Raw genomic sequence first — 69,524 nt, forward strand, 5'->3', positions numbered from 1 at the left:
AGCAATGAATTGTTTGAGCATATGTAAAACTGCTATACTTGTTCCCAAATACCAGTCTGTCAGGCTGTGTATCCGTCTGTTTGTCTGTATATCCTCTTGTCGGATAGGGTATTAAGGCCCAAATTTTAAAAATTATCGTAGGAAGCTCAAGCGTGGAACAGGGCCGTCAATGGATATAATGAAATATTATTTCGCGAAATTGCAAAAATTATCATCTGGGTGGACCCGAGGGTGGTACATACCTAGGTACCAATTTTAAGAAATTGTCTAAAAATGCTGAAATTCGGTACTGTGGGTAGGAATAGGAATTGAAATTGTGCAAATTGTTATCTCGGAAGATTCGAAGGTTGTACCGATTTCTTCAACTGATCCAAGCGAATTGAAATTTGAAATAGGGGTTGCTACTATCTACTCATAATAATGGATGGATATGAGTTGTACTTGAAAAAGTCAATTTTTACTTATCAAATTTCATGCAAAAAAACAGATTCGTGACAACCATTGCTAAACCTCATTCGGGCTAGTCTGAACTGCAGGCAGGTATTAACTCTTAAAAATCTAATCAAGTTACTTATTATGTAATTGAAAATAATTTTCAATTGTTGACAATTGACACGGAAGGAATTGCACACAAACTATATGGACTTGTTTATTCTTTTCATTTTTAAAACGTCTGATTGTAATATTCATCGCAGATTTCAAATCTGGTATCAAATTTGTCCCTGTACTATTTTTAAGAGTAATTGAGCTTGATCTAATAAAATTTGGGTTTGGTTCAAAAGAAGATCTACGTTGTCCGGGATGTCTGGCGCTTCTGTTGTCGTCGAAGTCGTAGAAGCTACAGTGGTTGACGTTGTGAGATATGTGGTCATGGCCGGTGTCCCATCTTCGGTAAATTCGGTTTCCGGCTCGCTCGTCATTGCCGTGCTCCACGTTGATGGCTGCCGGACTGTCATCACGTTGTCGCCGAAACAATTGTCGTTTCGATCAACTCGTAAGCAGTCCCCTAAAGAAATAGTAAATAATTAAGGATTTATTCTTGCTTCTATTAAAACGCGCAATGAATATTTTAATCTTACCAGAGGCCACCAAGTCCAAGATGTTGCAGTTCTAAAATTTGAAGTCCAGAGTCATTTTATTTTTTTGATGGGATGTTAAATGCACTGTAATTCTGAGTAAACAGACAATACTTACACCAACTGCATAATCCAACGCACACTGCAACTGGTTCCCTACAACTTCTGGGAAAGAAATTTTATGTTCATTATTCCTATCGTGGAATAAGAAATCGTCAATTATGCGATACTCGATCACTTCTCTCCAGTAGGTTGGATGCTTCTCATTCTTTACTGTTCCGTTAAATAAAATGAAAAAATTGTGCAGTGCGGTAAATTTTAGACCTTCCCTCCCTTGAGGACGTTCAATTCCTATGCTGAAATCTACGTTTGAAACTGACATTTTTTCAGTCATTGGTGCCCTTCGGAATACTTTAACGATAATCCATACGGGTTCCATGGTCCAATTATATTGACCAGTTCCTATCAAACTTAGCTCTCCTCGATCCCGATACGAGAAAGATGGGTACAGCGTTAAGTCTGAGTCATAGTTCCCACTTAAGTAAATTACTGGGAATTCGACGGAATAGTTCGCAACGAAAGTGCCATTTTCATCTAAACATTCAGTGCTTATATTTTCCCTCCCATCCAGGTATCCCCTCACTTCCGATCCCCTGAAATAAGAATTTTCCTCTACTGAGACAATGTCAAGGTTGTCCATGTGAAGATTAATTTGATATTAATACTATTTAAGTACAAAAACATGAGTTAATGTGACTCATGCACTGAAATTACGGTCACGTCATTTGCATTTATGAAAATCTCACGCCCGTAACAGCTATCCATGTTGAATTAACTCTGAATGTGTCTCCTACTAATGTGTCAAAATATGCAAATTGGGTGGCACGCCTTTATAACGGGTATGTAAGTACATACAATAAATTCAAAGCAATCCTACCATGTTCTGAACATTCCGCCGATCAGGGAACTATAAGCATCTCTCCACATAACTTGAACTTCAGCGTCTGGAAGACTTAACACAGGATCAGCGTCATGTCCCCTCGCTCGGTTACGTACTTTACGCGATGAAATATTGTGTCGTCCCAGCCCAAAAATTCCTTCGCCAGATAGGAACAAATCTCCAACGTTGGCTGCTACGTGATGGACTATGTAAACAATTTCATATGTGTTTGCATACAGTGTAAAGAATCAGGTAGAGTCACATAAATACTAATATCTTCGTTGTAACTTGCGAACAGCTTGGTCTTAGTTTGTGGGTGATAAATTATTTATTACCCAACAACTCGTTATTACCATGTCGAATGATTCATATATGGATACCAGAGTAGTCCAATAATTAAATAGAATAAGTAGGAAGGAAACGGATTTGAATTGAACCAACAGTTTTTCATGATAATAAACCTCAAGCACGTTTAAGAAGTTACAATTTTTTCAACTTGGTAGATTGGCAACATCGGCTACACTAGATTTTCATAGTTTAAAATCAACGGAAAATTGTTATAGCGTTCCGCAGCTAAATTTAAAAATGTTACAACGGATTGTGATTGAGTTTTAAATGCTGTAGAGGAAATGTTATGCTTAACCTCTTAACTACGAAGTACAAAAATGTGTGTATTGCATAAATTACCCTTACACCAAAATTTCTTTAAAAAAGAATATTTCTAAAAAGGCATTTTGTGGAAAATTCTAGGTTAAAAAGTGGATGTTTCGTGCTTTTCGTCGAAGAACTCAAAAAATCGGAAACAGGTTGAAAATTTTAATTGCTTGCTAGCATGTATAATTATGCAATTAATATCGTACCAAATGGAAACATGTTATTAAAAATCAATAATACGAAAGAGGTAAAGTATAATGACAAGAATCCATGGTATGAAAGAGTATGCGACTGGGTCAATTAATTTCAAAGTTAACAATAATGGATCCGTGGGGATTAATGCTAATAAACGTCAAAATTAACGCACATCTCTCTAGTGTTCCGAAGCCATTTGCACAAGTTGAAGATAAAAAATACGTACTAAAATATAAAAAAAACATGTAGCGATATTGGCTGCGGCCATAGTTTCAACAAAATAAACTGATTGATTGAAACAGAATTTATCAATCAGGATTTTTGAATGCATACATATGTATGTTCACGTATATCAATTTTCCACATACCCAAAGGTCTCAAGTTTGAAGGAGAAACCTCCAACATTGGCGTTGGTGGAATGAAGCAACAAGTGTAATCGCAACAGCATCGCCTGACCCTTTCGCCATTTTCCTTAATGTTGTATGATCCTGCTTGGAGTGGGAAGTAAACGTCGAGAATGTCAGTCCTTAAACATTCCTCGTCAATATTAAGTTGCATGCATTCCGCTGTAAAAATTTTCACTTTTAGTGAGCAACCTAATTTCAATTGTCCCAAGATAAACATGACAACACACAACAACATTTATATCTTAATTCCAACCTGAAACTAACAGATCCATCAGCGTGCATTCCTAACAAAAAATTAGAAAACCACGTAAAATTTTCACCTAAACACTGGAATTATTTATTTCTTACGCTGAAAACGTTTTGTAATAGACATCGGCCAATTTCATCTGCAACAGCTGGAAGATCGAGGGTTTTGTGAAAGTTCGTCCAATCCCATTTGAAATATTTAGGAATTTCAGAGAATGTAAAAATTTGGCGAAACCATTCAAAAGTTGACCCCAGCGGGCGGGCAGCGGATCGTAAGGTAAGATTTGCAAATTGAGTATCAAAGTTTTTATAATCGAAGGAAAGATTCACGCTTCGAATAAAGATATTTTCGAAGGCAGAAGCTCTGCCCTCGACTTCTAATCCGAATTCCAGAGACGATAGCGACGAGTTGTAAGAACTATTTCCTAGAAAATACATATCCGGCGTTACCACGTATTTGGCGAGAAGCGTCAAATTTGTCATGTACTCTCCATTGACATGAAGCGTGGGAACTTGAAAGGCTAGATGTGCGATAAAATCTCCTTCATTGTTGATAAATTTTATCTTGAAGTCGTCAACCATGTCCGATAAACCATGCAATTTACTCGCCCTGAAACAAACAAACAAGTTTTGTGTTGTTAAATCACATACAGACAGCCACTTAGCACTCAAGTAGAGGTAGATGTATCGGGTCACGGGTCAACCCGGTTAAATCGGACGAAGCTAGTTTAGAAATTAGCTAGGTCGAGTGAGGGCTGGGATTAAGAAATTTGCCGGGTCGGGATTGTCAATATGATCAACCCGGCTCACCTCTACACTGCCATACTTAATATTTATATAAAGAGCGTGATAAACGATGATAGATGACCTTTTTAAATCATAATTTGGACTACGAGGAAATGAAATAGAAGTACAACTTTATAAATGTATTTCCATAAATACATACAGATCAGTATGCTCACCATAACGTTGTTGGGCCAAACAGTTCTGTTAAGCTGCTAACGGAGCATCTAATTTGAAAGTATGGTGAAACTCCAATTATGGGTGTTCAGATTCCTAATATGTAGGAATACGAATGTATTTTTGAGCTGGAATGTGTAGATTGCATTGTTTGTCGGTCTGCATTTAAAGATGCAGATTGAGCTCAAAAATACATTCGTATTCCTACATATTAGGAATCTGAACATTCCGACCCCCTTGGACTAACTAGTTCCAAAATTAATATTACTTAATATTAACTAAATTAATCCTCCTTCTTCAATTCCGTGGGTTCAGTTTCAACAGGTAGTAGGCACAGCTTCACGATCGGTCGCTCGTACTCTCCAGTAGCTGTCCTCACCAATACCTTCCTGACCTTCTGATCTGTTCCTGGCTTGACTTCCATAACTCGTCCAATGTAATGGCGCCAAGTTATCTTCCTTGATTATTACCAGCGAACCTTCTTTAATTGATTCCACTGGTTGCATCCATTTCGGTCTTTGCTGCAATCTGACTATATATTCCGATGACCATCTTTTCCAGAACTGTTGTAGCATCTGTTGAATTAACTGCCACCTCACAAGTCTGGTCGTTGGGATTTCTGTTAAATCTGGATCAGGAATCGACGTCAATGGTTGACCAATGATAAAATGTCCAGGTGTCAGTGCTCTTAAATCCGATGGATCAGTTGACTCAGGCGTTATTGGTCTTGAATTTAGCACTGCCTCGATCTGGCTTGTAAGAGTTGTTAATTCTTCGAATGTTAATCGATTTAATCCCATTATTCTTCTAAGATGGTATTTTGTGGACTTCACCCCTGCCTCCCAGAGTCCTCCAAAGTGTGGCGCTGAAGGTGGGTTGAAATGCCAAGATATTCCTTCCTTAGACATTGTCAATGAGATATGATTATTGTGGTTTACCCTGTCGGTAAGTTTCTGTAACTCCTTTAGCTCCTTGTCAGCTCCGACAAAATTGGTTCCATTATCGCTGTATATATCCGATGGTTTTCCACGTCTAGCAATAAATCTTCTTAAGGCAGCAATAAATGCTTCAGTGCTGGCCGAGCTAACTACTTCTAAATGTATGGCTCGAGTAGCACAGCAAATGAATATCGCTAAATATGCCTTTAATGTCACCTTACTTCTGGGTTGAATGGGTCTAATCAAAATTGGTCCAGCATAATCAATTCCACATTTCTGGAACGTATGAGATGGAGTTACTCGAAATGAAGGTAGATCTGCCATCATCTGTTGCATGGTTTCTGCTCGATTTTTTGTACAAATGACACATTTTCGTACGATCCTTTTCACCGCATCCTTTCCTCGAACAATCCAATATTTTTGTTGTAGATAAGATAACAAACTTTGTGCTCCAGCATGTAAGTTTAATAAATGCGCACTTTCAATTATCATCGCCGTAATCCTATGATGCGGTGGCAGCAGAATTGGATGTTTCTGATGCACAGGAATGCTTGCATGACGAAGCCTTCCCCCCACTGGCAAAATGTTGTCTTTGTCAAGGAATGGATTCAATGACAATAAACTGCTTTTATTGTGTAATTTTCCCTTGGTTCTAAGCTGCAACAGATCTGAAGCGAACTCTTCCTCTTGAGCGATTGAAATCCAACGCCTAAGAGCGACATCAAGTTCCACTGTTGACAGCCATGGGTTACTAATTGGTTCAAGTGCAAATCCACGTTTCTTCTGGACTGCTGCTCTTGCATTAGTTATGAATCTTAACAATCTTGCTGTGATTCGTTGCAATCTGGTTAAAGTTGAGTACCTGAGAATCAAGTCTCTTGGTATTCTAACATTTGTTAAATGACACACTAAAGTATCGCGTCTTTCTTCACTTGGTTCAGTTTTATTTACAATTTCACTTGTTAAATTTGGTACCGGTGGTTTCTCATTTAACCAAGACGGTCCGTTCCACCATAAAGGATGGTTGATAAATTCTTGGACACTTATTCCACGCGATGCACAATCAGCTGGGTTATCAATTCCACGAACGAATCCCCATTTATCTGTCGGAATCAATTCTTGAATTTTGGTAATTCTATTTGCTACAAAAGTGTGATACTTATACGGTTCAGACCTAATCCAACCAAGAGTTAATGTTGAATCTGTGTAGGCCACGCTATCAGTAAAGTTCATTTTCAAAGCCTTTGCAACTAAAGGTGCATTTATGCTTCACGTCATCGTTACGTCCTCCTCCAAATCCGATTTTTTGATTGGTTAAAATTTTTAATTGTCGTAGTGATAATTTGGTTCAGCCAATCAAAAAATCGGATTTGAAGGAGGACGTGACGATGACGTGAAGCATAAACACCACTTAACGGCATAAATTCTGCTAGCAGTAGTGCTCCACAAAGTTCTAACCTTGGTAACGATTGTTGCTTCACAGGCGCTACTCTAGTTTTTGAGGATACCAGATACGATAATCCATTTCCTTGTTCATCATAATACACTAAATAAACTACAACTGAATACGCTTGTTCAGACGCATCACTGAAGCCTACGAGATATGTTTGTTGATTTTTTCCTGAGTGGCCAACTTGGGCTCTAAGAATTTTTAACATTTGTAAATTTTTCAGTTCAATTTTAAAACTATCCCACTTTTGTTGAATTGTTATTGGCACTAAATCATCCCAGTTCAAATTTTCTTTCCAAATGGATTGCATTAAAATTTTTGCATTAATTATTATAGGTGCACACCAACCAATAGGGTCGAATAACTTCGAAATTTCAGAAAGTATCACCCGTTTTGTTAGTGAACCTAACTTCATGTTGCCAAATATGTCTGCTCTAAATCGAAAACAGTCTTGAGCAGGGTTCCAGTAAATTCCTAATGTTTTTACAGTCGCGTCCTTATCAAATGACAGCGATTTCGTTTCTCTCAAATCTTCTGGAATAGATTGAAGAGTTTTTTCTGAATTTGAAGTAAATTTTCTTATTGACATTCCTCCACGTTTCAATAGTTCAATCATTTCATACTGAAGTTTCACAGCATTTTCTTCTGTATCAGCTCCAGATAACAAATCATCCATGTAAAAATCTTCTTGTAATACTTTTGATGCAATTGGAAAATCAGGTTCTTTTGCTACCTCGCTTAGCACACGAGTAGCCAAATATGGACCAGCGGCGGTTCCATACGTAATGGTTAATAATTTATAATGTTTCAATGGTTTATCAGGAGTTCTCTCCACACAATATGTTGCAATTCTTGATCCTCACTTGATATCTTCACTTGTCGATACATTTTTTCAATGTCTGCTGTAACAGCAATTTTATGTTTTCGAAATCTCATGATCAAATTGGCCAACGAATCCTGTGTACTTGGTCCAATCATCATGGTTTCATTCAGCGTGACTCCATTTGATGTCTTCGCTGATGCATTAAAGACAACACGAAACTTTGTCGTAGTTGACGATTCTTTCAAAACAAAATGATGTGGCAGATAGCATCTAAATTTGCTAGTCGCCGTTGGTGGTGACACTTCAACCATGTGCCCCAATGATTCATATTCGTTCATAAATTTCTTGTATTCTGTTAAATAATGTTCTTTCTGATGCAAACGTTTTTCAACTTGTTTAAATTGTCGTATCGCAATTGATAACGAACTTCCTAATTCAATTCTTGGTTCTTTAAATGGATATTGCACAATGAATGATCCATCAAAATCTCTTTTCACAGTTTTGTTAAACAGCACTTCACACAATTTCTCTTCATTACTAAGAATTGGTAAGGCTGGCAATGTTTCTAATTCCCAAAAACTTTTCATTAATGTTTCTAATTTCAACATATTTTCACTATGGTTCAATTTTTCCAATTCATTGGTTTGAGTATGACACATTGTCAACTCCCTCTTTGAGGTTGTTTTGCCGCCGCCAATCAGCCATCCCAATTGTGACTTGATTGCGATCGGACTGGTTGAAGAATCCATATTCTTTTCTCCATCGACTATCTCGTAGTACAATTCTGCACCCACTAAGATATCGATTTCAGCTGGAGTTTGAAATTCTGGATCCGCAAGGTTAATTTTTGGAAGATGGCTCACAACGCTATTGCCAATCTCCTTCATTGGTAATTTACTAATTTTTGGAACAATATAAGCTTCCATGTTAAACAATTTGGTTTCATCAAAATACGGGCCAAAAGTGACATCTACACTACCCTTTGTACATCCAAGTTCAGTTTGTCCATTAATAGGTACATAGGCTTTTCGTTTTTTCAATTTGAGTTTTTTCGCACAAGATACTGTTATAAAATTACTGGTTGATGCATTATCCAGTAACACACGACAATTCACATTTTCATTCAAATTATTTTTCACATTTACTCTGGCTGTTGCTATAATTGGCAAGCAAGCCTGTTCATTGGTTGTTAGTCAATCTGACCTATCCGTGTTCAATTCACTTCTACCTGGATTTCCTCCTCGATAGATATAATTGTTTTCGTCATGATTTGTTCCTTCATTGGGTCTTGAATCTCGACGATCAGGAGAAGCATCACAACGCACATTTGTATGATAAACTTGTTGCGGTCGATCTTCTCTTCGGTTTTGTTGAGCATTTTCAATATGCAGCAAGTAATTGTGTGCCTTGTTACATTTTTTGAACTTAAAGTTTCCTACACAATTTGATTGTCCATGCCGCTCACGTAAACAACAAAAGCACAATTTGCAACTTTTTGCCATAACCCAACGTTGTTCGACATTGCTATCCAGAAACTTCCTGCATTTGAAGACTGGATGTGAATGATTGCATGCACTTGTTTACAGGTTGTTGTGTTTGTGTATGATACACATTGACTTTTGGTTTGTTTTGTTGTTGTGGGTTTTCATCTAATGCACTAGCATGACGTTCCAAAAATTCACATAATTCATCGAAACTAGGCATGTCCTTATCCTTCAAGGTATGCTCCCATAAATCTTTTGCACCAGGATCCAGTTTACTCAAAATCTGATGCACATAAATTGGTTCAATTGACTTATCTTTCTTGTATCCCATTAATTCCATTGATCGGATACATCGGTTTGTCGCATCGATAAGAGATTTTAATGATTTTGCAGTTCCAGTGGTTTTTGGATGACTAAAGAATCGATCCAATGTAGCAAGAACAATTTTTCTCTTATTCTGATAACGATCATGCAATTGATTCCAAGCAATATCATAATGAGAGTCCGTCAGCGTCAAGTCTGCTATATACCGAGCAGCTTCACCTTTCAGGAATGATTTCAAGTAACCAAACTTTTGTACCTTCGACAATTGATTGTTGCTGTGGACAGCTGCTTCAAACGTATCCTTAAAAGTACTCCATTCCAAGTAGTCACCATGATAAGGTTGAATTTCCAGTTTAGGCAATCTCATACCTTGTTGAGGTGTACTACTGCCTGTTGTCGTCGTGCTTGTAGCACTTCCAGGAATGGCAACCTTTATGCTTCTTAACAGGTTATGAAGTTCACGAACAGCTCCCAAAAGCGAAAAATAACATTTTTTGTGCGCCTCCATATCAGAAGGGTTTAAAATCTTAATTGCCATATGGATTTCATCCAATTTGGTTTTCCAATGATCAATTTCTTTGGTATATGTTTCAATTGTTTCTAATTCTAATGGTTTAACATTGAACCACAATAATCATATCTCATTGACAATGTCTAAGGAAGGAATATCTTGGCATTTCAACCCACCTTCAGCGCCACACTTTGGAGGACTCTGGGAGGCAGGGGTGAAGTCCACAAAATACCATCTTAGAAGAATAATGGGATTAAATCGATTAACATTCGAAGAATTAACAACTCTTACAAGCCAGATCGAGGCAGTGCTAAATTCAAGACCAATAACGCCTGAGTCAACTGATCCATCGGATTTAAGAGCACTGACACCTGGACATTTTATCATTGGTCAACCATTGACGTCGATTCCTGATCCAGATTTAACAGAAATCCCAACGACCAGACTTGTGAGGTGGCAGTTAATTCAACAGATGCTACAACAGTTCTGGAAAAGATGGTCATCGGAATATATAGTCAGATTGCAGCAAAGACCGAAATGGATGCAACCAGTGGAATCAATTAAAGAAGGTTCGCTGGTAATAATCAAGGAAGATAACTTGGCGCCATTACATTGGACGAGTTATGGAAGTCAAGCCAGGAACAGATCAGAAGGTCAGGAAGGTATTGGTGAGGACAGCTACTGGAGAGTACGAGCGACCGATCGTGAAGCTGTGCCTACTACCTGTTGAAACTGAACCCACGGAATTGAAGAAGGAGGATTAATTTAGTTAATATTAAGTAATATTAATTTTGGAACTAGTTAGTCCAAGGGGGTCGGAATGTTCAGATTCCTAATATGTAGGAATACGAATGTATTTTTGAGCTGGAATGTGTAGATTGCATTGTTTGTCGGTCTGCATTTAAAGATGCAGATTGAGCGCAATTTACATAGGCATTTCAGTAGAAACATGCAAATCAATGTATATGCGGAAGTGATGGCAGGTATGTTACGCTGCATCGCTTTCACATCTTGCAAACTCAGCTTATGTAGATTGAGTTGTCCAGTTTTGCACGCAGTCTGCTAAACAGGTAAAATGGTAGTAAGTTATGTATGCATGTATTTGTTCCAATGTTGAACAAACAATGGTTTATGTAACTTACATAACTGGCATAACTTGCAAATAGATTATTTTAAGTTGGAAAATGGAATGTATTACTTAGCATACACGGGTGCTTTTCCGTCCGCTCTGCAGTGTAAAGCTAGCCACGGACCAGAGCCCGCGTAACGCCCATTTAATATTTTTGTAACACAGGGTTGTTCTGCACAAGAGTGAATCGCAAGTCTCAAATTGCCTCAAATGAGAAATTGAGATTGCGAAATTATTAGTATCAAATTACCCATAGGAATTGTATCAGTTTGCCAATAAGAAATAGTTGTATCACAATACCCCATATTAACCATTAATAATAGAAATAGTTTCATGCAAGTTTGTATTTACTAATGAATTAAACCAGAAATAAACCAGTTACTATTAATTTAAAATTAACCAATTGAAGTTGTCTACGAATCATTTACACAACATAGAGCTTTATGCTAGAATTTGGTGCACAGTAATTCAAGTTGTGCTACACTTCAACATACACACACTCATAATTAACTAACGTGAATTTACAACTCACGCACCTCTAAGGAATTTACTTACGATTAAAAACAATGGGGATGTCAATTGGGTCACTCACATCCAAAAACAGTCGCATCCCATCTCCAAAATTTCTGTACAAATCATAGTTGAACTCCCCACCTTGAAATTTTTCGTAACTCGAAGATATTGCTTTTTGCAGTCGTGACAGCGTTGCTAGAAAATGTGGATTAGTAATCGAATTAAAATTTGAAATAGATTGTAGATATTATTTTGTTTACTTACAATCAACCCCATCGTTTGTGTTCAGAATATCTGCGTCTCCACTTGTAACCGAGATAAAGCAGAAGAGCATGAAGGCAAATGCCATCACAAGCAGCGTTTTATTAAAATTTGTCATTTTGGTTGAATTGCAAATAAATTAGCATCCCAGACAGTAAGCTTTATAAACAATATTTATATTCACTTTTCCTCCTTAGATAAATTTGGCTTGTGATCGATCCAATCATCCGACCCATGTTGGAATTAGGTACATATTTCTAATCTGTGTTATCTTAATTGGAAAATTTCCCATGTTCTGTCATTTTCATAAGAACATTTGTCGCTCATAATGACTGGCAATAACTGACCACACTGCATACAAACATGTATATAACTCAGATTGCCTGAGATGGTCAAAATTGTGTAATTAAATTAGTGCATTATTAGTTGAAATACTGCTTTTATCTTGTAATTGAAATTTACAAATTACGCAGTGGGCAAATTTTGTGCTTAAATGTTATAAAATTTAAAACAAACATCAAATCAATCTTTTCAAGAACCTTGTTTATTGAAATTAAATTTACTTAGGTATTTACTGTTGTAACCCAATGTATTTATGCACCTACAGTACTTACAAATGTGCTAAAGCAATGAATTGTATTTGTATGTCTGTGTACATATGTATGCTTATGCAAGTATATCCGTATTGTATGTAGTAGATATTTAAAGCTGTTCTACTCATTGCAATTTCTATACGTGCACGGAGTTTGTCGATTTGTGAAATATGTATGACATGACAACATTTTTTACAGTTCACCGGTCATTTCTGTCTGTCCCTCTGTCTTGCGATAAGTGCGGTAAAACTAATCCGATCGACTTGAAATTTAGCATCCATGCAGTGTGGGGAAAACTATGAGTAAAGTTAGAAGACGGGCATAATCTGACAAGTGGTTGACCGGTGAGGGTCATATAAGTGGATGGCGTATCAAGGACCAAAATTTCCAAAGTTGATACAGAGGCTATCAATTGCTCGTAATGAAGCATTCTATGGAAAAATGCGAAAATCATTATCTGAGTGAAATTTAGAGTGGGTCACACCGATTTTAAGCAACTGTCTTATTATGCTGAAATTCGGTACAGTGATAATGGCTACAAACGTAAAAGTAGGAATTCAAATTGTACACATTTTTATCTAGGATGATTCTAAGGGACACACTAATTTCTTAAACTCAGTACTCATCCAAGCGAACTGAAATTTGAAATAGCGGTTGCTCCTATCTATTAATGACTAATGGGAGAATATGAATTGGAAGAATTATTTTTTATTTTTCAAGTTTCATACACAAATGCCGGTTTGGGTGACAATAACCATTGCTAAACCTGGCTGGGTCTATATCAGGTCTACCCGGTAGGCATTTGTGAAAGTTACCTAGTACGTCATAGAAAATAATTTTCCATGAATGAGATAAAGTAACTTATATTTTTATATTTTTACATTTCGAAAAATATTTGATGCAATCAATTGGCTTGAAGAAGGATCTAGAATATCCGAAGGTTACTAATAAATTACATTAAAAAATGGCTCCCAAACCACGCTCAATTGGATCATATAATTACAGGATGGAAGAATTGCGGACCAAACTATATTAACTAGGTAGTTTATTCTTTTCGTTTTACAAACGCCTCTGACAAAGGATTGCAATATTCATCTCAGATTTCAAACTCAGCATCAAATTTGTCCCTGAACTATCTTTAAGAGAAATTGAGCTTGATCTAATAAAATTTGCGTTTGGTTCAGAAGAAGATCTACGTTGTCCGGCATATCGGGCGCTTCTGTTGTAGAAGTCGTAGAGGCCGCAGTGGTTGACGTGGTAAAATATGTGGTTATCGTGGGTGTCCCATCTTCGGTAAATTCGGTTTCCGGCTCGCTCGTCATTGCTGTGCTCCACGTCGTTGGCTGTCGACCTGTGATCACGTTGTCGCTAAAACAATTGTCTTTCCGATCAACTCGTAGGCAGTCCCCTAAACAAATTGTCAGTAAAGAGGGAATTATTCTTGCCTCTATTAAAACGCGTCACGAATGTTTTATTCTTAGCAGAAACCACCAGGTCCAAGATATTGCAATCCTAAAGTTTGAAGCCGGGAATCATTATATTTTTTTAGAATTGGCTGCTAATCCTAAGAACACCATAATCCCGAGCAAATAGATAATACTTACACCAACTGCGTAGTCCAAAGCACATTGCAACTGGTTCGCTACAGCTTCTGGGAAAGAAATCTTATGTTCATTATCCTCATCGTGAAATAAGAAATCTTCAATTATGCGATACTCGATCACTTCTCTCCAGTAGGTTGGATGCTTATCATTCTTTAATGTTCCGTTAAATAAAATGAAAAAATTGTGCAAGGGGGTAAATTTTAGACCTTCCCTCCCTTGAAGACGTTCAACGCCTAAGCTGAAATCTACGTTTGAAACTGACATTTTTTCAGCCATTGGTGCTCTCCCGAATACTTTAAGGTTAATCCAGACAGATTTCATGGTCCAATTATATTGACCCGTTCCAATCAAACTTAACTCTCCCCGATCCCGAAACGAGACATATGGGTACAGCGTTAAGTCACAATCATAGTTCCCACTTAAGTCAATACCTGGGAACTCGACAAAATAGTTGGCTACGAAAGTGCCATTTTCATCCAAGAATTCAGTGCTTATATTTTCCCTCCTATCCAGATATCCTCTCGCTTCCGATCCCCTGAAATACAAATTTCCCTCCACTCAGACAATGTTGAGGTTGTCCGTATGAAGATTAGTTTGATATTAATACTATTTAAGTTCAAATACATGAGTTATTTGATTCATACACTAACAATGAGTTGCATGATAAACTAAACCCTAAAAAGGATTGCTTAGGTGAGACTAGGGTGTGCGATTAAAAGAATGAAATAACCCCTCCTCCTCCCACCCTGGAGAGAAAGTGTTGGTAAAATAAGCATCACCACACTGGGAATAATTTCTGAATTGTGCAAATTTTTGCACTGCAAATATAATAGATAGATATTATTGCAATTTTACATCAACACCAATGGCTGATTATCTGTTTATTGACCACGCATTCAAAGTGAAATAAGCCCCAGCCCACGTCTTCTTTTACTTATCAAATGAACTTGTCTTCAATAATATTACAGTACAATATTAACCAAAAATCAACAAGCACCAATGGTAATTCTAACCATAAAACTAGTAGATGTGTAAACTTTTGTTTAAAGAATTGACGTAATATACAACATTCCATGATATTTGGGGGCGAAATTATTCCCAGAGCGGTGATGCTTATTTTACCAACACTTTCTCTCCAGGGTGGGAGGAGGAGGGGTTATTTCATTCTTTTAATCGCACACCCTAGTCTCACCTAAGCAATCCTTTTTAGGGTTTAGTTTATTTTTAGCTTTTAATTGGTAATATCGTGATGAATAAGTAACGATTGTTTGGTTCAAATATTTGAAATAGGTGTTGAAAATTTGTTCACAAAATTGATTTGATTTAATTAAGAAAATTATCTGACGGGTGCCAAATTTTGCAAAAACTAAATGACACGACGTTGTATAACGAACCCTGGGTACACTTGCACCCTTTGAAAATTTGAATCAAAGCTTTTCAATTGCTAAGCGACATGACTCCTTCAGTTACCGTCAGCGCCTGCCCTAAACCCAGAGGTGCATTTTTCTCCAAGGGGAAAACTTTTTCATTTGTCAACCGATTTTGATGATTATAATTTTAAATGAAAGATTAAAATATTTGTCACATTTCCATCCACGCACATTTTCTGCTAAATGCTTTACCTTTGTATAACAAGGCAAAATGTTGTCATGGAAGTGGTTTTCTAACGATTAAACACAAGATAAAAAGAGTTCATGCATGGCAGCTGAGAATTAAATTCTTCATGATCATAATTGACTCTGGGTTTTTATTTGACCGAAATCAGTTGAGAAATGATAAAGTTATGGGCTGTGGTCACTTTTCAGAACCCGAGTGAATGCTTACTTAGGTATTTTTTCAGTAACCATAGCCTCACCTAAGAAAAACCATTGACCTCCAGCGAGTAAAATCTAAGCGAGCGCGAGAGAGGAACGAGACTGGAAAATGTAATACTTTTTCGCACAATTAATAAATTCTTTTTACAAAAAAACTCTACCACCTCCTCATTATAATTAAAATTATGGTTGCGGGTTACGTCATTTGCATATCAAAATCTCACGCTAGTAACAGCAATTCATGCTGTATTCACTCTTTATGTGTGTTCTGCTAATGTGTCAAAATATGCAAATGGAGTGGCACGAATAAATAACGGGTATGTACACAAATAAATTCAAAGCAATCTTACCATGTTCTGAACAATCCGCCGATGATTGAACTATAAGAATCTCTCCACATAACTTGAACTTCAGCGTCTGGAAGACTTAACACAGGATCAGCGTCATGCCCCCTCGCTCGGTTATGAACTTTACGCGATGAAATGTTGTGTTGTCCCAGCCCAAAAATTCCTTCACCAGATTGGAACAAATCTCCAAAGTTGGCTGCTACTTGATGGACTGCGTAAAAAATTACATTTTACAATGTAACTTTTACATACAGTGTAAAGAATCAGGTAGAGTCACATAAATACTCCATACATACTCTTATTATTAACTTGGTAATAACTTCCTAACGCGGGAACACTTAATTTCAGTCTATACCCTTATAGATTCAATTTTTGTAAAAATCTCATTTTGCCCCGACCACACCCCCTGGTGCCCAGGGCGTGTGGTCCGATTGGCCCCAAAAGTTGATAGGATCCTCCCCCATGTATGATGGCGAAAACCGATTTCGATTATCTCCATCCGTTCTCCCGTTATCCTGCTGACAGACAGAGAGACAGACAGACGGACAAAGTCTTCACATAAAGTAGCTGAAGCTACTTAATAAGTAGGAAGAAACCGGATTTGAATTGAACTAAAATATTTTCATGATAATAAATCTCAAACACATTTAGGAAGTTACAATTTTTTTAACTTTCTAGATTGTCAACATCGACTAGATTTTCAGAGTTTAAAATCGGCAGAAAAATGTTATAGCGTTCCGCAGCTAAATTTAAAAATGTTACAACGGATTGTGATTGAGTTTTTAAACTTTGGGGGATTTTATACTTAAAATGTATGATGATAAGAACCGATCGCTGGAAACAGTATGCAACTGCATCAATTAATTTTAAAGTGGACAATAAGTAATAGCCATAGGTGGATGACGATTAATGCCAATAAGCGTCAAAATTAACGCACATCTCTACATACATTGACAATATTCCGAAGCCACTGGCGCAAGTTCATCAAGATGCAAAAGATAAAAAACAATAAACAAAAATAATGTAGCCATATTGGCTGCGGCCATCATTTTGAACAAAATAAACTGGTTGATTGATTGAAACAGAATTTATAAACCAGGATTTTTGCATGCATTCATAAGTTCAGGCATATCAATTTTCCACATACCCAAAGGTCTCAAGTCTGAAGGGGAGACCTCGAACGTTGGCGTTGGTGGAATGAAGCAACAAGTGTAATCGCAACAGCATCGCCTGACCCTTTCGTCATTCTCCTTAATGCTGGATCCTGGTTCGAGTGGAAAGTAAACGTCGAGAATGTCAGTCCTTAAACATTCCTCATCAATATTAAGTTGCACGCATTCCGCTGTAAAAATTGCACTTATCGTGAACATCTTAATTTCAAGTGCCCAAAGATATATTAATTCCAACCTGAAACTAATAGGTCCATCAGCGTGCATTCCTAAAAAAAATTCGGCATCCGTAAAATTTTTGCCTAAACCTTGAATTATTTATTTCTTACATTAAAAACGTTTTGTAACAGACATCGACCAATTTCATTTGCAACAGCCGGAAGATCGAGGGTTTTGTGAAAGTTCGTCCAATCCCACTTGAAATATTTAGGAATATCAGAGAATGTAAAAATTTGGCGAAACCATTCAAAAGTTGACCCCAGCGGGCGGGCAGCGGATCGTAAGGTGAGATTGGAAAATTGAGTATCAAAGTTTTTATAGTCGAAGGAAAGATTCACGCTTCGAATTAAGATATTTTCAAAGGCAGGAGCTCTGCCCTCGACTTCTAATTTACTCGCCCTAAAACAAACAAGAAAGTGCTCCGTTGATAAATCGCATACAGCTATCATAGCAGTGCAGTAGAGGTGAGTCATGGGTCGACCCGGCGTAACTGCTCATTGATCAGGTAAATTAGCCAGGTCAGGCATGTAGGATTGGAAAATTAGCCTATGTTTTCAAAATGTTTGACCCGACTCGCCCATTAATATGTAAGAATGTGACAGACGATCTTTGATATCTAGGTTATCTTTTAAAACTAAAATTTTAACTACAACAAAATGAAATGGAAGTAAGAAAAAATGTAATTTTATAAATACCGATAATTCTCCTCACCATATAGTTGTTGGCCCAAACAGTTCTGTTAATCTGGGATTGGCGCATCTAATTTGAAAGTATGGCGAAACCCCAATTGTGGGGAGGTCAATTGGGTCACTCACATCCGTGCAGTCGTGACAGCGTTGCTAGAAAATGGTATTAGCATTAATATTAAAATTTGAAATTGGCCGTATTATGTAGTGCACTTACAATCTACTCCATCATTTGTGTCCAGAACAAGTGCGTCTCCACTTGAGATACTGCAGAAATTTCAGAAAAATATGACGGCAAATACCTTGACAAGCAGTTTTGTCTTAAAATTTGTCATCATGGTTGATTTTAATGGTTGAATTGGTGAAATACATTATTTCTCCCTACAGGAGGCTTTATAAACAACATTTATTTTCACTTTTCCTCTTTAGATAAATTTAGCTTGTGATCAACTCAGTCATCCGACCCAAGTTGAATGTACAAATTTATTTCTAATCTACGTTATCTTAATTGAAAAATTTCCCATGTTTTGTCATTTTCATAAGAACATTTCTCGCTCATACATAATAACTCGCAATAACCGACCACTCTGCATATATACAAACACACATATGTACATATTTATGTTCATAGTTAAGATTACCCACACTGATCAAAATCACGTAATTAAGTTAATGTTTTATCCGTTGAAACGCTGAGTTGATCTTGTAATTGAAATTTTGAAACTACGCAGTTGGCAAATTGTGTGCTTATGTACATATGTAGTCAAATTGTAAATAGCAAATAATATTTTTCGAGAACCTTATTTATTGGAAATAAATTGACTTATTTACTGTTTAAATCCAAACATGCACTGCATGTCATTCAGTATTAACTTTTTATGTCAATTGTTAATTAGTCGAGTTTGTATCTATGTACATGTATATCTGAACGTACGTATTAAACGATGAATCGTGTTGTGCATGTCTATGTAGCTTTAAGTGCTTATGTACATACACACAACATAACGTAGATATTCGATTTATAAACACTGGGGGGTAAATATGAAGAAATATTGGCGTTTTCTCAAGTTGAAGTAGCACACACCACAAAATATGTTATCATTGTCCCGACAAACTACATAAATATGTTCACAAATTACAATCAAGTTCAAAAGAATTTCCTGAATGTGTAATTACCAAAGTCATGCTTACACTTAGGACGGAGCCAAAATCCAGCACAAAAAGGTATCCGGAAATCCCTACGGCATGACACTTTGCTTGATACAGCAGTGCTTGCATCCTCTCCGATGAAACTACAAGTTCCGACTTTTTTGTATACGTTTTCGAAGCCTTCCAATCCAACCATTCGACCAACGAGTCCTCCACAATTTTACAACAATCGCCACAAATAAAGAATATCAGGCACGTGTGTGCAGAAAGGACAAAAGTTCGAATTTGCCGCAATGTTGCTGTCGAGTGAAAAATGGCATTAAGGCCGATCGGGTAGTAGAAAATTGCTTCTGCTACAAACGCTAGAATCAGTTTCCAGATGGCTTTGTTCACAACTTCCGAGAGGCTTTTGAGGACTTCATAGTTCTTCAAAATACTACTGTATGCATTGCCACCCGGATTATCCTGCAATTTACGTATCAAGAACCATAGTGATAAGTTAAGGTTGCATAGATAGGATGATGATTTGATAAGGAATAGATTTTAATCTTTCTTTACCCCTACATACATACAGAAATGTCCTTAAAAGCAAATTTATAAAATGGCATCAATTTCACAAGGTTTGAAATAATTGTAACTTCTGATAGTCTGATGTAAAGTCAATTTTTGGTCTACAAAACTATGGATTTAAAAAAATACTAATTCATTTGCATTTTTTTTGCACAGTAAATTTCCTCCAACATGAATTTGATTTTTTTTAGTTTTATGTATAATACCAAAATTTAACTTTGCAATGCAAAGTTTGCATTAAACTATCAATATTTGCGTTTATCCCAAAACTCATGAAATTGCTGTCATTTTAAAAATTTGCATGTTAAGACATTGGAGCAGGGGTAAAGTGAAATTAAAAATATATGACGGAGTAGTTCCACCTTAACACATAATTTTTTGTGTTACACAAACCATGCCATTTTCAGCTTTAATATCCTCTCGAACCAAATTTTTAAATTGATTTGCCGCGCTCCACAGGACGAGACAGAAAACGAGTGACAATGAGTCATTGAATAGTGAGAAAAATTGGCGACAAAAGACTCCGATGAAGCACAAAATGGCCAGAGAGTAGTCTACGGGACTGGCTTCTTCCCAAGATGGAGCCACCGTCGAGTTCCAGTTCGATGTGGTGAAGTAAGTATACCTTCCGGCCGCAATGTACCTCCGAGCAATCCAGTCCAGGGATAAATCGTGTGTCTTTTCATCGAGAACGTTGATGCAAAATATTATGTCTACGAACGATTTGGTCAAACTGACGGCCCAAATTATGCACGCAGATAATTTAGATGTTATCTATAAATGAAAGTTATTCAAAAGGACATACGTAAATATTATAGCATCCAAACTTTCGAAATTAGATACCGATATCCAAATTCTGGTAAAATCAGGTTTTCGATGCCTTACAAAAAGATTTTAAACTATATGAAACACCGGATTAGAAAAACTTACGAGAATTTAAGCACATTGAACCAAGTTGCATAAAAGATTAATTAATTTTTACATCAAGAAACTAAAAATTATAAATCAATCTCGAAAGCAATTTGTATTATGACCTATAATCTTATACCTAGTTTACATAAAACTGGAATGGTTACAAAAAAAATTAAAGCAAGGTTTCCGTAAAATCTACAGGCAAGGCATATAAAATCGGTGGTATACGGAAGCAACCCGCCCACGATCTCCCGCCCGCGTTCTTCCGCCCATTTGCACCCGCCCGTGGAAATCTTCCGCCCACCGACTCCCGTTGACCCTTTTCCGCCCATGAAAATCTCCCCCCGTCATCATTTCCCGCCCGTAATTTTTTTTCGAATGCCAGATTTTTTTGTTAACATATGTATAATAATAATACATAACACAAAGTATTTAAGTTAATATATTTATATAAGTATTCATTTAGTCAACATCATTTAGCGTCACTCATGTAACCAGTAAAAAGCAGTGTCAGCATACTTTTACAAAACGAAAAATAATAATGAATACATCACAAATCGGAGAACCTCACTTAAATTAATAAAGATTTAAAAATCAACTAACTCAAAAACAGAAAATTTGTCATACACTACAGAGGTATTAGCTACAAAAAACTGTAATCACAACAAAATATCTTACATGAGTGACGCTAAATTCTGTTGACTAAATAAATACTTATATATTTTAACTTAAATACTTTGTGTTATGTATTATTATTATACATATGTTAACAAAAAATCTGGTACTCGAAAAAAATTACGGGCGGGAAATGATGACGGGGGGAGATTTTCATGGGCGGAAAAGGGTCAACGGGAGTCGGTGGGCGGAAGATTTCCACGGGCGGGTGCAAATGGGCGGAAGAACGGGGGCGGGAGTCGATGGACGGGAGATTTCCGCAAATCAAAATCGGTAATGTACTTACAACCGATTTTCCCTGGAAAACGGGGTAATATCTGTTATCCACCATATACTGGAGGCAATTAAGGTATCTCCGTTTACAAAGCCATAGCGATAGAATTGTCGTTAGCTTGTACGTGTGTAACATTATTTCCGAAAAGAGTCTAAAATACAGGGTAGGATTGGATGTTAAGCCCATCCAAATTGGTGTCAGGGGAGCTTGTCGAGTTTCTGAGAAATATTGCAGCATCACAAGAAAATGGACTGTAGCGCAAAGTACCTATTAAAAAGTACCAATCAATTGAATTTTTGAACTCATGCAATTCACGCAATAATTGATAACTTGTGAAATTCGTAAATTTTGCAAAATAATTTTACAAACTTTTACACAATAAAAAGACATCGTTGATCTGAATAAATTCATAAAAATTCGTAAACTAATTTTGTTTCAAAATATTTGTATCTAAAAGTTTGTAAGTTTACAGAATTTATGGATTTCAAAAAAGTTACCAAGGACTGAGTGATTTCCCTGAATATTTGTGTACCTTTTGATACTTTCTCTCATGCAGATATATCAGATACGATTTTAAATGAGGGTAGGAAGGTGTTCCGATCAATCGCTTCCGGAATTTGAAAGGGACAAGACCCAAGTAGTAGCCGATGTTAAAGAATGTCTCAAGAAATATAATTCCTCCGGAAATATCGGATTTTAATGGGATATTGTGAATTAATATGTTACTCTTCATTTTCGGGTATAACTCTTTACGTTTGTTATAATAAATACGGAAACACTCAATATCACAGGAATTAATTATATTTCCAGCCCATTTTGAAATTATCATAATGCCAATGCAGTGTCCTATTCATAAATGCATATATATTTATGTATGGCAGGTTTAATGGATTAATAACGATGGCAGTGTTTACACGTGTAATGAATTAAAGTTGCCCAATTTGACGAATTAGAATTGACGGGTAGCAAATTTTAACTGGTTTACGGGATTATTAGGTGATGAATTCTTGTTACGTTTTAGGTGACATTTCCTACGTACATAAATATGTTAAGCTTGATGGATTAGACTCCAATCAAAAACCAATACACTCTAATCATTAGAGTGTATTGGTTTTTGTATTTATAGCCAATTGAGCGTTTACACATGTATGTATGTATTATGCAGAACAGACTATAATTCTAGCCCGGGCTCCCCTATCTCTGGCCCGGGCTACTTGCATTACGAGATAGGCGGTAGCCCGGGCTAGAATTATAGTCTGATGCAGAATACCTTAAAATATTGAAGTAAACTTTATCAAATATGCTCTTACGCATAAGCCAAGATTTATACATATGTGTGTAGTTAACATACTAGTTGCACGTAAATAATAACAATGAAAAATAAGTGTTAACTAGGAACTCAAAACCGTGTGAAAATATAATAAAACCGGTTATTGTTTACGTAATAGATCAATAATCACAGATTTTAGTGGAATCACCCAGAGGGTATCCGTCCATAAGGGTGAGTGTGGATGTGTCCACAGGCCGGACCGTGGGACCGGCCGTACCAGGACCCGGTCACGATAGCACCGTGACCAGATAATGCACGCTAAATAAAAATAATTAAAATTTACTCATGGGTGAGTAAAAAAAAGTGGATGACACAACCCATGAGCAAAATTCATTCAACAGTGTTCCAAATTTAGCTACCCGTAGGACACATTTTTTAACAAATTTTATGCAATTTTGAACTTACCCAAACAAGATTTGTCCTGTTTGGACAAATTTTACCTTTCGGTTGTGCCATTCTCATTTTTTCTCAACTTTAAGTAAATTGTACTTATTTTTATTTAGTGTTTTTAACAATACGGCATTAAAAAATACAAATTTGTATACCGAAATTGCCTAACCGCAAATACACCTAAATTTCAGCTTCAGAATTTCCATGGCAGAAGCGACTTTAGACTTGAAACCTATCCTAAATGTAGGAAAATATAGTCCGTTTTCATCGAGTAATCGTGTGCTGTCAAGTCATGTGATAGATAATTTCTTTAAACACAGTTCACATTCAATTAGAAATATTAAAGTTAAAAAACTTGTTAAGTTTACATTAAGTTCTCTTGACGGATTAAATTTCTTCGGAAAAATCACTCTAACAATGAAGAGGTATAGTGTGCTTATCGCCGATTTTGAAGGGTCTAATTTTACGTTTTTCACGCACAGAAACAAGCGGATCCGTATTTTTGAGTTTTCAAGAATGCGCATTTTTTACCCTTGGCGGACTTAAAAAAAACTTATGCCCAAATCATAAATTCTTAAAAAGTTGTTACCTCTAATTTTAACCCAATATCATTAATTAAACAAAATTTTATTACAGAATTAGGTTCATGAAGTTATAAAAATTAATTTTTAAAATTCGGTTAAATTTCATAGTTTTTTCAATTCAAAATGGGATAATTTTTTGAACATTAAAAGTTTTTTTTTTAATGAATTTTTATATGTAATTTCCAGGAAGAAAGTCTAAGCAAAAATTTTGGTTTGTTTATGAAATCGGGTTAAAATTAGAAACGTGACAGCGTTTTGAAAAATGATGAATTGGTAATGTTTTAAATTCTGCAACCGGCGAAAACGAAAAATACGTGTCCGCTTATTTCTAGGAGTGAATAATTTACCGATTATAGGTAAAATTGACGATAACCACCTCACACCTCCTCATTGTAGATAAGTTATGACCTGCGCGTCACAATAAATATCTCCATTGGTCTGCACATAATGCATATATATTTAAATTTGTGCACGAAGTTTTAAAGTTAAAAAATTAGTGGATTACGTCGAAGTAAAAATTTCAACACACCGGCCGTACTTTTAAAAATTCCACAGGCCGTACCGATCCTAGGATACCCACTGGAATCACCAACAAATATGTTGGCAACATAATGTTGTAATATTATTTATAAATTTGTTTCGAACAATCTGGTGATTTAGGTGTAGCTACAACTGCAGAAAAATGAGATACATACTGATAAACCAAAATGAACCTTCAATGACGATATTCTCGTACGCACGCTGTAACATTTATTAAACAAATAATCAAACTTATCATCATCCATATGTCGCGTTTAACATTACATCCACTATTCTTTTATATATTAAAATATCTGCATCTTTCGCAAATACAAAATCTATATGGGTGAAGTACGTCGAATTCACCTTGATGTTCTCCTTTAAAGCGCCCTTTGGTATTTGAGACACAGTTTTTGCAATATCCTGAAAAACATTCGTTCTCTTTCATTGACATATAAAATTTAAATCTATGTACATATCATGAGATGTATTTGTGTACCTGGGGTTTCACGTTGCTATCATTTGGACCCCAAAATACGAGTAATGGAACAGAAATATTGTCCATGTTGTAACAAGGCGGACTTCTTTGGCCATATCGTAACTCGTTAATTGCGTTAAAGCCATAGTTAAATTGACAAAATGTATTGGTTTTAACCATTTGCAAAAAGTGAATCAACGTCTTGGTCGATCCAGTGACGGGATAGGTTTCAAAAAACTGACCAATCGTGGTCTGTAAGCCATACATATTTAAGTAATTCATCCCAGAAACGGTAGTATTTTTGTCGAAATGATAATTTTAATTGGTAATGAGTATTCTAATTACGTAATTTGTTTGAGGAGCGTCATATCCGAAAAAGAGATAGAACATGTTTGAACAAATTCCTGTGAAATATTGAAATTCACACATGTAATTTGATATGTATATAAAATCACATATACAAATTTAAAGCATTTTACTTAGGATTAGAGTGAATACACTCTAAGTAATGTTTTGTGAAATTTATTTACTCAAGGTTGAGTAAAATACAGGATGAGACAACAATTGGGTAAAATTTTTCGAACGACGTGAAAAATTTGATATGGACAATGGCGGCGGCAGTTTGGGGGACATAAGAGTTATTGGATAGGAAGAGGAGTAACTGATGTATGTACATATTACCATGGGCTGGATACGATTTAGCTGAATTTCTGGGGGGAAAATGTCTCCCTGTCCCAATACTTCCGCTGCCAATGACATTGGATAAATATTACCCAATCGTTGTGTCATTCTCTGTTTTACTGAACCTGATGTAAATTCTTTTACACAACTTTACTTAGAGTGTACTCATTGAATGTGTCCATATGCACGTAAGCACGTCTTTGTCTTCCATACCACATGCAAATTTCTCGGTGGAACAACGATTCGGTGGAAATGACCCGACCAGGACCTCTGCTATTCTGTCACCGTCCATTCGACCAGCGAAAAGATTGTTGAGGGTGTACTGTAAAATATAATTTGCTTAGTTTATATGTTTTATGGTGCATGCACGTATGTACATATTTATTTATATACATACGTAGTTGACATCACGAGGTTACTCACATGTGAGTCGTTATCGGTCATGTTTACCAATTCAGTGCGTTATTAGTAATAACTTATTACTCAACTTTAATATGGAATACTTTAGACACGGTAATGATACAAGAAATTTTGGATGCTAATATACATGTATCGGGAAATGTGCGAAGTCGTATCACCGAGTTTGTTATGAAAAAGCGTAAGAGTAATTACGATTAATTTATAAGTAAACGTTAGACTAGGTTATTAATACCTAATAGATTTATAAGATCATGGTATGTAGTTGAGCTTTGTGTTACTTGATGTAAACCAGTCATTAAATTGTACTGATCAAGGAATAACATGTGAATAAATGACTATCAATCAATCAATCAGTCACCTGTTAAAACTCACAAAAAAAGACCTACTTACAAGGGACACTCACGACCTGTCGTTTGAGTCCAGAGTACCCACTATGCTTTTTAGAATCTACTAGGACCCCAGATGAAGGATTCATTCTTATTTCCGTGTAAAACTCATATTTGGCGCCATGGCGTGGCGCCAAACTTAAAAATTTGCATTTTCGACCAATTTCAAACCCCCATAACTTTTGCAGTTTATGTCGGATTTTCAAAATTTTATGCTTAAAATGATCACAAAAGCCGACATTTTTGAGAAAAAAAAATAAAAATAACAAATTTTCAATTTTTGAAATATTTTTAACATTTTTTCGACGAACCCCCATTTCTATGAAAATTACGAAATTTTGCGAAAAGTTAAAAGCGATAATTTTGGAAAAAATTTCATGGGATAAGAAAGTTGAACTCCTTGTCATGATTTTTGCCAAAAATTTTCAAAATCTGTCCAGGATTTCAAAAGTTATGGCGGTTTCAAAAATAAAAACATTCAAATTTGGCGAATTTGGCGCCACGGAACGACGCCAAATATGAGTTTTACACGGAAATATGAGAGGTCCTAGTAGATTCTAAAAAACATAGTGGGTACTCTGGACTCAAACGACAGGTCGTGAGTGTCCCTTGTTAGATATCAAACTTGACGTGCACCCACTTTAAACGCACAAATTGAACAATTGCCCAATCTTAATGATAATTAATTCACGTATGTATTTATAACCCTCCGGATGCGACAAGCGACAAGCTCATTTGGTCAGTAATACCCTTGATTTTGTAAAACTAAATTCGTTCTCAAAAATCATGAGGACCTTTAATTATAAGTAATTTAAATAATCAAGGGTCAAATTAAATGTTGAAACAGTTTTTTTTAATTTCAGGTTTGCTTAATTAAATTTCGACGATTCTTTGAAAATGTAACCGGCTACTTTCTATTTAAATCTGCAGATCTGGTTAGTTTATAAATTTATGGATAAATTATCAGAAGTACATATGCTCTCACCTGATAATAATTCACGGATTTGGCGAAAGGTTGAGCATATAATCCCATGTGGCCTAAGAATATGGCGGGAGCGAGTAGAAATGCGGTCGCGATGCGTCGATTGTACTCTGGTCGCTCGGATAGCATGACCGTGAGTGCGGTGGAAGCCATGCTGTGACCCACGTAATACATGGACTCCTGCTTCGTGATGTCCGTAACGGTTTCAATAATGGCGGGAAGATCGAATATTCCCATCTCGTGGAAGCTTGAGGTGGATAATTATATTTTTAAAACAGTCTTAAAATGGTTAAAAATGCAGGTCTTTTACATGTAAAACCCAGATTTGCATGGGAGCAATTTTATTTTGATCCCACAAAACATATGCATGACCGTATTTTTGTATTCTTCATAGTGAGCTAGTTTGAACGGGAGGCACGAGTTTTACATGTGAAAGACTGGGATTATACGTAGATAATAAAACTGATATGGTTCTCGGCACTAATGATTTTTTACCTAAAATCCCAATATTTCCAATTATCCAGTGTCATATCTGGGTTAATATGCCCTTGAGAATAGCTATTTCCCCGAAAATTTACAATATACACGTCAAAACCTGAATCCGCTAATATCATTGCTACATAATTATTAATATTTTAGTAATTTACGTGAATCTTTACATGATCAATACATATTTAGTCGGTATAGTTCATACCCAAATTTCTTGAGTCACCCTGCTGCAAGTAGCTTAAACCATTCGCTAAGAGACCATGTCCCAGTACGACTGATTTTTTGACCACACCCTCCACCAAAGGAGATTTCGGGCTAAATGGGATTCGATAAATTCCCAAAATGTAGCCATCCTCTGTAGTCACGTTGATCCGTTCGACTGGATATCCTAACCGAGTAAGGCGTTCGTCCTGGCAAAAAGTTAGTGCATTTATTTAATAAATGTCGACCAGAATTATACACTTTTCCACAAATTTACAATAGTTAAACCAATCAGATCCCAGTGCAATTGAGGGTCCTTGAGATCTTTGAATTGCTGGTGACACTCGCGTCTGTCATGGTTTGACAGGGCCCATCTTATTTCCGGATATTCTTTATCCCAGGTTGCACTGTCCTCAAATCTCTGTCTTAACGAGGGGGAGAAAAGGGAAAGTAGGACTTGCAGTGGGAGAAGGGTCGACTTCATAATGGCACAATTATTTTAGTAATTTTTTGCAAAATAAATTATTTTTTAAACTATTTTAAATTATCTATTAACTCTTGAATAAGTTCATAACCAAGCTTAAGCGATTTACTTATTGCACAATTCCGATAGTTTTTAGTTTGTTATTACAATGTGCCTCTTTCCTTGACAAAAACTCCAATGATTCATATGAAATGATTTCCTTATAGCTTCCAACTTGAAGTTCAAGTTCACATGGTCAAAGCTGCGTAATTGTTTGTCTATGCGAATTATCCCACAGCTTATCCATATTCATTTCATGTATTGTGTGGCCATACAGATATGCATGCATAACCATTGCTTATGCAATACATACCTGGAATCAAGGTATACATGTGCTCATGTACATACATATGAAGGAGTTCGAGTTAAGCATTCTCATTGCATGCATTTAATGTATAACTTACAAATTTAATAGTGAGTGACCTATGTAATCCAGTTAAGCTTTACTCAGCATATGAAAATATATTTGTACTTACATACATATGCATTAGATGCATTAAATCCTATTTCCCATAATTCTATAATAATGTCGTTATCCTTCTCACACCACTCGTCACCTCACCTATTCGCTAGCAGATACGCTAGAGTAACCTTTCCAGTCTACCAGACATGGTATTCAATACCTTGGGTTAATTAGTATATGATCACTCATTTCTGCGGTTTTCGGGGATTATTTCTTGATTTTATTGTTGAAAATTGCTAGCTTTCAATGAACTACTGTCATTTTCATCAGGCAAGAATACAAAGATATCGGATACAAATCTAAACAATACATTCCTTTGACAAGTGAAAAATGGGAATTAATTGTCAGTAAATGTTACTTAGTCACAGTTAAATTATAAAAAATTAATTTAATTAGTATATGTTTCAACTTGGTGGAAATTAGTTGGAGGAAATTCGTTGTTCTCATAAGAAATTTTTGCAGCTCACTGAAATTAGCCTCGACATTCTGTCAAGTTTTTTGAAGGATTTACTGCTGAAGTTTACGTATGTACGTAAAATTCAAGGGTAGATTTCCTGAATTAAGTTATCATCAATGTATTCAAATATCCCAAATCCGGCAAATTTCAGTATTAGCTTCATATGTTGTATGTATAAGATAAAATGTTAACTCGATTTTTAAAAATATTTCGAAAGGATTTAAATTTTTAAAAAAGCTTGTCAATAAATCAAATTTACAAATGTGTGTTCTCTCTGCATAATTGATACGTGATTATTTAAAATAATTCATTTGAACTGATTCTGGAGTGCAATTACTTGTATGTGGTAATATTTGTTAGATGCAAAGCATAAATGGAAAACTTATTGAGGTTGGTGAAGTTTTTATGCTCCCTTGAAAAGTAGCAAGGAAACTAAGTAACGCTTGTAACCTTCGTAACAGCGTAATCGTCGTATGGTTTGTAAACTTACGAACTTTTATGCACATAAATATCTAAGGAAAATTGACTTACTAACTTTCATGAAACTTTCACACTTAAAAAGCATCTTTTTGCATAGTAATCAAAACTTCGTAAATAATTCGCGCATTTGATATTGCATTTTAAGCTGAAATCATGGTTTCTAAGTATAGTATGTATGTAGGCATCGTCTATCAAGTTATCAAGGTTATGTTAGGTAACGTTTTGCACGAACGGCGACGATATGGCGAATTACGTAAAAATTGGAACTAATTTTATAAATTGAACTGATTCGCTTTTGAACATCGTTTACTTCTTCCTGGTATGGAAAACCTTACCATTAATTATCTGGTAGTGGTATAGCAAAATACATTATCCTGATCCCATCCCATTTTGGGATTCAGTCCAGTTGGTCAGGAACAGTTTGTTCTCATGACTGTTAATTATGCACACATTTTTCTTCACTGTATTCAGTTTTAAGCGATTTTAGCTTTTCTGTGGTTGACAAATAATAATTTTTGTAAGTTAAACTACTTAATACAATTCTGCCTAAATTTGGTTCTTATTACAAAAATAAGCATGCATTGAATATTAATGCAGTTACAGATACATAATCCAATTGTTGACACATATTTAGAATTGTCGACTTTGTACATGTTAATTTAACCAGCCCTTTACAAAAGGTATTATGGGTAAATTATGTAGCAAAGAAAATCTGATGATTAAGGTGTAGGCACAACTCCCATAAATATAATACATAAATCACAATGCACTTTCAACGACATATGTATGTCACGGTATTCTAACACGTGTCATATTTATTAGAAAAATAGGGAAACTTATCATCAGCCATACGTCGCGTTTAGCATTACATCCACTATTCTTTTGTATACCAAAATATCTGCATCCTTCGCAAATACAAAATCCATGTGGATGAAGTACTTCGAATCCACCTTGATATTCTCCTTTAAAGCTGTCTTGGGTATATGAGACACCGTTTTTGCAACATCCTGAAAAAAAATTGCTTGCTTATGCATAAAATTAAAATATACTTATTAAAATATAATTATTGACGTCTTATAACTAATGCATAAATATCTATTTCATTATTCATATATACATATGAGGCGTTTTACCTGTGGTTTCACTGTGCTATCATTTGAGCCCCAAAATATGAGCAATGGACTAAAAATATTTTCCAGGTTGTAACAAGATGGACTTCTTTGAGAATACCGTGGCTCGTTAAATCCGTCGTCATATTGACAAAATTTATTGGTTTTAATCAGTTGGAAAAAGTGCAGCATCGCCTTGCTCGATGAAGTGACCGGATAAACTTCAAGAAACTGACCAATCTTGGTCTGCAATCCATAAATATTTAAATCATCCCAGAAATGGTAGTATCTTTGTAGAAATCAAAATTTTTATTGTTAATGAGTATTCTAATTAAATTACGTAATTTATTTGAGGACCGTCATATCCGAATTGGCGGAAGAACAGATTGGAACAAATTCCTGTGAAATATTAAAGTTTTGGCTTAAATTTGTATGTCTTGGTAAATAATTATCGAATGTGTTCCGTACCACATGCATATTCTTCAATGGAACAACGAGTCGCTGGTACTGATCCGACAAGTAACTCCGGTAATATTTCACCCTCTAGACGACCAGCGAAAAAATTATTGAAGGTGTACTGGAAAATATATTTAGCATAAGTTGTTGATTAATTTGCTGCTTTAGGAATGACATGCATTTAAAGCCTCTCCAATTAAATGGGAAGTACCCTCCAAATAAATTATAATGTGAAATGTAATTCAATTCAATAATTTCATGGTAATTCAATGGAATACGAATTATTCAACTGTACGTTTGTAAGCCAGCCTAAACTAACACCATTACATTTTTACAAGTTACATTTAGAAGTTACATTTTTGAGCTATATGTACATACATATTTCAAATGCAAACAATTCTGTGAAATCCTCTACAACCTACATTCGCAGCGATCCGATCGTATGAGACAATGTCGATAAAAATGACAATCCTACTCTCACCTGATAATAATTCACCGATTTGATGAACGGTTGAGCATATAACCAACTGTGACCTAAAAATATGGCTGGAGCGAGTAGAAATGCGGTCGCGATGCGTCGATTGTATTCTGGTCGCTCGGATAGCAGAACGGCCAGCGTGGTGGAACCCATGCTGTGACCAACGTAGTACATGGACTCCTGCTTCGTGATGTCCGTAACGGTTTCAATAATGGCGGGAAGATCGAATATTCCCACCTCGTGGAAACTAAGGGTGGATAAATATTTAACTGTGTCTTTAAAAAAGGCCGAGTATTAAACTTAATAGTTACCTAAAATCCCAATATTCCCAATTATCCAGTGTCATATCTGGGTTTACATGGCCTTCGGAATAGCTATTACCTCGAGCATTGGCAATATACACGTCGAAACCTGAATCCGCCAATAGCATCGCTACATAATTATCAATCATTCGTCATTTGCATATTCTAACCTTTTAATGACGCATAAATAATCGGTAATTATAATTCATACCCAAATTTCTTGACCCATCTTGCAACAAAAAGCTTAAACCATTCGCCATAAGACCATGATACAGTATGACTGCTTTTTTGACAATACCTTCCACAATCGGAGATTTCGGGCTAAAAGGGATTCGATAAAGGCCCAAAATGTAGCCATCCTCTGTCGTCACGTTTATCCGTTCGACCGGATATCCTAACCGAATGAGGCGCTGGTCCTGGGAAAAATTAGTGCACTTAATTATTTAATACGTAAATGTCCACCAAGTTATAATTATTTTGACCACTTTACAATAGTTAAACCAATCAGATCCCAGTGTAATTGAGGGTCCTTGAGATCCTTGAATTGCTGATGACACTCGCGTCTGTCATTGGGTGAAATAGCCCGACTTATTTCGGGGTATTCTTTCTCCCAGATTGCATTCTCCTCAAATCTCTGTCTTAAAGTGGGAGCGAAAATGGAAAGTAAGACTTGTAGTGGGAGGAGGGTGGGCCTCATAATCGTAATTATTTTGTAACTTTCTTGTTTTTATAGCTTTTAAAGCTGTATTTAATTGTTAATTCTTGAATAACTTCATAACCGAGCCAAACAACTTACTAATTATCCTATTCTGAAGGTTTTTAGTTTTTATTAGAATCTGAATCTTTCCTTGACACAAACTCTAATAATGCATAAGAAACCATTTCCTTATAGCTTTTAACTTGAAGTTCAAGTTCACATGGGCAAAGTTGCGTAATTGTTTGTCTGCACAAATTATCTCACAGTTTACCAATAATAATGTTATGGATTGTAGGACAATATATATGCCAAACAGGTAATGCAATACGATTATTGTATGTATTTATATGTATGCAGATCCCAACTGCTTATCGAGTTAAGCATTCTCCCTGAATGCATTTACTGGATCACAAGTTATCCGTTAAATAAGTTTACATATTTGCATAGTGCTAATGACCAAACTTCAATAAATCTTTACCCGAGCTATGTACATAAGTTTGCTATACATTAAACCCCACGAAGAGTATGTTAATAAAGTTTTATTATTTACTTAGTTAAGTCTGTAAATTTCCCACACAACTCGTCACAGGCTAGTAAGATATCGTATCTATGTACATATTTATATTCTTAGCTTGACTGCCGTCGTAATCCTATCGTAACCTTCCCAGATGTGAGACACAGTATTCTCCTTACTATTCTCATACTTTAAAACACTTTGACTGGGTTAATTCAGGTATGACTTCAAATATATGTATTTCTATGTATTTACATACTTGCACACATATATACATGTATTTCCATATATAAGTTGTAAGTGCATTTTTATAAAATTTTGCGCGAGTTTCTGTAGAATTCTTGTCCGGCTCTGGAAGTACATATTTGCATATCTTTTAAAATGTTTGTCTGAATGGGATTTACAACGCGAAAATTGTTCCACTTTTCCAGGTAACGAGCCCACTTGAATTTAGTTAACGTCCATTCACACGTCAATGTTTCGAATTCCTCAGCACCCACTTATATGACTGGCTCACTGAAATAATCAAATATTAAACAAATTGAACATAAATTTGAACATGGTTCGAATTGTGAAGAGATCAACACTTTGCAAGTAGTTTAGCCCAAGGTCTCTGCACTTGGGGGGTTGCTTTGGAGATGAATTCGAAGCTACAACAGGTTGTGTCAGTTTATTCGATTTTTTAAAAAATTTAAAAAATCCGGAGTTGGAGAATTCGCAAAATTTACGCTCGATTTTTAATTTGTAACTCTTGACAACGTAAAAAAATCCAGCGTAAATTTTGCGAATTCTCCAACTCCAGATTTTTTAAATTTTTTTTAAAAATCAAATAAACTGACACAACCTGTTGTAGCTTCGAATTCATCTCCAAAGCAACCCCCCAAGTGCAGAGACCTTGAGTTTAGCCCCTTCATGAAATGAATGATAAATCAAATATATGCAATTATGTATTAGTAACACGTGCTAATAATTTTGTTGATAAGTAATTGGGCACGCAAGTCTGTTATCTATATTATAAGCTGGAAATGTCTGTCGGCAACGGAAGTAAAATCAAATGTTCCGCAACGGAAGTGAAAGTAAAGAAAGTCAAGCTTCGAATGGGGAGAAATTAAAAGTAAAACAAATTCAAAAAGCTAAATTTCGGATTGTGGTTATCTGGGATTGGTTGTCTGATGGTAGTAATCCTGGTGATTATCTTGGGTGGTCACCCTGGGGTGATGGGAGCTCAGAAATTTAATTTTTTGAATTTAATTTATTTTGAATTTTCGCAAGCTTCGAAACGTGACTTTGCTTTCGCTTCCGTTACCGCCCGGCGAGAGACGGGGCTTATCCGCTAGTGTTTTATAATAGGTGTTATTCTTCATTTTAAATAGTTGACGAATATGTTCATCATCATTCTGTATAAAGTTGTGTAGTAGTTTCGACTAAGCATCCTAAGCTGGAACTTGCGTACATACGCATATTTGTTCTTATAAATACGTACATATAACATATATGTACGCATATGTAGCGTTTGTTAGAAAATAATGTGTCTTAAGAATTTAAAAATAGCTGAAAAATAGTGAAAACATTCTTACAAACTTTTATCGTCGGCCTTGCACACAACTGCAATATGTATGTAGCATGATGCACTATTGTATCTATGTCTGTGTACATACGTGCATGGGTTGCCATAGTACCAATGCCTCAATTAGGATTCAACATGGAAAATATGTTGAGTATACAGTTAAACCAGATGCAAAATTTGGGAGAAATGATCTCGTTTCTTAAACAAATAAACAACGCCAGTGAGTGAAGACTTGCATGCATCTATAACCAGTATGTATCTGTACCTATACAACTGCTTTCTCGGTGGACCCCAAACCTACACAGGATCATTTCATAGGTAAAAATAGGTAAAAGTATGTAACAAATATATGTTACTTTACTGCTTTGTATCCATCTTATTTCTAACCAAATCCTGCAAGCAAGTATTCAAGCTGTCTTTAACACCCTGCTTTCGCAATGGGTCGCTTTTTAAAAAGTATGTTCAAATTTTACACAGCACCAGCACGGAAAAAGGTACAAAGTCGATTTCTTGCGATATCCTACCTGGTAATTATTGCCGTTACGTGGATTGCATTTTTGGGGAGGTGAGATTTTACTAATTCGCGCATGAATATTTTTTTTTACTTAATTCGGCTAAATTTTTGCGCTTTAGCATAAATTTGGATTTGCGACCCGTGTATCAAAAATCATGCCCAGTGCAGGGTGCCGCCTCGACAAAAGTGAAGGGATACTTGAGCACGGAAGGCTTGAAGGGGTCGGATTTCCAAGTTGAAAATTCCTATCTGTATCGCAGAGTTTGGGACAATTCGGATCTAATATTGGGTAATAATGCGCAAGACGGTGGATTCATTGCAGTCACGAATTTGATAATTACGCCAAATCAGACGAGAGGGTTTTGTGTGGAGGTTCGTACGTATTTACTAGTTAATTTTTTTTAGCAAAATCTAAAACCCATGCAAATTTCCAGTAGGAAACAACGAGTTATGCTCGCACAGCTATAAAATGCATGCCATGTCTATCAAATATGATCTTTTGATCAAGCATTTTTAACTTTCCTTCACGTTTAACTTTTTCAAGCTATATAATAATTATTTTAGCTATAATTATAAATAATTATAATTTATAATTTGATATGAAAATCGTAATTATGAATGAACTCAAGGTTTAGCTTAATTTCAAAGTACATAAATAATTCACTCACATAGAAGCGTCCGGAAATTAATTAAGCATTTGAATACGAAAATCAGATCAAATATCTATTATAAATTGCTAAGGATAACGCATGTTGCTTTATGTGAAAGTTTGCAAAGTTCTCATATTTACAATCCTCACCATATACAACTTGGGATAATAAATAAATATTTCCACCACATTTTAATTATAATATTCCTCCGCATTTTCAGACGAACGCGACCGTTAAATGTAAATCCAGATACGATTGTAAAGCAGGCGAAACAATTCCTGGGACCAATAGTGGTGCCTTAACAGGAAAATGCATTGCTGGGAGATGCCAACTTTCCGCATGGTGTCCTTTGGAGGAAAATAAATTACCACTGTAAGAACAATCATGTAAATTATCGAGGCAATTCACGCAGACTTTGGAAACATGGGGAAAGCCGGAATTCTGTAACTTCTGGAAAAATTTTACAAATATCTCGAAGGGAAATTAGCATATAATTTTTTTCAAATTTACTAAGGTTAAGGGCGACTTTTTATTTTGCAACAGGTTGTAAAATTATTTTACAAAATTTACTGATTTTACGAAGCTACCAATGACTTCGTGTGAATTGCCTCATTATATTTTCCATATCTGTGACTAATGTTTCTTTGTGTCCATTAAATATTTTCTAGTGCTGACGAACGACCCCTCCTGGAAGGAATTCAGAATTACACCGTCATGTTAAAACTCTCCGTTCAATTTCCAGCTTGTAATGAAAAAAAGTTTCGAAATATTTTGGAAAATGCGACCACCTCATATTTATCTGGGTGTCAGTATAATCCCGAAAATGACACAAGTTGTCCCATATTTCGAATTGGAGACATTGTGAAATGGAGTGGAGAGAATTTTTCCCAAGTCGCCATCACTGTAAGGAGTCAAATTATTTGTTTTTCTAAAAGAATCTAATTTGACGAAATTTTTAATACCATGTAGGGCGGAGTTTTCAGGATAGAATCAATTTGGAACTGTGATTTCGATTGGGGTATGAGTAACTGCTTTCCGACCTATAAATTTCAAAAGATTGATGACTCTAAGGCCGTTTTATCTCCTGGATTGAATTTCAGGTAACAAGTTCGATTGAAAGTAAATGTTGGGTACATGTATGTGCAATTATGTGCACATAAGTTTTTTTTATATTTGTATGTACATGGATGTAAGCATGTACATCATTCTTTTATTCATTATGCACATAAGTGTACATACTTATGTACCAGTAAACACAGTCCACAATAACCTATAATATTTAACATGCATAATTAGCGAATTTAACGTCCCAAAATGATCTTGATACGCAAAAGTTTGCAAAAAGTTTTTTTTTGCATAACTTGACAATTTACATAAATTTTCAAGTTTCTGCAAACTTTTTTTGAATTACCATGCGATTTGTATTTTAAGATTTACCTATAGCAGATCATCATGCTTTTGTCGCAAGATTATGTATATCGCATGCACTTGATCATTGTGCGAAACATACATACACACATGAATACATGAATACGCCAAACGATATAAAACGAAGCTAATTGTTTTTAACCCTAATTTTACCAGGATTGCCGACTATCATGAAGAGAATCGTCGCACATTGACAAAAGTTTTCGGTCTTAAGATCACCATTCTGGTATCTGGAGATGGGAATCAGTTCGAGTTGTTGCATTTCATACTTTCCTTTGGTGCAACGATTGGTATATTTTCGGTGGTATGTATGCACTTAGTTATATTTATTTTGCTGTGATTGATCTCAATTACATACTAATGTCAATGCAGTTTTTGAACTTGAATAATTTGAAATATTTTGTGTGCGTTATAGGGAGCTCTCATTTGTGACACGCTGCTAGAATTAATTCAATACCTACAAAAGTATGAACTTTGTAAAAGGCTTATACCTCCTGATAGCTCGTAACAATTTTGGGAGGAATCGAGATGAAAGTTTTACTATCGTATATGCATATTATACCTACATAGTTATTTTGCACGTTAAGTGCAACGTTTTCTGAAAAATAAATACACTACACCGTTTATTTATGCAACTTTCAAAAATTAAAACAAGTTTTTCTAGTAGATTGATACTTCAAATCTATCACTAAAATATCTGCCCAGTGACGGACATATGCAGTTTGAACTCGTACAATTATGTAGACCTTGACTCCGAGCACAAAGCCAGTGTGTGCATTATGCATTTAATAAAATATTAGTATTTGTATTTGTAATTGTGCTTATCAATTTATTGCATGACATTAATACTCAAGATTAGAAGAATAGCCATTTGTTGCAATTCACCCATTGAACGGGCGAGATAGATTTTGTTCTAAATCTATGTACAAATCTCAGTACGTGATGAATGCACAATTTCACTGAATATAGATAATTGATATTACTGCAGTCTAGACTTAAATATATCGCGTGTCACAAGAATAAGTTCAAGCTGAAATTATATGCAACGATTAAGATCAAACGTTTATCATAAATCGATGACGATAAAGCACGCTCATTAAAATTGTATATTCAATTTTTGCCAATTTTGGAATAAGCTCTAACAGCAAGCTATCATACGTATATGTACATGACCTACAGTGTATTTAATTCAATATTAATTTTGGTATGCATATTACATCTTTATTCAGAAGAACTCGAAATTGTTACAATAATTTCGTGCAAAATATTAAACACCCCGTTTTCTGATCGGAGCTGATTAAATGATCCATAAACCGGATGTGATCACGAATTTTTTATTTGCTTTGACTGTTTACACAATTGATGAAGAGAATTACTAACCTTATTAAACAAGTTAGACATTATTCAGTTTGCTATTTAAGTGAATATTTCTCCAGTAATTTTGTACATTTTCACTTCACGAATCATCAAAGTAACAATTTTTTCCCAAAATCTATCACAATGTACAAGTTAGCGTTGACCTCTTCCTTGGTACTTCTGGTACTTATTTCCGCAACGTCGGTAAGAACAACCCCTCGTGTTGTACAGTCAATTTAAAAAATTAAAACGCTTTAAGGCATTGTCATGTTTCGACAGGCAGAAGAAACGGAAGGGTGTAAGGGTAAGCAAATGAATTTGACCTGCAAGGGAGAAGTCATGAATATGAAACCATTGTGGGTGGGCAAGAAGGAATGTTATCAAGAAACCTATGGAACTAGTACCCCTAACTCAACCAGTACTAAGGAAGAAAAGATCAAGAAATATAAAGAAGACGAATCAGTATAACAAAGCTTAATAAATCCATGCAAACATAATATTTCACGACTAAATCTTATTAATATGGGTCAATTTTTTAAATGCAGTGCTTTATGGTGTGTTTGTGGAAAAAGCAAAAGATGGTAAGTTAAGATATGCACACCGTCCTATTATTTTTCTTGTAATTTTAACACTAATTAATTTTTTTAGCTCAATGCTGACGGCACTTACAATGCTGACGAGAGTGAAAAATTGATTAAAGCTGTTTTCCATACTGCAGTCCAACCTACGCTGAAGAAGGCTTTCGATGAGTGTGCAACTGCCAACAGTAAGCTTATCGTTGGATGCATAATCTGTGGGTTTAGTGACATTTGTACATAATGCAAGTTTATTTCCATTCAACAGGCAAGCCCTTCAGCTTGGACAATAAATGTGCTGGATATAAGGCTTTCATCGATTGTAAAATCAAAAAGTTCGAGGAGGTATGTAAATACGGAGATTCTTTTATAGTTTAAATTTTCATGATTCGTTTATATATATTTTTTCATTCTAAATTTGATTAGATTTGCGAAATTAAAACGGGTCAATGAGCCGAAGCAGTTTAAAACCCAATTAATCCTCTCAATCTTGTGATTTGTCATATTTCAAGTCTTCATTAAATTTAATATTTGGCATAAATATAATTTCCCGTTTTGATTCATTCATGATAATCCTTATGTATGCATACGTATGTGTGATTTTTTTGCATAAAATTTCGAACTTGCTTGAAGTAACTGACCAACCCAACAATGGCTGTATCTATAAAGTTCAATATATAATTGGACCACACCTGCATTAATATTTATACTTGGCGAAGTGGTTTAAGTCAATGTAAACTTTTTACATAAAAAATTAAGTACACGGTATTTATTAAGTTTTCATAAATCCGAACAGGAAGGAGAAAAGTTTTTTTGGAAGGTTTTAACCTGAAAATTACCAGTGTAAATAAATATCACCTAACACATGGCCAACCGATTTTATTATACATATCGTGGCCAATGTGCAGCATGAAATTTATAATAATAAAAAACCGTCGTTTACGGCCATTTTCTTCGTGGTGGAGTAACAATCATAATTTTCGCAACGAAAAGCTGCTGCTTCAAAATCTCTGTAAAAAATTTACGCAATGCATTTTTATATCATTTGTATAATTTATTTATAGTCCAATCTCCAGCCTACGAGTATGAAGGTAACCAAACACAGAATAAGCGTGAGAAGTTTTTAAAATAAATAAATAAATAAAAATCCAGTCCCAACTTTGTGTAAGTGTTGCAGGACAGCTCATCCAGTGTCACATGTTGTATGTTAGGCCGAGTGTCTCACACAAACATTGATGCCATCATTGTATTTTTTAATAATCTCAGAACCCAATTTAGTTGATGTTTGACCAAATTGTGAGTGACTAATACTTGACGGATTTTCCAGTGACGGACATATGTATGTAGTTGAACTCGTACAATTGGGCTGTGACACCTGACACAATACCAGTGTGTGCATTATGCATTTCATAGTTTAAAAATAAAATTGTATTATTTGTACATATGTAATTGTGTTCCACAATTTGCTGCATGACATTAATAAACTTCTAATTTAGAAGAATAGCCGTTTATTGAAATTCACCCATAGATCAGGCAAATATAATTTTCTCTTTTATGAAATTACTCACAAATATAAATATGCACGTGATGCATGCAGTTTCACTGAATATATATATGTAGATAATTCATATCACTGCAGTTTAGACAATATATCGCATGTCGCAAGAATAAGTTCAAGGTGAAATTATATGCCACGTACGTAATCCTAAGAGCAAATGCTTAAGAAAAAAACGATCGCGATACAGCACGCTAACTAAAATTGTAAAATGGTGCCCCCACATTCACGAACAATTAAAAAAAATTGCTCGAAACCGGGAAAAGATAAACCAACACGGTTTTCGAAATATATTAAAGGAACCAATAAATTACTTGCGTGAATTTTTCCAACTCAAAATACTCAACGACAGATGAGGTGAAATCAGCAGTTTTGACTTTTTTGAAGACCATTGATAAAACCGGGATAGAGTATTGGAAATTTAGCGGACCAAGTGTGATGACCTCGCAGGGGACTATATTGAAAAGTCATAGTACAAATACCCCAGATTTATTGCTCCTTCTAGGCAGGCCACTTGAATATGGAACGGCCCTCGTAGGTAATTTTGTAAGTACTAATTTTTAGTATGTATGTATGTATATTGTTCAGAATTACTCGAAATCGTTACAATGATTTGCGTGCAACATATTAAACGCCCCGTTTTTTGATCCGGCTGATTAAATGAAACATAAACCGGATGTGCCTATCTCGAAAATGATCACGAATTTTTATGTTTTGCTTTGAATTTTTACACAATTGCTAAAGAGAATTATTAACCTTATTCAATAAGGTAAACGTTATTCAGTTTGCTATTTAAGTGAATGTTTCCCCTGTAATTTTGCACAGATTCACTTCACGAACCATTAAATTAACAATTTTTTTAAAAACTTTACCGAAAATCTGTCAAAATGTACAAGTTAGCATTCGCCTCATCATTGGTGCTTGTAGTACTTGTTTCCGTAACATCGGTAAGAACACCCCCAAGGATTTTGTGATCTGTTTTAAAAAATTTCAAAAAGACTACAAGCCAAGTAAATTTGTACATTTCAACAGGCCGGAAAAATGGAAGTGGGAAAGGTCAAGAACATGAATTTGACCTGCAAAGGAAAAGCCATAAATATGAAACCATTGTTCGTGGGTGAGAAGGAATGTTACCAAGAAACCTTCGGAACTAGTACGCCCAACCCAACCACCACCGAGGAAGAAAAGCTTAAGAACTTCAAAGAACACCAATCGGTATAAAAAAAATGTAGCATACATAAATCCAATGCAGACACTTCAGGAATGACAAAGTTCGGAAAATTTGGTATACATGATGGTTCAAATTTCTAGAATTTAGCAATGGGAAAAATACGTAAATGTCGACGAGTTACAGATGTTATGCATCTGAAAATTACCAAAGAAGAAATTTCAAAAATTCAAAAGGCCAAACTTTGGTAACTTACAATGCGATGACGCCAGCGGTCTCGCTCCGATTTTGACGAAACGACGATAATTATGTAGCCTTAGATAAATAATTAGACACGTGTTTCAGGATTTTTCATAATGCTCAGCTTAAACGAAATTATGACGAAATCCGTGAGCGAGAATTCCCATTTTCACCGTGACATTTTTCTGGCAAGGGAGAAAAATACAGATTCTCCATTACGGAGTCCATCATAATTTCGTTTAAGCTTAAATTGCGTGGGCATGAAGTGTTTTTTCCGATTTTATGTTGCTTGTACAAATTTTGAAATTTTGAAAATTTTTGAAAATTTCCAAAGATTTCAGAAAATTTTGAAAATTTTTGAAAATTTTTGAAAATTTCTGAAAATTTTGAAAATTTCTGAAAATTTCTGAAATTTTGAAAATTTTCAAAAATGCAACAAACCAAAATCGTAGAAAATCACTTCGTGCCCACCAATTTTAAGTTTAAACGAAATTATGATGCACTTCGTAATGGAGAATCTGTATTTTTCTCTCTTGCCAGAAAAATGTCACGGTGAAAATGGGAATTCTCGCTCACGGATTTCGTCATAATTTCGTTTAAGCTGAGCATTATGAAAAATCCTGAAACACGTGTCTAATTATTTATCTAAGGCTACATAATTATCGTCGTTTCGTCAAAATCGGAGCGAGACCGCTGGCGTCATCGCATTGTAAGTAATACAGATTTATGGACTTTTCCCGTTACAAAGTTTATGAAAATGCTTTGGGAACTAAATAAGATGTGCAAGTTCGCAAATCAATTTTCAAACCAATTTTTTGTGAATTTGCGAACTAGAAATGAATGTCTATGTATGCAACTCTTTTTAACAAATATTGGTCAATTTTTATTCCAGTGTTTGAAGGTGTGCATCTGGAAAAAGCAAAAGATGGTATGCGAATTATCTAAACTACGTACAAGTTCCAGGTTAAGCAAGAGCTAGTGTTTTTAACCCTAACTAATTTTTAGCTTAATGATGACGGGACTTACAATGTAGCTGAGACTGAAAAATTGGTAAAGGCTGTTTTCGATACTGAAGTTCAACCCACGCTGAAGAAGGCTTTCGATGAGTGTGCATCTGCCAACAGTAAGCTTGTGGTTTGATACTCCGTCACTTTATGTAGTAACATTTTGAAAACCCTACGAGTTTTGTTTTCATTCGACAGGCAAGTCCTTCAGCTTGGACAACAAGTGTGCTGGGTACAAGGCTTTCCTGGATTGCAAAATCAAGAAGTTCGAGGAGGTATACAAATATAGAGATTCTAGTGTATTTAAAATTGCCGTGTTTCACCAAGTTTTTTTTATACATTTTCATTTTTATATTTATTAGATTTGCGAAGTCAAAATGGAACAATGAGCTGAAACAGTTTAAAACAAAATTTATCATCTCATTCGTGTGATCGTACCATATTTCAAGTTCGCATTAAATCTAATCAGTTCTGAAATTGTGCATGAATATCCATAGATAAATATATAATTCCCCGCTTTGATTCATAGATAATTCTCATACGAACTTGTGCGCATAAGATATCTAATTTACCTGAAATAAGTGACCAACCCCACAATGGCTGAGTGAGTGTAAAATTAAGCAATTTAACCATGCTAAAATTAATATCTTTTGGTAAAGTCTTTAAATACATAAATGCTCAATTTTCACATAAACTTATACTATTATACATAATAATACGCTGTATTTATTAAACTTTCTTAAATCAAAACAGAATCGAACAAAGTTTTCATATGTGATAGATTTATATCTTCAAATTACCGGTTTATGTATACGTATCTATGTCACCCTAACCCTGACGGATTACCAACAAACAATTTGTGTATATAGAACTTATTCGGTAGAACCAAATTTTGACGAATATTGGTCAAAAATTAAATATCTCAAAATTTGCATTTAATTCGCACATTTTGGTCTGCAGCACAAAGTCTAGCTGGACGCGCCCCCAATATTATCATGGATATGATCCTACTAAAAATTGCGCAACTTTTCACGTGTACATAAATTTGCACTGCAAGTTACATAATGCTGCCTTATTAGGTATGCGTAAATTACGTATGCAATTTATGAATCAGTGCAGAAATACATCCTGTATATATGTATTTACAAAATACTTTTCAGTATATTACATCTACAGTGGTGCGAGTAAATTTTGTTGTTAAGCTGGGGGAAGACCACTGTGTGTACATATGTACGTATGTATATATATAGAGAGGTAAGTTGTGCTTACGCCGATAATTAGCACTGGAATTGATTTCAACATTATACTAGAGAAATTACCATAGTTTTTTTGTTCTACTAATGACCTTATGCACCTCATTGCTAATGCTTCGTGGAAAAATGTATGTATGTGTACGTAGGTATGCATGTACTTAAAATTGTAGTCTATGGCGTATGGTTTGCACATTTTAAATTTTCGTACAGTGTTCGTCCAACCAAAAATACTCCTCATCAATCTATTTTTACATGGCAAATTCTAACATAATTCAAAATCTTAAAATTCAAACCAACGTACTTTTACAAAACTTCTAAAAAATTCTAACAGTGAAAAAAACAAGTAAACTGCAAAAAAGCTAGACATATGTATCGACATATTTAAAAGCAATTCAGCATTAACTGCAGCACTTTTTGCGGTTTTGACATTATACATGTGCTCCTATTAAGCCATTCGCTCCGAATTACTGGTTCTGTCGTCTACACTATGAAAATATAAACCCAACTCATTTTTACATCATCTGCTACTCTAAGTTTTCGTTACCTTTCTGACATTTGTAAACTTTACAGTTAAGTTAGACGCATATGCAAGTATTTGTTTACGTGGCGATTTAACCTCTCGTTACCACAATCCAAACCTTATTTACTTAAATACATTGGAGTTTTTTCTAGTTTAATATTTGTGTGCTATGTGTACTGTACAAAACTTACAAACTTTATTCTTATAATGAACTCACTGCCCAATTCTCCACTTCAGTCACAAAATAAGAAACGTGTCGTCAAAGTCGTAACCAAACTTCTTGCCTGGTCAAGTTTGGCTGCATTATACTCATTTTCTGTAGTTACTCCGCAACTAATTCCTGGTTTCAATGTTACCATGCATAAAAATGTGGGGAATGAAAGCTTCCCTTATTGTAAGTGATATATATATTAGAAAAAATTAGAGAAATTACTACTTATCCAATTGTATCTACATACTTACAGTCGTATCTGGAACAAATATTGCGAATGGGACTTCCTTAAACGGAATTTTGACAAATTCAGAGAGACTTTCTCCTCCACTAAATTGCACACCGCCGAGCATTGATGACTTTCCTGATGACGTTTTCACACAAAATGAGAGACGCCATGGCTGGGTTGTCCTTCACGGGTTGGCCAGCCTGTACATCTTTTATGCATTGGCCTTAGTTTGTGACGAATATTTCGTACCGTGTATCGAATCCATGTGTACAGGTTGGTATTTAAATAAAAATCCTTAAATGAACAAGATGAGTACAGTATTTAATGTTATAATTTGCCAGGCCTCCACTTACCTCGAGATGTTGCTGGAGCCTCAATAATGGCTGTGGGAACTTCATCCCCTGAACTGTTTGTTAACCTTGTGGGGACATTTATCACTAAGGGGGACATCGGAGTGGGTGCGATTGTTGGAAGTGCTGTCTTTAACATATTGGCGGTCGCTGGGATATCGGGCATCGTTGCGGGAAAGGTTTGGCTGAAAAAATTAAAATGCAACAAAATTCATGGCTGAAAATTTAAAATCATGAAAAATTAAATTAGGCACTGCAATTAGATTGGTATCCCCTCTCGCGAGACTGCATTGTCTACACGGTTTCTGTAATTTTGCTCGTTGTGTTCCTTCAAGATGGAAGAGTGTACTGGTATGAGGCACTCTTTCTTGTTCTGACATATCTTGGATACCTTTTAAGTAAGTCATTGGTGGTTGATATCAAAATTGAAGTCTTATTTATGCTTAATTTACCCTCATGTAATTCTGATAATTTAGTAATGTACAAAAACACCGAGATAAAATCGAAGGTTGAAAAATTGCTGGACAAGTGCGACGCGGCAAGCGGTGCATTCCAAAATAATCCTCCAACAACTGAATACCAAAATGAGACCAATTTTGATGGTTAGTTATTTATTTATGCTGTAAATTCTGGTAAAACTTAAAATCCAGAAATCAAAAAAAGTCAACCTTTAATTGCTCCTAAGTTTATTAATCATTTTGAAATGCAAACATATTTTAGGAGATGATTGGAAACTCTTTTCACTTCCTGAAAACGGATTTGTCTTTACACTCTGTGCGTGGTTGATAACTTCGCCGGCTCGATTCCTGGTTGCAATAAGCGTTCCTGATTGTAGGAACGAGAAATGGAAGTCATTTTATATGTTGACTTTTGCCATGTGTATGGTATGGATTGGCGTTTTGTCGTATCTCGTGTCCTGGCTGATCACTATAATTGGTATGACGTGTTTTTGTAAAACCTGGAAAATTTGTGACCTGATCTGTACAAAACTTTATGAATAGGGTACACGCTCAGCATCCCAGATTCTGTTTTGGGCCTCACTTTCATTGCGGCTGGGACGTCGGTGCCTGAAGCAGTGTCTTCGGTGGCTGTGGCAAAGCGGGGTACTTCAAAATTTGTCAATTCGAAGGTTCTGCATTTTTAAGCGATAGGCACCGCCCATTAACCAATTTTGCGGAGGAGCTAAAAGCTTCTACGCAGAAATTTGAATGTGCCATCAAACCTTTCATGGCGATTTGTCTCTCGCATAAAAATTCAAATCATAACGCTACTTGATGATTGATATGCAAATATATATTTAGGCGATTATTTATAATATTTTATCATACAAAATATGTAGGCGAAGGCACGATGAGCATTTCGAACTCTGTTGGATCTAACACCTTTGACGTATTGATGTGTTTGGGCCTCCCTTGGCTAATCCGGGCCTCTCTTATCGCATCTGACCCTGGCCAAAACTACATACAGATAAACTCTGGAGGCTTCAAATTCACCGTGATGATATTGATTGTTTCCATCTTCCTAATGTATGGAATGCTGGCAGTAAACAAATTCAGCTTGGATAAAAAGATCGGTCTAATTTTTTTGTCCATGTACGTTCTCTGCATAGCGTTAGCATCCTTGTTAGAATTAAATGTATTTGTGGAACTGAATTTACCAAGTTGTCCAGTAATAAAGAAATAATATACAAAAATATCGATTTTTGTACCAATCACTGTTTTATCACAATTCATAACATTTGTGCCTTCAGAGTTGTTATACCAACTTGTAGCATTCAAGTCAAGTCAAGCATTAGAAATAAGTGAGGTCGCGCTAGCAATATCTGAGTGGATGGATCTGAGTTAATGTATACATACAGATAAAAACTAATACCTCTGAAATATATTCCTATGGTGTACATAAATTTATCCATTACTTATCCATTTATCGGTTTACCCAGTATTTCAACTATTTTGAATACGTAAACAAATATACAGGCTGGTTAAAATGTCACGCTACAATGGAAAATTTGTCGATGGGAAAAAGTTGAAAATTTACATTAATTACCCAAGTTTTGTCTCAAAAATTCAACATTTTCCAAATTTGGTTATCAGTGTTTCATCAGTTTTGTTTGACAATAATTATAAAAATCTCAATCCAAAATCTTATAATTAATGGAGATTTAAGGGTTTCTCCCATTAACAAATTTTCCATTGTAACGTGACATTTAAACCACCCTGTACACTTAGTAAATTATAACAAAATACAATGGAATCAATCATGACAGCTAAATATATTTAATCATTTAAGCCGATACATTCAAATTGTCATTTTGTATTAGGATACTACATTAACATTAGTAATTCATATATGTACACACATATTCAATAACAATTAAATACTCAATCGTAGACTGTTCGTAATTGAATAAGCACCCCACATCCCTGATGCCCACAGTCAACAACAATTTTGCTTTTTACAACAGTCAAAATCTCCCCTACAAAAATAATCAACGCCCCGCACAACAAGCAAAGGCAGAACAGATAACAATAATTTAACGATTCTTGAGTAACTTTTGAAGAATCTAAAAACCCGAAAACATTCTTTTTTCTATTGAACCATCTTTGTACGAGAGTCTTACGAAAAATATGTCCTTTACTTTCATCGTCTTGATACCAATCCAAATATCGCTCTTTATCCATTAGCAAATCCTTCCGATCCTGCCAAACTGCTACCAGTCCACCTTGCTCCAACCTTTTCACACCGGTGAGGAAATCTTGGACAAAAAAATTCCTTGAGATGATCCATACTCGCTTGTCGAAAAGTGGGCTTTCCTCCCTCCCCACAATCGTGACATGAGTTTTTGTATCATCCACCAACTTTGCAATCTCTCTTACTCGCCAAGAAACATCCATAAATGCGACAGAATCTCCCCACTGAAGTTCAGATTTTACAGGAAAACCATTCACCTCATCCCCGCTGGTAAAATTATTTATCAACTCAAGGAATTCCTTCACAAGAAAAACTCTTTTCATAATTTTCCTAAGCTTGGTGACAATTTCCAAATCCTGATCAAATTTGGACACAGTTTGGTTGGCGTTGAAGAATAAATTGCTGTAAAAATCGTCACCATCAACAGCCCAACCTGACGTCATGACTATCAGATTAGAATTTGCCAGATCCTGTAACGTTGTTGGAGTTACCGGTGTAACCACGGTTGTTACGGATGTTGCCAATTCTCCCTGATAGAGGCAACCTAACACCATGATTGGCAATATAAATGAAACCACCCAAGCGAAGTTATGACAATTTCGGCTTAGGGCGCTGATTCTATTGTTACCCTGGTACAAGAGGACTGAATATACAGTCCACAAGTAGTCTATTTTTATTGCTATGGTGCCCTCGTCCAACGATATTATTAGAGTAATTAATCCAAAAGTAAGTGACAAACAAAGCCACGTGGTTAAGTCCAAGGGCTCTATCAAAGCTTTGAAACCCTTTAAGCCAGTTGGTCTTGGAATGATTACAAGAAAAGTGAAAGCCTCTTTGTCCATTTCCTTATAAATGTATCGAATATCGTTGAAAATTCCATCGATTGTCCCTTCATCGTACCAATAGCTTGTTAGACCGATAGAAGTATTGAAGTTGTATGGTGCAGCAGTTAAAGAGAGATTATATGGACTGTCCGGTGAAAGATAGTGTCAAGGTTCCCCCAATTTTTTCCACCACTTAAAAACTAATTTTGGATAAATAAAAAAACACAAAAACTAACAAATTTGATAAGCTTTCTAAAGCTGAAAATAGAATTTGATTATCTCTATTGGTTAAAAAATGACGGCACAAAATTTAGAGGAAGTGGAAAAATTCGTTTACCACTCGTGTGAAAAACTGATTTTTTCGGATCGGAGAAATGCTCATGACCACCTCATTCTTCAAGGGATGGCCCGGACAAAATTAGTCATACACTACACATATCTAAGGATTGTAAAAATTCGAAATATAAAATTTCCACGTGTCCACCTGTCCGCCAGTACACCAAAATACTGACGAGAAACGTAAAAAAATCCTTTAAGGGCCACCCCAACATATCCCCTAGGGCTAAGAAAACTAAAAAATTCAAAACCTATCTGCGAAAGATCAATGCCAATAAGATGGGCTTCAAAACTTGCAAACCAAAAACCACGGAAAAATACAACGAAGATAAAACGGAGGAGCTAAAGCAATTTGTTGAAAACTTGTTGAGAAAATGTCAAAATCGACTCCCAGAAGTTTGTCGTCCTGGATGATGAAAACTAGTGCCTCCTTGAGCTCGTAACGTTAATCCTGTAAAGGTCTACTCATGTACAAGTAAAAATAACGTTCGTTCGAAATATAAATGCAAAACCAAGCAAGATTTCCAATGAAATACATAAAATGGCCGGATATCGACAAAAATGGGAACGTCTCAAATCCATTCGCTTCCACCAGGAATATGAACTTTGAACTTTATTTCAAAGTGTGTATCATCAAGCGATAGACCCCCTCTATCAAAAACCAAGACGTTTTATTTTTACCGAACATAGGTACGTGTTACATTGCCAAAATATTGACCGGGTACCTCCGAGGGAAAAAAGTTCATTTTGTCGGTAAAAAATACTGCGCTCCAAATGTACCTTAGTGTCGACCCATTGAAAGATTTTGGGCATAAATTAAGAAATAATACTCTCATGAAGAAAGGACACCAAAAAATTTTGAAAAATTTCGGCAGGTTATAGAGAAATTCATCATTAACATTGGTGAAACGAGTGGCAAAGTGCTCATGAGAGGTCCTCGATAAAGTATTCTCTCCACCGGTACGGAAGGGGTATCTGAACCACTGAAGGGTTGAAAAACTTTGGCATTTTCATCGTTCGTATTCCACCAAAGTTTCGTTAGATTTGATTCACGCATTCATTTACTCTAGGTAAAAATAGCTTGACAATTAACTTCACCGGACAGTCCATAACGCTTAGCCAATTCTTGCAGGATGCAGTTATTAACGGTATTTTGGTTTTTCACCTTTAATGGGCAAGGATAGGGCTGGTCGAAAGCGATGTCATTATCGTCATCGCCGGAGCTGACTAGAAATTCGATTTGTTGCAGATTATTGTTGTCTCCTCAAAACTGCATCTAAATTTTGGACATCAATGACCTCTACTGATCTGGTTGGTAATAATATGGAGTAGAGCATATCGGAAAAATTTGGACTTATTACAAGAAATTTAGAGGGAATGTCAAACTGATAATTTGCAATGCTTTGTGATATCACGCTCTCTGAAATAAATAGTACATAGTGCGGATTTTTTTCAAGCAAGGGGATTTCCTTCAGTGAGCAAAGTGTACTGAATATGTCGTCCTTTTCATTTGTTGATGGCGAATTTAAATGGATTACACTTAAAATTGTGGGATTATGCGAGTATTTATAATAGTTCTTTTCTACAGGCTTGTTTTCAGCGTGATCGGCTTTTACTGGTTCTAGGTCTGGTTCTAAGGTGGTGGTGTTGACGGGGTCAGATTCTAGGTCTGGTTCTAAAGTGGTGGTATTGACGGGGTCAAATTCTACATGGTCCGGTTCTAAAGTGGTGGTGTTAACGGGGTCAGATTGTACATGGTCCGGTTCTGCAGGATCGGGTTCTACTAGGTCGGGTTTTATGGGGTCAGGTTCTACAGGATCGAAAGAGTCGGCTGTACTTGTATGGTGATCATTACAGCTAAATACCAGTTTCATCAACGAACCTCTGGAAAGGAATGCAATCTAAAACAACTGGAATTTCATTAAAATGTGGCAGAAGCTTGTTAAATTGATCGGTCGTGGGGGGCTCGACAAAGATGTATTGAATAGTTCCTAACGTCAACCTGTCCCCAAGTTCGCTGATGAAATTCTCACTATTTGCAAGACAGGATGGCAGCAGAACGACAGTAGTTAATTTAAACAAATAACAAATGTACAGATATTGAGCTAAAATGCGTTGAAACAGTTTCATTCTGATTTATATTTTTGTATGGATATTTATGTGTATTATGCAAGGACTTAGTACAATTGCAAACCTTTTACATTTTCTCCGTTAGGTTATTGATAAATATGTAAATGTTAAAAAGAATTGCGAAAGTCAAACTTAAAATTACTCCGGCCTACAGAGGCCGTGAATTGTGTGACATGCTTTTTGTGCTACATACCAAATGTATGTATGTAAATACAAATATTTAACTAGTGGCTGTAAATGTTAAATTGCGCAGAGTTGCGAATTAATTATTTATGGTTTTACCATTGATAAACAAATGGTTACCTTTGAGGTGAACATATTTTAAAAGTGATACGTGTTTTTCGTCACGTATTCGATTCTTCTAGCCGTGACATTAGACTAGATCAAGGGCATATTTAAAGTGCACAAGCTAAATAAATTTTATGCATCGAGAAATGTTTTCTCTCTGTGGCTTCCTCAAAATAATTCTTGGCGTCAATCTACTTAAGCGCCAAATTGGTAATAAAATGATGTTCACGATGTCTTGGACATGATCTATTTTTGCATATGTCCCTTATATGTTCATGTTACATACATTATCACTTAAACATTGATTAAATTAGCGAACAAATAGTCAAATAAGTATAAAATCTATTTTGTAATCATTTTCAATCGTGCAAATCGTATTGAACATATTAGATATGAATAGAAGCTCATGTTATCAAATATGTATTTCTAAATTTGAAATTATGTAAATTCCATCAGTCCATAAATTGTACATACATCAACAACTACACAATTCCCCATTTTGTTTCGTGCTATGAAAATCATCATACAAATTTGTGCACGATTTCTAATCTTTAACTGACCAACCACACCAGTCACCAGGTTGACTGTCTCTATCTCATGAAATAATTTACATGCATGAGAAGGATACATACCTACCTATACGCATATGTATGTACATATATATGAATATTTATATGCATTTAAGCATACATACGTGTCATATATGCATTTTTGCATTAGTAAGCATAAAATTCTGCGATAATAAATGATTTATGCCATGTCCTTTACTTGATCACACCGATAATTCAGTCTACTTCTTTCTATGTTTAAATAATAATTTATCTTTATTTACATTTTTATTTCCTGACAATTGAGATATTTACATATGTACATCGGGTAATAATAACTATTTACCTACATATCTACAAAATCCAAAAGTGCATAATAAGACTACTTATTCATAGTATTTTGCAACTTATTTAATTCTTTTTAGCTTCATTATGTTCCTCCAAAATCATCTGAGCCCCCTTCTCCGCCACCAATATTACCCCACCATTTAAATTAGCATTTGTCGTCCTGGGCATCACGCTGGCGTCTATTACACGCAGTCCAGCAATTCCCAGGACCCTGGAAAAATTATGAAGAAAATTAAATCATTAAATTATACTTAATGATTTCATGAAATGTGTAATTGTTTGTAAATTTTACTTATAATGAGAATCCACCACGGTCATAGGATTTCCAGGCAGACCCATTGAGCAAGTACCGACGATATGGAGCCACGAGTAGCCACGTTGTTGGACGTAACACATCCAGTATTGGTTCGACCTGTACGGAATTCCTTGACACGCTTCCGGCGTACTTTCCGTATATGCGACGTTCATTTGTTGAAAGGAGGTCGTATTTTCCATGATTTGTAAGCCAAGTCTAATTCCTAGTTAGTAATGAAAAAATTAGTCGAGTGTTCAAATAAAATTGACCCAAACAAACATCAGTTCTAAATTGCATATTTTTTGTTTGCAAAGTTTAGGAAAAATTTGCAAAAAAATTGCTATGAAAACTTAGCTTTGCAAAAATAATGCATCATTTTGAGAGAAACTGGGCCGTGAACCAGGTTTTTTTTCGTTAGATAAGAATATTTAACCAAGTTTTTCAGAATTTTGGTGATCAAAATTTCAGGACTCACCTTCAATCATAACTTCCATGTCGGAAAGTACGGTAAAAAGTTTAAAATCGATGAGGGCCAAATTTTTATCGTCCCTCTCTCCATTCAAGTAATTGGTCGAGTTGAAGCCAATCTCTCCCACGGATTCGGCCCGATTAAGAATAATCTGCAAAGCAAGGGCGACATTGGTCGTGCCATCGTCGATGAGACCGTGTTGGGCGAAAACGATCTGGTGATCTGGCCAGTTCGCTTCACCGTTTGCTTTTGCTCTCGATGACGAAATGAATGCTTGCGGACCGACGTCCAGTCGAGTCAGGAAACCGGTCCTGTTGGCTTCTTGGTACGCAGCGATGGCCGCTTCCATGTCCGTAATTCGGGGAAGAAGGGCGGGATTAGCGTTCTGTGCGGTGAATCTTAACACGACGGCGGAATGATCACGAAGATTTTTGCCGACGCCGGGAAGATTGATTTCGACGGGGATCTGGAAAGTTGTTTTTGGATTATAGATAAGGAATGAGGGTGGTTATTTGCATATTATTAATTTTGTCTTATGTTACCCCAGCAGCGTTTAAAGCGGCTTCCGGACCGATTCCACTCTTCATGAGGAGTAGGGGGGATGAAATTGTTCCCGCACTGACAATCACTTCTTTAAGGGCGTGAGCAATTTGTGGAATTCCGTGACGTTTATATATAACGCCGTATGCTGCTTTTCGCTCGTTGATGAGAATCTTAAGGTAAGATAGAGTAAGATGAGCCATTCATGGACAAAGTAACCCGAATAAAATTTTTTCGAAAAATTTGTTTAACAAACCTGTTCAACTTCTGAGTATCTCATAACCGTCAAAGAAGTTCGCGTGGATTCAAAAGGTTTAATAAATGCGGTGTAAGTGCTTTCTCTCTCCCCATTTTCGACCGACATTGCAGCCGGTGTAAAACCTAGAAATAAAAATTTAATGAAAATCTAACTCCAGAAAATAATTTACTATAAATTTCTATAAAATTTCTGATCTTATTGTGTCTCACTTTCGGTTTGATTTCCGTTGGGGTCACCGGTTGGATACCCGAGTTCGGCTGCTGCTTGAAACCAGGCTGGTAAAATTGGAGGCATGTCCGTATTCACGGTCAAAAGTCCGCCAGTCGCATAGAATTCTAGGAAAAAAATAAGGAAATACATAGAAATTTTAATTTTCCCATTAATTAAAAATACTCTAATTGTCATTTCTTAATTGTACCATTAACAGTTAATAAAACTATTTATTTCTGCGAATTACAATAAATTTATAATTATAATTACTCACCATTTCTGCTATCTTCCTGGATCAAATCTCCAATAAAATTCTCATAACTTTTAAAGTGGTTCAAAACAGTTTCATATCTCCAAGTGGGGTCTCCCGTTAGTAAAGCGTAGTTATCATAGTCACGTGGGCTTCCCCGATTATAAAAATTCCCATTATGTGATCCCGAACCTCCTAGCATCCTTCCCGTGTGGCTTTTCACAATCTGAAAAAGTTCAAAATTTTAAATTACACATTTACATAACCGTATAATCTAATTCTCATCTTACCCCGCCACCCTCCTGATCAAAATTGAATTGCGGGACAGACTCAAAAATATTATTGATGGCGGGATTCGTAGCAACGAACTCGTTTAAAAACGGATTCGCCGTCGTGGGGACGGGAGTGCCCCCGCTTTCCAAGAGAAGAACGTTATGATGCTCGGACAATCTTCCAGCCACGAGACAGCCCGCCGTACCGCCGCCCACGACAATAAAATCGTACGTTTTAACCCGCGGCAAACTTAAATCTGGGTCTAATTCAGCCTTAGTTCTGAGATAGTCGTCTTGCTTATATTTTTCGGCGTCTTGCTGCACCAGCAGCGAGATGGAGGCGAGGACGAAAGATGCGAGTCGCATGTTTGCAGGGTAAAGTGAGACTTGTTTCTCGGTATAAGTTTCGGATATGAGTGTGACACTGGCAGGTTCAGGGCTGGCTTTTTATTCGCTGTGGCGTAACACTCGAAATAATATCGGATTGATGGATGCGGACTTTCGAAAGAGTGATGAGACAGCCAGAATAAGCATGGCAACAAATATATTTTTTATATGCGTTGTGGATAAGGTGGTTATCGCTGTTACAAAATCATGCAGAAGTGGGATGCACATATTTATGTGCATGGGTGAGTGATGCTGGAATTTATAAATATCCGAGAGATATCAGTAATGGTTTTGTAACCACGTTAAAGTAACTTGACAACAATTTAATCCTTTTGGTACAAGCTTGCATCAGCAGAATTATTGATTGAGGACATGATATAATCTAATTGGTGAACTGGACAGGGTGCCCAACTCAGGAAAATTGTATGTGCGTCGTTATTCGTACATACATACATTTGTTGGATAAATAGCCAGACTTTTTCCTACTGTGAATATACGTTCAGTTGGAGAAAGTTAAGTCGTCCCTGATTTTTTGGGAGATTTTTCGAAGAATGAGACGCTAAATATATATGTAACTTGTAGCGTATTTTCTGAATTGTGGCTTGAAACCACTGCCTTCTAACTACCTATTTTCTGAAATTCTTTGCATGAAGAGTAACGATATGCACTATTGTTTTATGGGAACACTAAGGGTTAAAAAACCATGGAATTTACTCCAAGAAACCATTCTGCAAGCGTTATTACTTGTTGAACTCAATGTTTGGTAATAAAGCAATGAATGTTAAATATTTTTGCTATACAATAAGCAAATTGAAGAAATATCTTAATGCTGGTTGCATAACCGGAGTCTACCAAATTTTTACTGATTTAATTAGATTTTACGTAAAGCCCAGTAAACCCATAGGAAACCTCAATAGCACAGTAGAAGCCTAGAGTTTTACTAATTTGGAACCCAGAAAACCCAAACTCCCAACCCCGTAAAAACTAGATAATGCAACACATTGAAACCAGGTATTAACCTGGGAACATCATTTTATTGTTTAAGTAGTGTAAATGTGACATGTGTAGGTCTCGTGTGTCATTATGTGTATGCAAGGTAACTTTGACCACTCTTTTTCCATATTAGTTTTTATGCGAACCCACCGTACCTACTTGAATAATACCACCTGAACATCATCCATCAATTGGACAGAGGCACTTGATAACAGCGTTACATATTTTGTGGTTCCATTGTCTCGATACAGTTTCGAGTTTTGTAACAGACCTGGGAATTACTTGAGCTGTCAAATTGGTAACGTTTGAATGATTTATGACCATTGGTCACCCCATAATTCAATTATGTACTCAAGTATGTTACAAATATGTAACAATTGTGGTTTTTCTAGGTATAACACACTAATCAGCATCGCATAAAGTACTTTGTACACTATTCATCAATCCGGTAAGTGTCTAATCAGCAAATGTACACGTAAGTACTGACGATACATCGTTACAATACTGTACATATGTGCGTACATATATACCTATTTGTATTTACAGCGTAGTGATAAAATATTTAATTGGTTTTCGATCTGGCAAATCTCACAAATTGAGCGTACATACAAATGTACCAAAGATACATATGAGCGTATGTATCTTCTCCAGTGTTACCAACTTTCCCTGATTTCACTTAAATTCTTGGGAAAAGGCTGGAATTTTTGTTCATAAATTTTGCCGGCAAATTAATTAATATTTTGGCATCGGGATTTTTATTCAGATTATTTCACAAACTATGTACTTATTAGTTGTGGCCGGTGAGTGTAAGACGTTGACGGAGTGGACCCAATTGGTGGCGATTAACTCGAAATTAGAAACACTCAGCATACTGAGGGTATTTCCATTTTATAGTCCGAGTCACTAACCTTAACTTTCTGGGCGAAATACGTGTCGCTGAATATTTTACGTATTTTAATCGTAATCCTCATTCATTTCTGATGAGGAATGAAGTTCTAACTTCTAAGAAGTGATTATGTTAAAGCCGACAGCAGAGTTTCTTCGAACTGCTTTTTATCTGAAAGTTTGCAAAACACATCGAAAAATTTTGATGGCAATTTACAAATAGTGTGAATCTGAAGGTGGAAATCAAAAATAATGCACTGAAGGCACATAATCGGACGTAACTACTTTGGATTTATGTAAAATAGCTCAAATTTCGAATATTAAAGAAAAATTGGCTGCGTACTGGGTGGTCATTCAACCCGCGTCGGAGAAAAAGTTTCATGAACAGCACATATCTACTGATTCTGGCCGAAGTAGTGCATATCTTGATGATTAATTCACTTCAGTGTACCCCCGTGGACCGTACACTTCTTTGCCAGTTGATTTTTGGTTCAACAATTTTCAATTGACATGTCCACATCAATTTTTCTTAAGATCATCAGTTTTCTAATTTTTCGGGGGGCATGCTTTTGGCGGCCATGGCACCTCCAGATTTAAGGCCTGCTGCCTTTTTACAACATAATTCTTTATTGCAGACACTATGGCTTTAGAAACAGTAATTCTTTCATCTCCGAATTGATTTGCTACTTTTTTATATGCCATTATAGCCTGGCAAACTGCTTCCACGCCAAGTAACACTTTGGGGTCAATTTTAGGATCCATCTTTGGAATCTCGAAATGGAGCAAGCAGGGACTGGTTCAACTTGAACTAAGCTTTCCAAAACACACGCAATATTTTATTTAGCGCTGTTGTTTCAAAAACTACGAGAAATTTGCGACTCGGACTATAAAATGGAAATACCCTGTATTACACATACACACATTTCCAAAATTTTTACGTTAATGTAATTTTACATGTAAATTGAAATACACATACATACATACATACATAAATATTTACATGCACATATGTATAACATAATTAGTGCATTAATTGTGTTATTTTCACATTAATTTCAATTTTATTCCACTGTTTACATAAGTCTGTGTTTATACATAATTACATAAGTTACATCGTATGCATGTACATACACACGAAATTCATTTCTAATACAAATTATAAGTCTTTAGTAAACAATTGACTGTACTTCACATTATAGATTATTTTCAGAATACGTTAGGTTTGGTCTTTTGGAGTATTTTGATGTTCTCAAAATTTTGCAATAATATTTATTATAAACATACGCAGTAGTCATATAATTGTGAACGTATCCGAGCCTAATTTATATCTTATCTTATATGTATTCGATAACTACTCGATGACAATACGAATCCATCCAGAGCTGATTCTTAATTGAATGTATGTATGTCACCATTATAATTTCGAGTAGAATTCAATAGTCTCCGATTCATAAGATGTGTACTTAAACATTGCAAGTTAATCTAAATTTAAATTGATTCATTAGGATGCCTATTAGCAACTCGACGATGATATTCTTATTTCATTTGTAAATAAATATGTACATAAGTTGTAATTAAAATATGTTCAACAATCAATGGTCGAATTTACGTAGTCAAATTCTATTTCAGCTAAACATACATAAATATTTATGTCAGAAAAACCTGTCTTAGGACGCATATCTATTTATAATAAATAAGTCCTCAATTCAATAGCCTGCCTCACAGTTATGCTAAACCTTTCCGACCTCATTGTAAAACTTGTCTAGGAATAAGCCGTGGATATCGGGGATGTCTTCTTCTTGTGGTTAAACGTCACCGTAATTTTTTTCTTGATGGACCATAGGTCGAAAATATTAAAGAACAAGGACACGAACTGACAGATGCTTATAAAAATTTATATGCTACTTGTGTCATGGTGTGTAAACCAATTTGTAATGAATTGATCTCTGTTGACACGTTAATAAAACTCCAAACAAGAATGTATTTTATTCGTGCATAATCGTATTTATTATAATTTGCTATGAATAAATTAGGTCTACAGACTGTATGTTGGAAATCCAAACCGAGGCCATTATTTTCATATGTCAATTAAGTATTTTATTATACACATCTACTCACATACTATAGTATGTGAGTAGATGCGTATAATGTATACATTAGTTTACCTCTTGAAAGTCAGAACCAATCTGAACAACCCACGAATATTTCCTTGGATAAATTTAACCACTGTTTTATGCGTGATTGTCATTATTCCAGGGTAACCGAAAAATAATGACTTGCAGCTTTTTATAAATTTGCCTATGTACTTCGTCTCCTGCTTGGACCATCCTGTCCCCCCAGATTTCCAAGACCTTATGCAAATTCGTGACCCTTTGTCGACTTTAGCAGCAAAAGAGAGAAATATGACCCAGAATATCATCGCGAATGGAATACAGCTTAAAAGAAATAGCGATAACGACACGTTCAAATTTTTCCCCTCAACGATAAGCACGTATCCCGTTGAAATAAACATTTGACCAAATAAAGCTTGAGTAAGTGGGATATAAGGACCCACCGCGGACGCGACTAGTTTCATTATTAGCTGCAAACTTCTATAGACCAGGACAATATTTTCTGGATTCATCCTTAAATCTGGGGCACACTGAAAATTTCTGTTAAGGTTGTTGTTCTCAAGATTTAGCTCGTCACGGATAAGTGGAAGGAGGAATATAAAAAATGCACATGACTCAAAAATTATCGTCTTCATTAAATATGCCAAATGATACATGTAATAAGTTAAGGAAGGAATATATACTATGTAAACTACGAAATAAACCAACGTATTGTGGGGAAATATATTTGGCACGTAGACAGGATGCCTTGGTATGAAAAAAATTGGCAAAATTGTCGTCAGTGGGACAAGGTTTAATATGAGACTGGCAAGATTAGTGATTGGAATCCATTGTCGATTGAAATTTGTAGCCACCTGAGATCTTTGATGAGACCACCATCGAGCTGAAATTGCGATAAGATATTTTAGAGGATTCGTCATCTTGACTAATCTTCGTAGTTGCAAAATAAATATTGAAGAAGTTTTTGAGCACACTTTATTTTACATACCTCCAAATTTTGTGGAATATAAAATCAGGGAATTACACAGGCAAGCATTAGCGTTACCATTCAAGGTGAGTATAAATTCACAAATGCATCCTGCGGCTATGATGTAAAAGCTTAGCAACAGGAAATTAAAGTTTGCAGAATCTCCGAGATTCCTAAACATAACGGCTTGATAAAGTATGACAACTGCATGAAGAGTAACAAATATTTGCGCAATAATTAAATTCGCATAGTGCGAGGGGGAAAATTCCAAACGGCTATGTTTAACATTCCAAATGTAGGGAAAGCTAAAAATGTTGCCAGTTTTTATAATTCGACCAAACTTGGTGAGAAATTTGTCGGTGAACATTTTGGACTTGTAACGCAGAGAAATTGTCTTGTAGTCTAAGAAGTTGATATATAAATTTGTATGTATATAGGTAGTTATTTTCCTAATTTCTTCCAGGTCGAGGTCCTTAGAGTTAATAACATTATTAATACGTTAATAACGTAAAATAAGAAGTAGGTATTTTTAATGCGGAACATACTTAATATAGAATTCTCAAGGATTAATTGCTGTTAATCCTTGAGATTTCATAACTTAATTACACAGTATGCATTTTGTGGCGAATATTTACCAATCCGAGAAACAAACAATCGTTTATTAGTTTAACCAATTATATTTTACTTTCTGCAAGTTAAAAATATGTTCTTTAAAAGACCATTATTATTCAAAATCAAATTGATTGAGTAGTTAAACAAACAGACAAGACTTCACTTTATTCCTTCATGATCAATTTTAATTATAATTTTAAGCGTATTCAAACTTAGGCCATTATTATCATGTTAAATTAAGTGCTTGAAAAATTTGCCATTGTAACCTGACATTTAAACCACCTTGTACTAACTAAACAAGTTTATCCCTACTTGAAAGTCAGCACCGTCCTGAACAAACCACGAACATTTCCCTGAACAAATTTAACCACCGTTTTATGCGTGATTGTCATTATTCCAGGATAACCGAAAAATATTGGTTTACAACTTTTTCTAAATTTTCCCATGTACTTCGCCTCCTGCTTTGAATATTCTGATTCTGTCCCTCCAGATTTCCATGGTCTTATGCAAACCCATGAGCAAACCCATAACAGGTTGTGCACGTTAACAGCGAAATAGGGAAACATAACCCACGAAATCTGACCGGAATGCAGCCTAATATTTGTAGAATAGGTGCTAATACTAGATACAAGTTTTTCGGGATCTAAAATGTTCAATATAAAAGCTTGTAATTAAGGCCGTGCATGCTGCACACACTAGAATCTAGTGACTAGATGTGCACCAATTACTACTAATCCTTGAAATTTCAGAACTTAATTACACAGTATGCATTTTGTGGCGAATATTTACCAATCCGAGAAACAAGCTATCGTTTAAAAGTTTAACCAATTATATTTTCTTTTCTGCAAGTTACAAATAGGTTCTTTAAAAGACGATTATTATTCCGAATAATTTATTCGACATCAAGTTGATCGAGTATTTCAACAAACAGGATTTCACTTTATTCCTTAATGATCAACTTAGTTTTAATTATAATTTTAACAGTACTCGAACCGAGATCATTATTTTTATATTAAATTAGTACATACATACTAACTAAACAAGTTTATCCCTACTTGAAAGTCAACACCGTCCTGAACAAACCACGAACATTTCCCTGAACAAATTTAACCACCGTTTTATGCGTGATTGCCATTATTCCAGGATAACCGAAAAATAGGGGTTTACAGCTTCTCCTAAATTTTGTCATGCACTTCGCTTCTTGCTTCGACCATCCTGTCCCCCCAGATTTCCATGACCTTATGCAAACCCGTGACCCCCTGTGCACATCAGCAGCAAAAGACAGAAACGCTATCCACGACACAATCGTAAATGGAATGCAACCTATTAGAAGTAGCGATAATAACAGATTTAAGTTTTTCCCCTCAACGATTAAAAGGAATCCTGTAGAAATACAAATTTGACCAATTAACGCTTGAACAAGTGGAATGAACAGTCCGACCGCAGATGAGACCAGCTTCATTATCAACTGCAAACATCTATAGATTATCGCAATATTTTCTGGATTCATCCTTAATTCTGGGGGCACAGTGAGACTTTCTATTAAAATTGCTATTTGCTAGATTTAGCTCTTCTCGAATAAGTGAACGAAGAATATTAAAAATGCAGAAAGTCCAAAAAATATCGTCTTCACGAAATAGATCCAGTGATAGAGATAGTAAATTACTGACGGAATATATAATATGTAAACTACGAAGTAAACGAACGTATCGTGTGGAAATATGTTGGGAAGGTAGACGGGGTGTTTTGGTATGAATACAATTTGCAGAGTTGCCATTATTGGGAGAGAGTGCAATATGGGACTGACGAAATTAGTAATTGGAATCCATTGTCGATTGAAATTTACGGCAGCCTTCGATCCTTGATGAGACCAATATCGAGCTGAAATTATTTTAAGATATTGGTTATCATGACCAAACTGTGTAGGAAATATAATTATTTGAGTGTATTTTACCGCTAAATTCAGTCGAATACAGAATCAACGAATTCCACAAACAAGAAACAAGTTGACCTTTACAAATTAGAATAAATTCAGCTACGCATATTCCTATTCCAATATAAAAACCAAGTAACATGAAATTAGAGGTTGACAAATGTCCCAGATTCCTCAACGTAACGGCTTGATAAAGGATGGTAATTGTATGAAGAATTAAAAATATTTGCACAATAATCGAATTCGCATAGTGCGAGGGAGAAAATACCAAGCGGTGATGTTTAACATTCCAAATGTAGGGAAAGCCAAAAATATTGCCAGTACTTATAATTCGTCCAAACTTGGTGAGAAATTTGTAGGTAAACATTTTGGATTTGTGATCAAACCGTTTGATTCAAACGTGAAGAAGCCGATATGGTGAATAAGGAAACTAATTACATTCAAAATACGGAGGCCCCGCTTCAATGCAATGTTTGATATGAACGTTCTTAATTAGGACTGTGCATACGCACTATATTGCAGAAATGAGTCGGGTCTTGTTTAGAGTCGGGTTAACCTGGACTCATCCTCAGCATGGTGTTCTTATGCGGATTTAGCATCGTAAATTGGCAATTTACGATTAAAATTGCTCAGTAGGTTCGGGTTGACCAATGTTGAGTCAGGTTTCGGTTTTAACAACCAGTAACCCAACTCACCTCTATTATATACCAATTACTGTTAGTCCTTGACACTATAATTCTAATTTTGAAATTAATTGCGGAGAATACATTTTGTGGAGTAATTTTCCAATCCAAGAAATAGGCTATGGCTGATTAGTTAATTTATTTCCTCGTCAACGACTTCTTCAAATGACTATTTTTATAAATTTATAAACTTATAAACTAGAGTACTTAAGGTAGAAACAAGACTGTACATATTCCCGTATGATCAACCTAATTGTAATTATAGTTTTAACCGTTTATGATGTTCAGCGCCGCCTACAGTACACCGCCGGACGCCGGTATCAATGCATTTTTACCGCGGATAAGTCCTTCCACTATAGGGCCAATTGTTTATGGAATGACTTGCCGCATACAATGTAGTTTCCTGAAGAGTCCCGCAAAGCACCAATTTTTGTACTTTTATATTTGACCAATTAACAAGGAAGTTTGGGTCAGTTATATATGTATAAACTACGAGGGGACCACAGAAAGTATCCGTTCTGACCTTGAAGGAGGGTCATTTTGCCCCACTTTTTTTGTTGTCGTGAGAGATAAACTTATATGTATCTCAGATCTCATAGCTTAAAAATTCACGATCACGGCCGAGTCGAGGAGATCGTCTGATGTGATCAAAAACCGCGAAACAGGCAAAACCGATAAAATTTAGACAAGGTTTGTTACGTAGATTTTGACCTTCAAAAAGGAAACGTGTACTTCTTTTTGCATTTACTCACTGGGGAATGAACTTTATGGCACTGATAGTAAGCCAAGAAGTAAGCAGTGGAAGCATCCACTCACAAAGGAGTAATGGTGATGCTGAAATTGCTATTTTGGTAATCACTACGGTTTTTGAGACTCAGAAGGATTTCTGGTACTGGACGTTGCGGCCCCGAAAACCGCCAACTGGTGCGTATTCCACCACAATTTTGAATTTTTAACCCAAGCCATTGTAGAGAAAATACGAGAACAAAAATCGCGTTGCTCACGAAAACGCTGAGGACGAATTTTCAATAAAAAATCCAAACTTTCGAAGGGTGCCATTTTAAGCCAAAAAATGCCAAAATTATTTCATCCCCCTTAGAGTCCACACCTGGCCTCTGGTAACTCCTGTGTATTTCGACATTTTCAAATAAAATAATTTTTAAAAAAGCTTGCTTAGGCGAGGCGCTGCTAAAAGTGAAAAACAAGGCATATCTTTTAAATATCTCGTACCTTTATCATTGTAATAGGAGTTGCTGGCTTTGCATCACCGCGAGGCCAAACATTTTGACCGTATACCATACCACACCGTTTATTACTTACATTTTCTGCTAAGAAATTGAATTATTGCTAATTAAAATTGTATCCATATGTACATATAAATGCTTAAAGAAACGATTATTACTTCGAAAGGGTTACAAAATTGTAGTTTGTAAACTTATTACGCGGAGGACCAATATAATCAATAATGTTTATTAGCTCATAATTTAATTCAATAGTTAACCAGTAGTTCAGGTAGCTACTAAATTTTATGGACGTGCACAATTTTCCGCAGGTGTTATGCAAGAAATTAAGATGCCAACGCGCGAATAAGGAGGATACCACGCGAGGATGTATTTCCTAATTTTATTTATATATTAAAACAACTAGTTTTCAATACGAATTTAAAAGTGATAATTTTAGAAATTCGTGAACCCGCAGATTATGTTCTTGCGAATTCTTGAGAATATATTCTTTATTTCTAGAGATTTAGCGTAACATGTTTGGCCTCGCGGTGATGCAAAGCCAGCAACTCCTGTTACAATGATAAAGGTACGAGATATTTAAAAGATATGCCATGTTTTTCACTTTTAGCAGCGCCTCGTCTAAGCAAGCTTTTTTAAAAATTATTTTATTTCATGGATTTTAGGTGATACACATTTTCAGACAATTAATTTCACCTCAAAATTGTTAAACTTTTTGAAATGAAGACCGAATGTGCTTATCTTTTTCATCACAAAATTAGTTGAAAATACCCACAGGGGGTCGCAAAATTAATTTCCGTGTAATTCACATAAGTGATTGAAATGCGTTAAAATCAAGTATTTGATGATTGCTTTCGCTGAGTTTGTTGATGTGTTTTTTTTGCTCAGGCTTAGGGATTAAAGATTAAATAATCCAATTTTTTTTAATTACGATTAATTTCGTAAATAATAATTTTTCAGATATTAGGTTTTACGGGGATTAGTTATTTCGCGAGAACAATCTGGATTAGGGATTAAGATTGTTTAATCTGGATCATATTATAAATTACAAAATGAACTTTAAATCCAAAATATATGCATATAGGATGTTCAAATTTAAAATTTGTAAATTTGACGCAGTACTTAAAGAACAATTTTTTTGAAATTTGAATTTTCAAAAAAATTTGCAATTAATCTGGATTAATAATCATGCCCAAAGCTGATCAGGCAGAAAGTTTTTGGGCGATTGGCCAAAAATGGAAATTACAATTGACCAATTAATTTGGCTAATTGCAATTGCGTAAACACAACTACTTGTATTTGGAAAATTGTTATATTGATAGCTAGTAGCAACCAACTAGGAATATTGTAATTTTTGCTTAGCAACATGAATAGTCTCAGATGCCTCCATCAAAACTTTTTCAGTTTTAGACCGATCTCAGTCGGATTTGTTTTAAATGACGCATAACCGATTTCTGCATGATAAAATCATGTTTTATGCATATAGTTCCATGGCACAATTTTTTCAAATTTCGATTTTAAAGTTTCAAATCGAAATTTGAGAGCGAAGAATACAACTTTTCCATGGGGCATATTGAAAAACATCATCTCCTAATTCTCCTCTGCACGATTGCTCTTTACACCATTTGCGTAGGATTAACCGTTTAGGCTCTAGCCTTGTCTACAGTTTCAAAGGGTGTATACGAAAGCATACTTAGGCTTCGCCGTAACCATGGTGACCATTTTTTGCGGGCACCCATTGTTACTTTTGCCTCACCTAAGAAAAAACCTCAGGGGGAGGAGATTTCGACGATACATGAGGTGAATCAGCGGTTTTGACTTTTTTTCGAAAATTAGTCATAAAACCGGGATGAAGTATTTTAAATTTAACGGACCAAGAGTGTTGACCTCTCAGGGGACTACTCTCAAAAATTGCAGCGCAAGTACCCCAAATTATTTACAGGAACATGGTCAGAACGGATACTTTCTGTGGTCCCCTCGTAGATTACACAGAATCCGACCCAGTTTATTCTTGCTCATTATAATCTGTATGAACTACTTAATTATTGCATCTGCCCCTTCTTTAAAGTCAACACCGTCCTGAACAAACCACGAACATTTCCCTGAACAAATTTAACCATCGTTTTGTGCGTGATTGTCATTACTCCAGGATAACCGAAAGATAGTGGTTTGCAGCTTTTTCTAAATTTTTCCATGTACCTTGTCTCCTGCTTCGACCATCCTGTCCCCCCAGATTTCCACGACCTTATGCAAATTTGTGAACCTTTGTGCACTTTAGCAGCGTACGAGAGAAACGCCATCCACGATGCAATCGTGAATGGAATGAAACCTAATAGAAATAGCGATAAAAATGGATTTAAGTTTTTCCCCTCAATAATTAATATATATCCTGTAGAAATGCAAATTTGACCAAATAAAGCTTGAGCAAGAGGAATAAACAGGCCTACCGCGGAGGAAACTAGTTTCATGATCAATTGCAGACTTCTGTAAACTAAGGCGATATTTTTGGGATGTATCCTTAATTCAGTGGCACAATGAAACTTGGTATCAAAATTATTATTAGCTAGATTTAGCTCTTCTCGTATAAGTGGAAGGAGGAATATAAACAACGCAGAAAACCCTAGAAATACCGTCTTCACGAAATAGACCCAGTGATACACGTAGTAAATCATTGAAGGAAAATATATATAAACGACCAAGTAAATGAACGTATTGTAAGGAAATATGTTGGGCAGGTAGAGGGGGTGTTTTGGTACAAATAAAATTGGCAGAGTTGCCATTATTGGGACAAGGTGCAATATGAGATTCGTAAGATTAGTAATTGGAATCCATTGTCGATTGAAGTTAGCAGCAGCTTGAGAACTTTGATTAGACCACCATCGAGCTGAAATTATTGTAAAGTGTTGTAAGACATAAGTTATCCTGAATAATCTACAGCGGAGTAAATATTATTCATGTACGTAGATTAGTATTTGTTCCAATTTATTTTACCGGTAAATTTTATCCCATACATAATCAAGGAATTCCACAAGCAAGCAATCGCATTGCCGTTAAAAATGAGCATAAATTCACCAAAACATACTGCAGCTATGATGTAACAAATTATCAATAGGAAATTGAAGGTTGTCGGATCATCTCCAAGAAGCCTGAACTTAACGGCTTGATAAAGTATGATATTTGCTTTTAGAATTAAAAATATATGCACAATAATTAAATTTGCATTGTGCCTGGGGGAAAATTCCAAACGGTTATGCTTAACATTCCAAATGTAAGGAAAACTAAAAATGTTGCCAGTTTTTATAATTCGTCCAAACTTTTTCAGAAATTTGTCGGTAAACATTTTTTTAACTGGGGAAATTGTCCACGAAATCAGTCCTGGTAGTCGAATGCTAATATAGAAAATAAATATTCCAAACCGTAAATACTAACTTCGTTATATTTAGAAGCCATTACGCAATACACTGACTAATTAACTACATATGTACATAATCAAGTCCTTGCATCGTCTAAGACTCTGGTTAAACCTTTAGATCCATGGGTTAAACTCAATTATGCAATATGTAAATTGTGAAACTATAAGGATAAGTATATCTTTGTATAAAAGTAAATGCACTCATGGGTTTTATATCCACGTAATAAATTATCGTTAATTCGAATAAATTTTTATTTATTTCTTGCTGCATGACGCATATATGTACATCTTGCCTAGTCGAACCGAGTTTTTTTTTGTTAAACTTATCACTATTTATGCACATTAGGATTGTCTCAGT

At 35.7% G+C, this 69,524-nt stretch overlaps 8 protein-coding genes across 9 annotated transcripts; 3 read left to right on the top strand and 5 right to left on the bottom strand.

The window, feature by feature from the left end:
* Positions 1–653: 653 nt before the first annotated feature.
* Positions 654–4,117, bottom strand: LOC118438228. Its single transcript, XM_035858125.1, has 7 exons — positions 3,621–4,117; positions 3,526–3,556; positions 3,234–3,431; positions 2,014–2,221; positions 1,195–1,729; positions 1,080–1,110; positions 654–1,006 (listed from the first exon to the last, which is right to left on the bottom strand). The coding sequence occupies exons 1-7, from the start codon at positions 4,098–4,100 to the stop codon at positions 711–713; spliced, it is 1,779 nt and encodes a 592-aa protein (XP_035714018.1). The 5' UTR covers positions 4,101–4,117; the 3' UTR covers positions 654–710.
* Positions 4,118–4,795: 678 nt separating this feature from the next.
* Positions 4,796–9,067, bottom strand: LOC110857884. The gene is made up of 5 exons (XM_022106498.1): positions 8,918–9,067; positions 7,743–8,864; positions 7,277–7,695; positions 6,875–7,057; positions 4,796–6,590 (listed from the first exon to the last, which is right to left on the bottom strand). The coding sequence occupies exons 1-5, from the start codon at positions 9,065–9,067 to the stop codon at positions 4,796–4,798; spliced, it is 3,669 nt and encodes a 1,222-aa protein (XP_021962190.1).
* A 15,879-nt stretch (positions 9,068–24,946) lies between these two features.
* Positions 24,947–29,034, bottom strand: LOC110857885 (gastric triacylglycerol lipase). Of its 2 annotated transcripts, XM_035858304.1 has the most exons (9): positions 28,661–29,034; positions 28,388–28,592; positions 28,189–28,309; positions 27,697–27,940; positions 26,119–26,227; positions 25,570–25,628; positions 25,402–25,476; positions 25,246–25,327; positions 25,032–25,169 (listed from the first exon to the last, which is right to left on the bottom strand). In XM_035858304.1, exons 1-8 carry the CDS (start codon positions 28,865–28,867, stop codon positions 25,265–25,267), a joined length of 1,083 nt encoding a protein of 360 aa, XP_035714197.1. In that variant the 5' UTR covers positions 28,868–29,034; the 3' UTR covers positions 25,032–25,169; positions 25,246–25,264. The 2 variants fall into 2 exon arrangements, with proteins under 2 accessions (XP_021962191.1, XP_035714197.1); XM_022106499.2 differs by having other exon boundaries at positions 24,947–25,169; positions 25,246–25,476.
* Positions 29,035–30,594: 1,560 nt separating this feature from the next.
* On the bottom strand, positions 30,595–33,769 carry LOC110857886 (lipase 3). The gene is made up of 8 exons (XM_022106500.2): positions 33,142–33,769; positions 32,863–33,067; positions 32,661–32,781; positions 32,353–32,596; positions 31,884–31,992; positions 31,756–31,814; positions 31,440–31,661; positions 30,595–31,313 (listed from the first exon to the last, which is right to left on the bottom strand). The coding sequence occupies exons 1-8, from the start codon at positions 33,346–33,348 to the stop codon at positions 31,149–31,151; spliced, it is 1,332 nt and encodes a 443-aa protein (XP_021962192.1). The 5' UTR covers positions 33,349–33,769; the 3' UTR covers positions 30,595–31,148.
* Positions 33,770–35,543: 1,774 nt separating this feature from the next.
* On the top strand, positions 35,544–39,780 carry LOC110857888 (P2X purinoceptor 4). The gene is made up of 10 exons (XM_022106501.2): positions 35,544–35,580; positions 35,682–35,747; positions 35,907–35,994; positions 36,063–36,315; positions 36,814–36,965; positions 37,262–37,496; positions 37,563–37,693; positions 38,178–38,325; positions 38,437–39,581; positions 39,657–39,780. Exons 1-9 carry the CDS (start codon positions 35,544–35,546, stop codon positions 38,527–38,529), a joined length of 1,203 nt encoding a protein of 400 aa, XP_021962193.2. The 3' UTR covers positions 38,530–39,581; positions 39,657–39,780.
* A 2,527-nt stretch (positions 39,781–42,307) lies between these two features.
* Positions 42,308–44,441, top strand: LOC110857605. Its single transcript, XM_022106204.2, has 6 exons — positions 42,308–42,454; positions 42,540–42,722; positions 43,808–43,843; positions 43,921–44,038; positions 44,118–44,194; positions 44,282–44,441. Exons 1-6 carry the CDS (start codon positions 42,395–42,397, stop codon positions 44,306–44,308), a joined length of 501 nt encoding a protein of 166 aa, XP_021961896.1. The 5' UTR covers positions 42,308–42,394; the 3' UTR covers positions 44,309–44,441.
* Positions 44,442–45,378: 937 nt separating this feature from the next.
* Positions 45,379–48,193, top strand: LOC110857889 (sodium/potassium/calcium exchanger 4). Its single transcript, XM_022106502.2, has 8 exons — positions 45,379–46,086; positions 46,157–46,405; positions 46,474–46,661; positions 46,733–46,880; positions 46,959–47,084; positions 47,203–47,418; positions 47,484–47,585; positions 47,822–48,193. Exons 1-8 carry the CDS (start codon positions 45,900–45,902, stop codon positions 48,163–48,165), a joined length of 1,560 nt encoding a protein of 519 aa, XP_021962194.2. The 5' UTR covers positions 45,379–45,899; the 3' UTR covers positions 48,166–48,193.
* A 5,375-nt stretch (positions 48,194–53,568) lies between these two features.
* LOC110857673 (glucose dehydrogenase [FAD, quinone]) lies at positions 53,569–56,408 on the bottom strand. Its single transcript, XM_022106275.2, has 8 exons — positions 55,961–56,408; positions 55,695–55,896; positions 55,420–55,545; positions 55,208–55,332; positions 54,954–55,124; positions 54,418–54,877; positions 53,940–54,165; positions 53,569–53,858 (listed from the first exon to the last, which is right to left on the bottom strand). Exons 1-8 carry the CDS (start codon positions 56,306–56,308, stop codon positions 53,711–53,713), a joined length of 1,806 nt encoding a protein of 601 aa, XP_021961967.1. The 5' UTR covers positions 56,309–56,408; the 3' UTR covers positions 53,569–53,710.
* Positions 56,409–69,524: the final 13,116 nt, after the last annotated feature.

This window comes from Folsomia candida, unplaced genomic scaffold (genome assembly GCF_002217175.1).
Source record: "Folsomia candida strain VU population unplaced genomic scaffold, ASM221717v1 Fcan01_Sc019, whole genome shotgun sequence".
Classification (NCBI taxonomy): Eukaryota; Metazoa; Arthropoda; class Collembola; order Entomobryomorpha; family Isotomidae; genus Folsomia; species Folsomia candida.

Excerpts from the sequence above, each read along its gene's own strand:
- LOC118438228 (XM_035858125.1), bottom strand. The coding sequence starts at position 4,100 with ATGGTTGACGACTTCAAGATAAAATTTATCAACAATGAAGGAGATTTT. Across the intron at positions 3,432-3,525 it reads GATGGATCTGTTAGTTTCAG|CGGAATGCATGCAACTTAAT; the intron begins GTTGGAATTAAG and ends AAATTTTTACAG. Across the intron at positions 1,007-1,079 it reads CTTGGACTTGGTGGCCTCTG|GGGACTGCTTACGAGTTGAT; the intron begins GTAAGATTAAAA and ends CTATTTCTTTAG.
- LOC110857884 (XM_022106498.1), bottom strand. The coding sequence starts at position 9,067 with ATGCTCAACAAAACCGAAGAGAAGATCGACCGCAACAAGTTTATCATA. Across the intron at positions 8,865-8,917 it reads CTATCGAGGAGGAAATCCAG|GCTTGCTTGCCAATTATAGC; the intron begins GTAGAAGTGAAT and ends ACCAATGAACAG. Across the intron at positions 7,058-7,276 it reads GACATATTTGGCAACATGAA|AGCCCAAGTTGGCCACTCAG; the intron begins GTTAGGTTCACT and ends AAAAATTCTTAG.
- LOC110857885 (XM_022106499.2), bottom strand. The coding sequence starts at position 28,867 with ATGAAGTCGACCCTTCTCCCACTGCAAGTCCTACTTTCCCTTTTCTCC. Across the intron at positions 25,629-26,118 it reads CACCGAGAAATTTGCATGTG|GAATTTGTTCAAACATGTTC; the intron begins GTATGGAAGACA and ends AATATTTCACAG. Across the intron at positions 25,170-25,245 it reads ATAGCAACGTGAAACCCCAG|GATATTGCAAAAACTGTGTC; the intron begins GTACACAAATAC and ends AATGTTTTTCAG.
- LOC110857886 (XM_022106500.2), bottom strand. The coding sequence starts at position 33,348 with ATGAGGCCCACCCTCCTCCCACTACAAGTCTTACTTTCCATTTTCGCT. Across the intron at positions 32,782-32,862 it reads AGATGGGTCAAGAAATTTGG|CGATGCTATTGGCGGATTCA; the intron begins GTATGAATTATA and ends ATAATTATGTAG. Across the intron at positions 31,815-31,883 it reads CATTGAAGAATATGCATGTG|GAATTTGTTCCAATCTGTTC; the intron begins GTACGGAACACA and ends AATATTTCACAG.
- LOC110857888 (XM_022106501.2), top strand. The coding sequence starts at position 35,544 with ATGCCTCAATTAGGATTCAACATGGAAAATATGTTGA. Across the intron at positions 35,748-35,906 it reads TACACAGGATCATTTCATAG|CACCAGCACGGAAAAAGGTA; the intron begins GTAAAAATAGGT and ends AATTTTACACAG. Across the intron at positions 37,694-38,177 it reads TCTCCTGGATTGAATTTCAG|GATTGCCGACTATCATGAAG; the intron begins GTAACAAGTTCG and ends TAATTTTACCAG.
- LOC110857605 (XM_022106204.2), top strand. The coding sequence starts at position 42,395 with ATGTACAAGTTAGCATTCGCCTCATCATTGGTGCTTGTAGTACTTGTT. Across the intron at positions 42,723-43,807 it reads ACTTCAAAGAACACCAATCG|TGTTTGAAGGTGTGCATCTG; the intron begins GTATAAAAAAAA and ends TTTTTATTCCAG. Across the intron at positions 44,195-44,281 it reads AAATCAAGAAGTTCGAGGAG|ATTTGCGAAGTCAAAATGGA; the intron begins GTATACAAATAT and ends TATATTTATTAG.
- LOC110857889 (XM_022106502.2), top strand. The coding sequence starts at position 45,900 with ATGAACTCACTGCCCAATTCTCCACTTCAGTCACAAAATAAGAAACGT. Across the intron at positions 46,087-46,156 it reads GAATGAAAGCTTCCCTTATT|TCGTATCTGGAACAAATATT; the intron begins GTAAGTGATATA and ends ACATACTTACAG. Across the intron at positions 46,662-46,732 it reads CGGGCATCGTTGCGGGAAAG|GCACTGCAATTAGATTGGTA; the intron begins GTTTGGCTGAAA and ends AAATTAAATTAG.
- LOC110857673 (XM_022106275.2), bottom strand. The coding sequence starts at position 56,308 with ATGCGACTCGCATCTTTCGTCCTCGCCTCCATCTCGCTGCTGGTGCAG. Across the intron at positions 55,333-55,419 it reads CAACGGAAATCAAACCGAAA|GTTTTACACCGGCTGCAATG; the intron begins GTGAGACACAAT and ends TTTTATTTCTAG. Across the intron at positions 53,859-53,939 it reads GTGGTGGATTCTCATTATAA|GGTCCTGGGAATTGCTGGAC; the intron begins GTAAAATTTACA and ends TAATTTTTCCAG.